This window comes from Notolepis coatsorum, assembly GCF_963971535.1.
Source record: "Notolepis coatsorum genome assembly, chromosome: 1".
Taxonomy (NCBI): domain Eukaryota; kingdom Metazoa; phylum Chordata; class Actinopteri; order Aulopiformes; family Paralepididae; genus Notolepis; species Notolepis coatsorum.
Genome location: NC_140165.1, coordinates 312,337,923 through 312,410,011, shown reverse-complemented (window position 1 = coordinate 312,410,011; position 72,089 = coordinate 312,337,923). Strand labels below are relative to the sequence as shown.

Below are 72,089 nucleotides of genomic sequence, written 5' to 3'. Positions count from 1 at the left end.
AGCAACCACCTAGAAACACCCTAGCAACCACATATAACACCCTAGCAACCACCTAGAAACACCCTAGCAACCACTTATAACACCCTAGCAACCACCTAGAAACACCCTAGCAACCACATATAACACCCTAGCAACCAGCTAGAAACACCCTAGCAACCACTTATAACACCCTAGCAACCACCTAGAAACACCCTAGCAACCACCCATAACACCCTAGCAACCACCTAGAACCACCCTAGCAACCACCTAGAAACACCCTAGCAACCACATATAACACCCTAGCAACCACCTAGAAACACCCTAGCAACCACATATAACACCCTAGCAACCACCTAGAAACACCCTAGCAACCACTTATAACACCCTAGCAACCATCTAGAAACACCCTAGCAACCACATATAACACCCTAGCAACCACCTAGAAACACCCTAGCAACCACCCATAACACCCTAGCAACCACCTAGAAACACCCTAGCAACCACTTATAACACCTTATTGTGAAATAAGAATAATATAATGTGATATGTTGATATGCTATTGTGAGATTACAACATCTGATGTGATATTACAGAGAAAGACTTTCGTCTTGTTTTGTATAAAATTACAATATTTTATTGTGAAATAAGAATAATATAATGTGATATGTTGATATGCTACTGTGAGATTACAACATCTGATGTGATATTACAGTGGATTTTGATTGCAATATTTTATTGTGAAATAATAAATAAATTATGTGAAATATTCATATGCTACTGTGAAATTACAACATCTGATGTGATATTACAGAGGATTTTGATTGCGGTAATTGTGAAATAAGAATAATATAATGTGATATGTTGATATGCTATTGTGAGATTACAACATCTGATGTGATATTACAGAGACAGACTTTCGTCTTGTTTTGTATACAATTACAATATTTTATTGTAAAATAAGAATAATATAATGTGGTAAATTGATATGCTATTGTGAGATTACAACATCTGATGTGATATTACAGAGAAAGACTTTCGCCTTGTTTTGTATAGAATTACAATATTTTATTGTGAAATAAGAATAATATAATGTGATATGTTGATATGCTACTGTGAGATTACAACATCTGATGTGATATTACAGAGGATTTTGATTGCAATATTTTATTGTGAAATAATAAATAAATTATGTGAAATATTCATATGCTACTGTGAGATTACAACATCTGATGTGATATTACAGAGGATTTTGATTGCGGTATCTTATTGTGAAATAAGAATAATATAATGTGATATGTTGATATGCTATTGTGAGATGTGATATTACAGAGAAAGACTTTCGTCTTGTTTTGTATAAAATTACAATATTTTATTGTGAAATAAGAATAATATAATGTGATATGTTGATATGCTACTGTGAGATTACAACATCTGATGTGATATTACAGTGGATTTTGATTGCAATATTTTATTGTGAAATAATAAATAAATTACGTGAAATATTCATATGCTACTGTGAGATTACAACATCTGATGTGATATTACAGAGGATTTTGATTGCGGTATCTTATTGTGAAATAAGAATAATATAATGTGATATGTTGATATGCTATTGTGAGATTACAACATCTGATGTGATATTACAGAGAAAGACTTTCGTCTTGTTTTGTATAAAATTACAATATTTGATTGTGAAATAAGAATAATATAATGTGATAAATTGATATGCTATTGTGAGATTACAACATCTGATGTGATATTACAGAGAAAGACTTTTGTCTTGTTTTGTATAAGATTACAATATTTTATTGTGAAATAAGAATAATATAATGTGATAAATTGATATGCTATTGTGAGATTACAACATCTGATGTGATATTACAGAGAAACACTTTCGTCTTGTTTTGTATAAAATTGCAATATCTTATTGTGAAATAAGAATAATATAATGTGATATGTTGATATGCTACTGTGAGATTACAACATCTGATGTGATATTACAGAGGATTTTGATTGCAATATTTTATTGTGAAATAATAAATAAATTATGTGAAATATTCATATGCTACTGTGAGATTACAACATCTGATGTGATATTACAGAGGATTTTGATTGCGGTATCTTATTGTGAAATAAGAATAATATAATGTGATATGTTGATATGCTATTGTGAGATTACAACATCTGATGTGATATTACAGAGAAAGACTTTCGTCTTGTTTTGTATAAAATTACAATATTTGATTGTGAAATAAGAATAATATAATGTGATAAATTGATATGCTATTGTGAGATTACAACATCTGATGTGATATTACAGAGAAAGACTTTCGTCTTGTTTTGTATAAGATTACAATATTTTATTGTGAAATAAGAATAATATAATGTGATAAATTGATATGCTATTGTGAGATTACAACATCTGATGTGATATTACAGAGAAACACTTTCGTCTTGTTTTGTATAAAATTGCAATATCTTATTGTGAAATAAGAATAATATAATGTGATATGTTGATATGCTACTGTGAGATTACAACATCTGATGTGATATTACAGAGGATTTTGATTGCAATATTTTATTGTGAAATAATAAATAAATTATGTGAAATATTCATATGCTACTGTGAGATTACAACATCTGATGTGATATTACAGAGGATTTTGATTGCGGTATCTTATTGTGAAATAAGAATAATATAATGTGATATGTTGATATGCTATTGTGAGATTACAACATCTGATGTGATATTACAGAGAAAGACTTTCGTCTTGTTTTGTATAAAATTACAATATTTGATTGTGAAATAAGAATAATATAATGTGATAAATTGATATGCTATTGTGAGATTACAACATCTGATGTGATATTACAGAGAAAGACTTTCGTCTTGTTTTGTATAAGATTACAATATTTTATTGTGAAATAAGAATAATATAATGTGATAAATTGATATGCTATTGTGAGATTACAACATCTGATGTGATATTACAGAGAAACACTTTCGTCTTGTTTTGTATAAAATTGCAATATCTTATTGTGAAATAAGAATAATATAATGTGATATGTTGATATGCTACTGTGAGATTACAACATCTGATGTGATATTACAGAGGATTTTGATTGCAATATTTTATTGTGAAATAATAAATAAATTATGTGAAATATTCATATGCTACTGTGAGATTACAACATCTGATGTGATATTACAGAGGATTTTGATTGCGGTATCTTATTGTGAAATAAGAATAATATAATGTGATATGTTGGTATGCTATTGTGAGATTACAACATCTGATGTGATATTACAGAGGATTTTGATTGCGGTATTTTATTGTGAAATAAGAATAATATAATGTGAAATCAAAAGATACTGTCTTTTTTACATGTATTTGTTGGGATATTACAGGAGGCTGTTGGGGAAAATGTGGATACGGGGGTGGAGGTAGGAAAGGGGTTAGTCTTGACTAGTTTAATATAGGTCAACTAGCAGGGCTCAAAGACACTAGGGCGACAGTCTGGCTGATGTTCTTAAAACAGCCTCACACAACCACACACACACACACACACAGTCACACACACGCACACACACACAGTCACACACACACACACACACACAGACACACACACACACACACACACACACACACACACAGACACACACACACACACAGTCACCACACACAGACACACACACACACACACACACACACACACACACACACACACACAGTCACACACACACCGACACACACACACACACACACACATTCCTGTGTCCCGGTAGACAGCGGGTTGTGACGCACACACACACAGTCACACACACACACACACAGTCACACACACACACACACACAGCAAAGACACACACACACACACACACACACAGACACACACACACCGACACACACACAAACACTCTCTCTCTCTCTCTCTCTCTCTCTCTCTCTCTCTCTCTCTCTCTCTCTCTCTCTCTCTCTCTCTCTCTCTCTCCTGGGTTTGCTGACCCCTGTTGGTGGGCCAAGGTGTAGCATACAGACTCATCACATCTCTTTCTCTCTTGGGTTTGCTGACCCCTGGTGGTAGACATACATACATACACACACACACACACACACACACACAGTCACACACACACACACACACACACACACACAGTCACACACACACACACACACACACAACCACACACACACACACACACAGTCACACACACGCACACACACACAGTCACACACACACACACACACAGACACACACACACACACACACACACACACACACACACAGACACACACACACACACAGTCACCACACACAGACACACACACACACACACACACACACACACACACACACACACACACAGTCACACACACACCGACACACACACACACACACACACATTCCTGTGTCCCGGTAGACAGCGGGTTGTGACGCACACACACACAGTCACACACACACACACACACAGTCACACACACACACACACACAGCAAAGACACACACACACACACACACACACAGACACACACACACCGACACACACACAAACACACACACATTCCTGTGTCCCGGTAGACAGCGGGTTGTGACACACACACACACACAGTCACACACACACACACACACCGACACACACACACACACACACATTCCTGTGTCCCGGTAGACAGCGGGTTGTGACGCACACACACACAGTCACACACACACACACACACAGTCACACAAAGACACACACAGTCACACACACACACACACAATCACACACAAACACACACACACACCGACACACACACAGACACACACACACACAGTCACACAAAGACACACACAGTCACACACACACACACACACACAATCACACACAAACACACACACACACACCGACACACACACAGACACACACACACACAGTCACTACACACAGACACACACACACACAGTCACACACACACACACACACAGACACACACACACACACACACACACACACAGACACACACACACCGACACACACACGCACACACACATTCCTGTGTCCCGGTAGACAGCGGGTTGTGACGCACACACACACAGTACGCACACACACAGTCACACACACACACACACACACACAGTCACACACACACACAGCAAAGACACACACACACACACACACACACACACACACAGACACACACACACCGACACACACACAAACACACACACATTCCTGTGTCCCGGTAGACAGCGGGTTGTGACGCACACACACACAGTCACACACACACAGTCACACACACACACACACAATCACACACAAACACACACACACCGACATACACACATACACACACACACACACACAGACACACACACCGACATACACACACACACACACACACACACAGTCACACACAGACACACACACACCGAGTTGTAGTAGCGTTGTAGTGGTAGATCTAGGTTAACTGTGTCCTGGGGTAGAGTAGTGGTAGATCTAGGTTAACTGTGTCCTGGGGTAGATTTAGGTTAACTGTGTCCTGGAGTAGAGTAGTAGTAGATCTAGGTTAACTGTGTCCTGGAGTAGAGTAGTAGTAGATCTAGGTTAACTGTGTCCTGGAGTAGAGTAGTAGTAGATCTAGGTTAACTGTGTCCTGGAGTGGTAGTTGTAGAGTAGTAGTAGTTGAAGTACAACCACACACACACATACACAACACAATAAACACACATACACACTAAACAACGATGCATACAGCAGAGGACATACTGTTAGACCGGAACCCGCTCATAAAGAACCTAATTCTTAAGGTTGGTGTCCGGTGGCAGAGGCGTACAAAGGCCGGGGACACAAAATGGCCTTCCGGAGGTACTTTTGATCTCGACGTATGCGAAGAGATGAATGTAATGATTCGTAACCACAAGCCAGGCGACAGCAGCAAAAAGAGGTTGAAAAAGAGGACAGAAGAGTTGGAGGTAATGAAGCTCTACGCCCAGAAGGGGAGAGCATACAGGCAGGAAGCTTTAGCGCTAAATCAGAGAGAGACGGATATAGGGAAACCAACATCCCCACCTTATGTCACGCAATTGCCGGTGGGCACTGTGACAATAAGAGGAGAATATGAGGAGACGGAATTAGGGACCCCCGCTAGGTCAGAAACCCCCGCTAGGTCAGAAACCTCCGCTAGATCAGAGACCTCCCTTAGGCGAGATACCCCCCCCAAACTGACCCCGCAGGATCTCTATCCGAAAGTCCTGGCGGCATATGGCGAGACAGTACGTCGGAAGTTGTATGATGCAGAGGAAGAGGAGGTAGAGAACCTGGGCAGGCAGAGGGAGGGAGTCGGGGGGAAGATAGAGGAAGAGGCCCGTCAAAATATGGCACAGCAGACATCAGGGAAACACGGGGCGTGTGGCCACACCAAACTGTTGACTGATGAGGAAGATGAGAACGACACGAAACCAGCACAGGAGAAAGGAAACATTACAGGAACCCTGACTTTCGCCCCTACATTCCTGGGAAGTGTGACAAGTACAGGCCAGTTTCCCCTGCTAATAAAGGGGAACGATATCTTTCACATGCCATGGTCACCTCTAGACATCGATGGCATAATAGCAAGACTACCGGACCTTTCAGAAGGAGCCTCCAGGTGGATCACGCAGTTTGAGGAAAATACGTCATCTTTTCTGCTAGCAGTGGGTGACGTCAAATCCCTGTTGACGCGCTTGCTAGGAATTGGTGCCTGCCGGGACATCATGGGTGATACATCGATGCGAGTGGCATGCGACACGCAGGCCCATGATGGAGACATATTCAACGCGCATAGAGCGGCGTTGTGGTACAAACTCAGGAATCAATATCCATCACGTATTAATCCGGCAAAACTGGCGGGCAACCCCATAATGGAGACGGAAGGGCCTGGCACCTATGTGAACAAAATACTGAAGGAGTGGAGAGGTGAGCTAGGACACAACCCAGAAATAGACCCGTTGCAGAGGGCGATGTTTAGAGAAAGTGTGATGAGAGGGCTTCCAGAGGTGGTTAAGAATAGACTGGAAGACGTGGTGGGGTTAATGGACATGACTTATCCTTTGTTCTGTGCACATGTAACACATAGTGTGGAGAAGCAAAGGGCTCAGGAGCAGAAAGTCAGGGATCAGGATAGAAATGACTCAAGGAAGTTAACTCAGCAACAACTGCAGCCCCAAAGGAGGTTGCAGGCAGTAATGGTGTCATCTGCTACCTCTCCACCCATGCAGGACCAGGGACCCCCGCCTGCACCTCAGGTAGTGAGAAGCTATGGCTATAGTTCACAGAACCAGGCGTCCAGGCGGCAGGCAGGGAATGGGCAATCAGGCCCACGGTTTACACAGGGACCGGGGAACGAACAACAGTTTCCCCGTTTCCACTGTTGGAACTGCGGCATGCAGGGACACAGGGAAATGAGATGTAGGCAACCATACCGTCCCGGCTCGGAGTATGGAAGACCCGTGCGCCAGGGGGAGTCACAAGGGCCTCACGACCAGGGGGAGACAGGAGGGCCCCGAAACCAGGGGGGTAATCACTAGGGGTGCCCAGAGAATGTGACGGGGGGAAATCAAATGATTGTGGTTTCCAAGGGAGCTGAGCAAGAACCTATTCTGCAGGTCCTAGTGGAGGGCAAATTAACAGAGATGATGGCAGACACTGGAGCAGGTTTTTCCTGCATAAAGCAAAAATACGCCGCTCACTTACCCCAGTCTGGACAGTATGTTCGGACGGTCGGATTCTCGGGAAAAACACAATTAATACCCACATCAGATCCAATCTCTATGACGTATAACAACAAGACCATAACAATACCTGTATTAATTTCGGACAGCACCCCGCGCAATCTCTTGGGACGAGATGCAATGTGTAAACTAGGCTGTAAAATCCTATGTACGCCTGAGGGGATTCAAATTGAACAAGACGTGTACCAAATGATGCTACAAGGGACGGGGGAGAAAGAGGCCACTGTGTTCTGGCTGGGCAACATAGATGCAGAGCTGCAAAGGGTCTGTGACCCCTGGGAGCCATTTCTGAAAACCCAACTGCCTCAGTCTAGACAAACAAACATAGAGGCACATTGCACACTACAATATTTGACGAATAGTGACCTAGTTAGGAACAAGGCATGGTTGCAGGGACAGCCCGAGCAGGTGCAGATTAACTCATCTACGATAATTGTAGGGAGACAGGGCGCGGCGTTGAGGGTTAACACGGGTAAGTATCTACGGGAACAACATAGACTAAGAGACGCCGCCCCACACATCACTCTGAGAATAAATCCTGGTTACGAATCCGAACATCTAGGTTCAATGATACAGGAATCCGAGACTCAAAGGTGGGTCTCCACGGAATCTCCGCTAATTTGGAACAGCGCAGATGGGAGTTTCATAAAAATAATGATTTCCTTTTCAGTTTTGGCAAAACCGCAAGTAATCAGATTACCAGGAGACCCTTGCGTTATTCCAGAGGCGGATGCTTTGCTGGAACAGGACATGTTGGCGCGCACCCCGGAACGGTTGTGGTCAAAACACGACACAGATGTGGGTCTAATATTGTCGGCACAGCCAGTGAAGGTCAGGTTAAAGAAGGGTTGTAGACCACCCTTTATCAGACAGTATACAATGAAGCCAGAGTCGGAGGAAGCTATATCACATCAGATTGAGGGACTGTTAAAGGGGGGAGTGCTCGTCCCTTTCAAATCCAGATGTAATACACCTATCCACCCAGTGCTAAAGGCGGACAGGGCTAGGTACAGACTGGTACACGATTTGAGGGCGGTGAACGACGTGGTGTCTGGACCAGAGGCGGAAGTCGCTAATCCACACACCCTCCTGACAAACATCCCGAGTAGCTCGCAGTACTATACGGTCATTGATCTCACGCAGGCATTCTTCAGTGTTCCATTGGAAAAAGAGTCTCAGTATCTGTTTGCTTTTACCCACAGGGGGAAACAATACTCTTACACCCGGTTGCCACAAGGGTTCGCGCACTCGCCGCATTACTTCTCGAAGGCGCTCAAGGAAGACTTGCAAGGAGTGTGCGACACACTACTCAGCACGGTTTTACTGTATGCAGATGACATTCTAATCTGCTTGGATACACGTCAGCAGTGCCATGAGGACTCCATCAAAGTTTTGAGTGGATTAGCCGTGGGAGGCCACAAGGCATCCCGTTCAAAACTGCAGTACTGCCAGCCAAAAGTTGAGTACTTGTCTCGCGTCATTCAAAAGGGCATAAAAAACATCTCACCCACGCAACTCGAAGCTGTATCCAAGGCACCTAGGCCATTGACGGTCCGACAGATGATGACGTTTTTAGGGATGACTGGGTACAGCTCTGAGTGGGTGGAGGACTATACGATAGCGACAGCGCCGTTGAGGATGATGATAAAAGAGGCGGGTACAGACAAGCTTCGCGCTCCCTTGACATGGACCGAGGAGGGGGAGGACGCGTTCATAAACATTAAGCGTCTGTTGTTACAGGCCCCTGCCCTGGCGCTGCCGGATTATGAGAAGTGTTTCCACCTATTCGTCTCACATAGAGCGCAGCATGCGACAGCTGTCCTGACTCAAACACAGGGGGGGAGTGGGAAAAAACAACCGATAGCATATTACTCTAGAGCTCTTTCGCCGGTGGAGCAGGGTCTGCCACCTTGTTATCAGGCCCTGGCCGCAGCACATTTGATGTATGAGAAGGCAACGGCCGTGACAATGGGATATGACATTTGCATTTGGACACATCACAAATTGGCAAACTTGATTGAAAGAGGCAAATTTGTTCTGACCAGCCAACGGCAACAGGCTTACATGAGGCTCCTGCAGTACTCGGACGTTACGATAAAAACATGCCACGGCAGTAACCCGGCGGATCTGGTACCACTCCCGAGCGAGGGTCAACCGCATGAGTGTGAGGTGGAGGTACAGGCTTTCGTGAAACTCCGTCCTGATTTGGGAGTCGACCCGCTCGCGATAGCAGAACTCTCACTTTTTGTGGATGGGTCCTGCTATCGGGAGGGGGAAAATTTAAGGTCAGGATACGCCGTCGTACAGTGCAAACCTAACGGAGAAACACTAACAAGAAAGGCCGGACAATGCATGCAACCATGTTCGGCCCAGCTTGCAGAACTAATAGCACTAACAGAAGCATGCATAATAGCTAAAGATCGCACGGTTAACATCTTTACAGACTCTGCGTATGCGCATGGCGTATGCCACCTATTCGCGGCCATTTGGAAGGCAAGAGGCTTTAAGAAATCGGACGGCTCACCGATCCTTCACCACAAGCAGGTTGTGGCGCTTATTCAGGCTGTAAAGTTGCCCAAAAGCATTGCTATCGTAAAGTGCCAGGCACACAGAAAAGACCTGTCCTTTGTGACGACGGGAAACAACGCGGCGGACGAGGCCGCGAAGGCGGCGGCTGCGGTGCCGTCCACGGCTGTTCTGATGTTTGCGGCCGAACTGACGACTGAGGTAACTGAGGATAATTTGAGTGATCTTCAGGACTCAGCCACGCAGGCCGAGAAACAGTCGTGGACGGAGAGGGGGGCTGTAAGGGGGGCAGATGGTCTGTGGAGGAGTCATAACGGTTTGATAGTCGCCTCCATCGATCTTCTGTCCTTAGTGATACCTGAGGCTCATGGTGTTGATCACTGTGGAAGAGCAGAGACCCTGAAACGAATCACGAAAATGGGATTTTGGTCCCCAAAGCTTCAGGCACAAATTGACGTTACACTAGCCAGGTGTTTAACATGCTTACAGGGCAATGTGCGCAAAGGAGTACCGACAGTGGCGGCTTACACACCCCTCCCTGAGGGACCATTCAGACATCTGATTATGGACTATACAGACATGATAACGCCAGTGCAGGGCAAACGATACCTCCTGGTAGTAGAGGACTGCTTTAGTCGCTGGATTGAGGCCATTCCATCTAAACACAAGAACGCGGACACAGTGATCAAGTTCCTGTGTCGCGAGGTCATTCCGAGATTTGGAATTCCCACGATATTACAAAGCGATAATGGCCGCGAGTTCATCGACAAGGTGGTTAAAGGGCTGATGCAGAAATTAGGTATAAGACAGCGCCTTTCCTGTGTCTATAGTCCCGGGTCGCAGGGGAAGGTGGAAAGGGCCAATCTGGTCATTAAAAACAAACTGTTGAAAATCTGTATGCAAACTAAGCTTAACTGGATTGATGCTTTGCCACTTGCTCTGATGGCTATTAGAAGCAGCGTAAACCGCCAAACACAGCTAACACCGCATGAAATGCTTACAGGCCGCAGCATGCCAGCACCGCCATTTAGACACCTGGCTAGGGGCCCGGCATTAGATATTTTTGAGCAAGATCTGAAAAAATATCTTCAGCAAGTGACTAAAATACATGAAGCTGTGTTTCGACAGGAGCAGAGAAAGGAGAGAAAGGGGGTGAAGGAGGCGGAGAGGGAAGCCACCAAACCGAGACTGATCCCTGGGGACCTGGTCTTCGTAAAGGTCCACAAGAGAAAGTGGTCATCACCCCGGAGAGAGGGCCCGTACGAGGTGATCCGATCGACTGGAACGGCAGTCCAAGTCAAAGGATCAGCGACCTGGTTCCACTTCAATCACTGCATAAAGGCCAGCGGCGATCTCTTGGGGGATACAATCGATCGCAGTTATGCAGAACCCGACATGGAGGGTCCGAGACGGCAACTGGAAGGTGCAGTGCCTGCTGATGCTCCCGCAGATGTTGGCAGCAGTGTGCGGACGGTCGGCCGGGCACAACGACGTCATTGAGAACCGTCACGGTCGACCCGTCCTTGAGGATGACGGGTTTGAGTGGGTAGGAGTCCCACGGGGTCCCGCTCAGGCTCAAGTACCAGCAGGCTTTCATGACCAGGCTCAGAATCAGGCGCCCCCTCTTCCCTCCATCGAGGAAGGGGGGGAGAAGATAAGACTACAACCAAAAGGGGTGTTTCCCGTAGGACCGCAAGGGCATGTTTTTGATTTTGACCATTCCCCCGTTACAGGCGGGGATACTTACCATTATACTAACGAGGATCGGGTTGTGGGGGTAGATAGGAGGGTTGAGCCTGTCCCGAACCAATCACAGGGGACAGGGGTGAGGGGAAAAAGGGAGGTCAAGGACACTGAGTCGGAAGAGGTGGGGGGACAGGATATGTTCCAGAGGACAGCCGGAACGTTGAGGGACTCAGTGGGCTCACTCTGGGCCAGGTTGAGGGGTTTGCTTCCTTCCGGGGAACAAGATGGGGGCGACTATGACTATGACGAGGAAGACCCGGAGGCTGACCCGATGTATAGGGCGGCTTTAGGGAATGAGTGGTTTAAGTGGGTCCAGTACACGAGCGCGCAGAATCAGATAGAGGATTGTTATGTCTGCTCCAAGGCACGTCCGGATAGGCTGCTGGTGAAGGGCACGAAGTTCAGTTGGGCTCAGTGTGACAGGGACGCAGAGGCATGGGAGGGGCCCCATAATAGTCGCCCTTGGTGCGAGGCAGAGTGTTTGGGGTTTCTCGGCTCTAGTCGTTTTAAGGCGGCAGGAAACGTCACGGATTTCAAGGATGTCACTATGCGGGAACGTTGTAGGAAATTGGATGTACGTGTGCAGGGGGTAGCGACGGGGTTGCCAATACCCAGAGGTGTCAAACTATGGCTGACCAAGGATTTCGAGTGCTTGCAAAAGGAGGGGACCCGGGATGTAGGGGAGGTGGCAGAGGGGCGGTGCACTACTATTTGGAGCATCACGACTAACTGCACGAAAGAAGGAAAGTGTGGACACGGGGTCGTGTTAAAGGGAGTGGATACCAACCCACGGCCTGTAGCTTGCCCTTTTCATGTCCAGGATATGGCACTGGCGGACCAATACTGGCTCTGCGGCGGTAGGAGGTTGAGGAATACACTTCCTTTAGATTGGTCAGGTAGATGTGCCCGGGTTCAGGCGATCATGCCAATGGTGGTCCTACCATTATCAGTGACGGAAGGACCTTCTGAGTCTCCTATCTCTCGAACGAAGCGTAGCTACAAGGCAGACCCAAGGGTGTATCTGGACAGCATAGGACAGCCAAGGGGCATTCCAGCCGAGTTCATGGCTAAGAATGAGATTGCGGCAGGGTTTGAGTCTATTCTGCCATGGATATCGGTCAATAAGAACACCGGGTGGATCAACTATTTGTTTTAGAATCAGCAGCGGTATCTCAACTACACCGAGGAGGCGTTGGATGCAATGGGGGACCAGATGCACGCGACCAGTACGGTGGCGTGGCAGAATAGACAGGCTCTGAACTGGTTAATGGCGGAGAAGGGTGGAGTCTGTTCCATGTTTGGACAGTACTGCTGCACATTCATTCCGACGAATGTGGGGCCAGGGGGAAAGTTCTCCGAGGCCATGGCTAAGCTGAAGGATTTGAGGGAGGAGTTGAGGGGGAATTCTGGCCGGAATGAAGAATGGTGGGGGAGTGGGGTGTTGGAAAGATTGGGACAGTGGGGAAGCATAGTGATGCAGACGGGGATATCCATTGGGGTGGCAGGGTTGATATTGGTTCTCCTTTTCTGTTGTGGTATGCCTCTCTTGGGTAGGCTGGTAACTTCACACGTAACGAGCCAAATGCTGATGGTGGGACAGAAAGAGATTGAGCCACAAATCGGGCCATATCCTCAGCTTTATGCTGCCTTAGAGGGAGACGAGGGGATAGAGGATTAGGGGTATGGTGAGGTAGGGACATTTTCTTTTTGTTGGTTCTTTCCTTTAAGAGTGACGGGGGATGGTCTGAGTGCAGTTTTGTTGGTTTATTCCTTTAACTAGGAATTTTAGTCTGATTTTCTAATGATCCTTCGGCATAGAGATTGCAACCATTGAAAATCATTGCATTATTTTTTATTTTTTTTATTATTATTTTTTGTTTATTTTACTCGTGGTCCTGGTCAAACCGGAATGGGAAGGGGCATCGGCAGAGTGTCGGTTCTGAGCCTGAGGAAGCATTGAGAAGAAGTGGTCTGGGGATCGGTTCTGGGGACTGGAGGGACAAAGGGGGGGGCTAACGCAGTGGGCAAGATGGGCACCTCCCGTCGAAGATGGGGGGACACGTGGTGAGGTCGGTACCAGCGCCTCCCGTCCAGGCATGGGGACATGCTTCTACGAGGACTGGAGGTGTGGCGTGGTGGTTGCTGTATTGGCAAAATGTGACTTTTGGCAATACGGTGAGGAGACTATGGCGTGGGCATGGAAGGGGGGCTGAGCGATGGACACTGGGACTCAATGTTATGGAAGAGACAATGTCATTTCTTTTGGGAGGGATGTTCTATGTTTAGTTCTGACGGTCAACTTCTCCTTTCCCTGATGAGAGTCGCGGTTTCCGGCCGGAACTGTGGCTCATTTGGTAAGCGGTGGAGGTTGGGGGGATTTGTCTGTCAGGTTAGGATTATAAATTGGGGTATTTTGTTGAGTAGGGAGGGGGTAGGCACCCCGAACCTCTAGTCTGTAACAGGCGGCAGTGGGCTCGCAAGAGTCTGGGCGCACGTTAAACACAATCCATATAGTGCTGGGGAGAAACTGAAGGCCCTCGTGCGTAACGAGGTATGAAATAACATACCACTGTGGTACCGTCTAGTCGGCCCAGGAAACGTCGCACGTAAGTTGGTGTGGGCACTGGGTGGTACGTGGGCGACAGTCCACACCTAGGAGCAGGGCGGTGCACCGGAAGGGGCACAGCTCCTGCCGTGAACAGGCAAGGCTGGCGAAAACTGTCAATATTTCCATGCCCAGAGCAAGTGGGGTGGGGACAAGACCGTCGGTTTCTAAACTGAGTGGCTGATAGGTACTACGGACAGTCAGCCGCTTGGGGTCCTGACTTGATGACGGACTATGAGGTCGCTATCGACTGGGTCGCCAGCCGGTTGGGAGAGCGTTATGACTAGGGATGGGTATCGTTAGGATTTTATCGATACTACTACTCCTATCGATACTGCTTAACGGTTCGGTACTTTATCGATACTCTTATCGGTTCTTTTTGATAATTTTTTTATGATTTTTATATTTGCAGTTGAGAGCATTGGTCATCTCCCTACAGTAAAGATTAGAAATGATTGAATTATTGTAAATGTGTGTGGAGTGGTGGGAATAGCTGCTTCAATAATAACTTATAACAACAGACAAGTTAGACAACTATGTATACAAAAAAAACGATATACACTGAATGATTAGTTGTTACCTAAAGTCCTTGGACTCCACTGTAGAGAACGGGTGCAGGCCTTTGACAACAAACTTTGTCACAGCCCTGTGACACTCGTTCACCCTACCCTCTGTCATCTTTCCTCTAGCTGCTAGGGAGAAAGGACTTTGGGTGGTGGAGGTAGAGGGAGGATGACGATCTATAAAAAGTTTTTAGATTGTAGTATTTGTAGCTAAACAATTATTTTGTTTATTAGCCTATTTGTAATAATTCGTTATTAGCCTAGGAAACTCCGTATCTTGGCTTACCGGCTGCAGTGGACGTGGATGCAGATGGACCACTGCGCGCAAGGCAGTCGAATACGGCGCATTTCTGCACACTAATATAGTGTTTTGCAAACAAATGTTTTGATAGATTGCTCGTATTGCCACCCTTACTGGCAAATGTTTTGTTGCACTTGTGAACGCTTCGCTCTATCCGCCATCACGAGTCACGGTGCATGCAGAGCTGTCTGTGTCTGTGTGCAGCGCGCGTCGGCACGGAGACAGCGCTGAGATGCTTCCAGCTGCAGCACATCAGGTGTGCGGGGCTTGTATGTGCGGGGCTTGTAAGCGCTGCTGTCTGACGTGCTGCAGCTGCATACTATTGACAGCGCTTTCATTAAGGAGTACCCGTATGTATGTGTAGCGCGACTCGCGAGGAGTGTGTGTAATAATGACTCGCTGCTTCTCGTGCAGAGACAGAGAGAGGAGAGATCGTTCGCAACTTTTAAATAATAATAATAATAATTTCTCTAGAGTATCGATAGCAGTACCGAGGACGTCGGAGCTTATAAATACTCCGGTATTTTCTAATATAGTACCGGTTCCCGTTTAAAACCGGGGTCCGGGGGGCATCCCTAGTTATGACCCTGTTTATAGTCACAGACACGCGGGATGTGGGACCGTGAGTGACTGGACAACAGTGGCATGAATGCACCTGGCTCAATGTACAGTCAGGCCACAGTAACCTTACTAACCGATACAGGGTTAGTAGGCGAGTTGTGCTTCTGTGATCAGCAGGTTTGAAAAGAACCACTGGGAAGCAGAAGGATAAGGGGTGTCAATTCAGAGGAATCTGGATTGTCTCTCCTAAGGTTGGAAAGGGACCCAGCCTTAAACTGCACCTGAAGGTAAAATAAGGGGACTGCTTCCGTTCATGAGAGGAGACCTTACCGCCGGAAGTGGAGACCTGCATCTCTGTTGGGGGAGAGGGGCCGACGTCGGACAAGGCAGTCCTGAAAGGAGCTGGTTGTTGCGTCGTAGCGGACTGCCTAAACCTTACGGGGAGAGGTGCATCTAAGTAGGGGAAGGAGTGCATCCGAACGGGAGGAGGGTACTCTTAACTGGAAGGAGGTTAAAAGGGTCAAAGCGAAGAACGGTAGTCAGCCTTTGTTGGTCCGTTAGGGGTCCAGTGAATGAAGTAAGGTTTCTGGTTTAGATTAGGCATTTAAACTTTTATTATATAATTGTGGTTTCTCGTTTAGTTAGACGTTCACATTTTCTTGGTTATATGATTTGGGTGGGACTAGGGATAGCCCCAAATGGGGGAATGTTGGGGAAAATGTGGATACGGGGGTGGAGGTAGGAAAGGGGTTAGTCTTGACTAGTTTAATATAGGTCAACTAGCAGGGCTCAAAGACACTAGGGCGACAGTCTGGCTGATGTTCTTAAAACAGCCTCAAGATAGGCAGATGGACATTTTAGTACATCATATCGTGTGCTCTAATCTTGTGTCTTTTCTCTCTTACACACATACACAGCACACACACACAGACACAGCACACACACACAGACACACAGAGTCACAGACACACACATACACAGCACACACACACAGACACAGCACACACACACAGACACACAGACACACAGACACACACACACACAGCACAGACATACACACCGACACACAGACACACACACACATTCCCTGTGACACAATACACACACGTCTGTACACAGACGCACACACACACAGACACACACACACATACACACACACACACATCTCACTCTCTCTTCGATGTTCTTAATGTAATAATATGATGTTCTTAATGTTTTACATCATATCGTGTGTGTACATCATATCTTGTTTATCTCTCTTCGATGTTCTTAATGTTTTTATCTAAATCTATGTTCTTCTTAATGTCTTTATCTCTCTTCATGTTCTTAATGTTTTTATCTCTCTCCAATGTTAAATCTACGTGTCATCTTAATGTACGTCATGTCATATTTGACATGATATGACACGTCATCATATCTGTCATGTGGGGGCAGGACTGAGAGGGGATTTAGGGGACAGGCAGAGGGATTGAGGGGAGAGTGTTTTTTGTTCAAGCTGTGGTGATTCTCTGCTCGATCCATAGCTTTTGCTGTTAAGAACTTCTTTTCCTAAATAAATTACCTACTTGTTAAAATTGGAACTATCGTCTCCTGCTGTGTTAAACAACCATCAGCCACAACAAGGCCTTAATTACAATATGTTACTGTAAGATAATACTGTTAAATGTTGTGAAATGCTGGTTACTTTTTACAGTGTGGATAGCTCTGCATTCGGTAAGCTCTCAATTCATTACTATTACTATTGAAATGCATTTTTACTTAACTTTACAGCATTATTCAAACGTGATAGGAAGTTATGAGTCATCAGCAGTTTATATGTAGTCCGTTTTGATGTCCGATTACACATTGGAAAATGTTGTAGCCACAGCTCACAAAGACTAACGTTACCTACGTTAGCATTTTAACTTTAACATTACGTTAGTGTAAATCAAACAACTCTAACCCAATACTAATAATAGTAACTTGTTTCACATTCTTGCTGTGTGTTACACTATGGTAATAGCGGTCTTTGTTTTAGATGCTGTTGTCACTATGAATTACAAATGGGGGGCCCTGATGTAAACAAGACAAACGTCTTTCTCTGGTCTGCATCCCCTTAACAATTGTGTGTATTGAGCTGTACTGTACTGTACCCATTCTGCAATCTGTTAATAACGTTTTCAATCAATCAATCAATCAACATTTATAACACAATAACAAGTGTGAAAATAACATGTTATTTATTTTAACAGTAACATGTATTACAAAAACATATTCCCTGTTGTCCCAAATTACTGCTCCTTAATGATGATGATTCTTTAGCTTGGCAGGAAGTACTGCTGAGAAAAAAAATTGGCACTTTGATGGCAAGCTCCACATTCTCTGCCCTTTAATCACTGGAAACAGTTATTAGCTGATGTTGTAACAATGGAGCTTTATACAGCTAGATTAAATGGTGCAAACTATCAAACAATAGATAGCTGGAACCAACAATGTGCATTGTATGCCTGTACCTGTGCCTTCCAAAAAAGAAATAAAATATATGAAAAAAGAAGATAGTGTTCCGACAGTCCAAACACAGACACATGTCTGTACATGGAAGGTTGTTTGATTTGCATGTGCATCGCCCCTTCATGCATTGTGTTTTTTTTGCAGGAGCAGTATACAAGTTCCAGGATTGCGACTGGGGCTGGAGGAAGTGACATCCAGTCAATCTCGAAGAAATCTCTGGACTGCTGATCACCACATGGGAACTGTATTGAGAGGCATGAGCACAGTGAAGCAATAGTCGGGTGTCTGCTTCCCCCTGTATTGAGAACAGTGTTTGTAGTGGTAACACCTCCACCCCTGTGCCATCAGGGACTTCAACTGTGGCGGGTGGATTTACTGATCCCTCGAGAAAGTGCATTAACTTGGCTTTATCAGTTTTCACCATAGAGCCATCCATGTTCGCTATGGCTGCAGGGAAGGGTCCCAGACTGTAGACTAACATTTCCCCGATGTCAATCTTCCTGACTGTTCCCACCACTATAAGCCTGGCGAAGAGGTCTCGGTCTGCTTTCAGGGCCATCTCCTTGCCTCTCACCTTGGTAACACTTGATGTTGTTGTGTCCTTGAAGGTTTTGAGTTTCATCTTTTTTACAGGAGCATGGAAGTCCACCTCATCTGTTAGGAGACGTTGTTTAAAGAAATCGCCAAATGCCTTCTCACTGTACTAGTTACACATTACACACATACAAATGACAATAACACTATGTAACAACCATCAAATGCACTCACAGCACACACATCCACACGCACACACTCACTTTAAACAAACAACTCACTGCAGCACCCACTTTAGAACACCTAAACACACTTTATATTTATTGGCAAAGAATATGCACTACAACCCATACCTCATTACACCTTACTGTAAATTGTACCTCATCCCATTTCTGCATTGTACTGTATAGTATATTGTATTGTAACTCAGTTACTTTTCTACTCTGCATTGTACATTGTATGTATATATTGAACACTTGTCTACGTACTTGACTTCTATTTTTATCTAGCACAATCTCTGGAGCAAAACAGAAAGAAGCATTTTATATAAAAGTATTCTGTACTTCTGTATGACAACTAATAAAGAAACTTGAACATCAAAAAATCAACATTCTGTTCTCTGCCAGGCTAGATCTGACCTTGACTCATGTTACAGGATTAATACACACTTTATACACAAATTGCATATAGCATTCTCTTTGGTAGCATTCATTCTGTGTTTATTGTGTCATACTGGGGAATAATATTAATATTATTATGTCCTATTGGGGACATAATTTTAAATTCTGAGCAATTCAATCGTTTTTTTTATAGACGTCTGACATTGATTGAAAACGGTTAACAGATTGCAGAATGGGTACAATACAGTACAGCTCAATACACACAATTGTTAAGGGGATGCAGACCAGAGAGAGACCAACAAAGTGAGGTATGTAATACATTTCGAATCAAATTGTGGTCGGTTAGATCTAACGTTAATATCACGTTATCCATCTAATGGATAGCAAGCTCACCTGACGTCGGTATGGCTTGCGAAATACAATCTTATAGTAAGAAACAAAACACAAGTTGAACATAGTTTTGAACGTTTTATTACAATAGTATTTAGGTCGGACCGTCGGATAGATAGCGTTAATATCACGTTAACCATCTAAAGCTCATCTGTGACGTCGTTATGGTTAATACAGTGCGAAATACAATCTTATATAGTAACAAAACAATACACAAATTGAACATAGTTTTGAACGTTTTATTACAATAGTATTTACTGTCTCATGTTGTGTATAATCAGCTAGCGTTCCAGTCAGATGCATTCTCCGTTGTTCATGTTGACAATTTTGGGGTCCCGAAATCCCGTTTCTGTATCCTGATTGGTTTATCAGCTAGAGGTGTCCAAAGATATGCATGAGAAAACATTTAATTTAAATGTAAGATTACGAACACCGATGACCAACAGACGGCTGGCCAACAAACGTATTTTGACTCAACATAATAACTAGATATTACACACAAAGAATTGTGTAGTCTGCCAACATGGATCAATCAAGTTCACTTTAGACTGACTCGGCCTCCCATCTAAAAAGGATGACCCTCATGCATTGCAAATTTGCATCAAATTCAAAACAGAGTGACTAGTTTGTTTTGAGATGTAATCTTGTTTTTAGCGCCTTTGAGGTGCTTTGGTACCATGAGGTGCAAGCATAGTCGTAGTACCCTTGAATGAGTGCTCCTGCCAGAGTCTTCAGGGTATTCTTGTTTACCAGAGAGGAGATCCGGTACAAGAATCTAGTTTGTTGGTTGACTTTTTTTTATTACCTTGGATGCCATTTTGTCACAGGAAATACTTGCCTCTAGGATGGAACCTAGGTATGTAATTTCATCTTTCCTTGTGACAATATTGTCACCCACTGTAACTGAGAAGCTGTCGGTCTTGCTGAGTTTGTTATTTGATCCGAAGAGAATAAACTAAACTAAACCCAGGTGCATTATCATATTGTATATAATATATCCTGAATTTCCCCCAAGGGGATCAATAAAGGAATATCTTATCTTATATATTGTACATATTCTCTCCTTCGAAGTGGTTATGCTTTGGCCCTCCTTCGAAGCTTATGCTTAGAGTTATGGTTACTCTAAACATCTTTAAACCCACTTCGAAGCAGAGATTATATGTACAAGGCGGAAGAGACCCTTCGGAGCTAAACCAATCAGAGAGGGTCTTCGCTGTACGCGGGCTAGCCATTAGCCAATCAGAGAGCGTCTTCTCAAACTGCGGCTACGGACAAAAATCACGCAGCGCTGCTCTGTCGTCACTACTATCTATAATCGGCAGAACAGCGGCGCGTCTTCCTGGATTAAACGCTTTGTTTTTATAGTCTAAAGATTAGCTGTAGCAGAACTCTACTGGACCAAGACTTCACATCTGGATCAAAACGTTCTTCCCGAGAAAACAGACATCAGACTGTGGACACCACAACATCTGTAAGTAGTAACTACAGCTATCGATAGAGCTAACAGGAGCGACAAGAGAGGGAAACAATGTAAACATAACTGTTACAGCTCGATAGCTGTAGTTTCACGTTTTATTTTGTATTTGTCACATATAAGGTACAAGTACATTATAGTGAAATGCTTGGTTACGCATGGCCCCGAGATTGTGCTTCATACAGTAAAAAAAAAAGTAAAAGAACAAAATCAAGCACAATTTCGACGGAGCCCACAGAGCGGCGAGACAGTGCGACGCCATCTTGTTGACGTTGCCAATTAATTGGTCGTAAAGGATAATAGTAGTTGGGTCAAGAACCTCAATTCCGTGACCATTCTCTGGCTAAGATGTTTTGATTGATTTGACTTCTATGGACATTTTATAAAAGATTTAGCCCCGTGTCCCTCCCAAAAATCCCGGCATTTTGTTAGATGGCCAAATCCAAACTGCCTGCTGCCGGCCGCCATCTTGAAATATTTACTTTTGAACCAGAGCACCTAGAATGCGTTATTTTTTTCCGTAGCCGCATTTCTGGCAAGACGCTCTCTGATTGGCCGACGCCTGTTTCTACACTGGTTAAGCTTAGGTTTGATTGATTGATTGAAATTTGTATACAGATTGCAGAATGGGTACAATACAGTACGGCTCAATACACACAATTGTTAAGGGGATGCAGACCTGAGAAAGACTTTCGTCTAGTTTACATCAGGGTCCCCCATTTTCAATTCATAACATTTATGACATACACAACATACAGATAATACAGTACTGTTACATCCAGACATTTATGACATACAAGATATACAAATATACAGTACTGTTTATTTACAGACAGAGTTTCTAAAAGAGAATATATGGGGGAGGAAACAATACATTGGGGGGGGGGGGGGGGGTTTGAAACTTTGGACATTTACCGGGGCCAGTTTCGAATGGCAGCCTCCCATAGGTGCTCTTTTAGAGCGGTTTTGAAGGTGGGAATGGGATTCACAATATTTTACGGCTGTGGGTAGGGCGTTCCACATTGTTGTGGCATAATTGTGCAACGTGTTTAGTCCCTTGTTTGACCTGCACACTCACACAGGTGTACCGACATTGTCATCTACATTCTGCAGCAAAGCCATGAGTACATGAAAATATTTACATGCTTACAGTTCAAAAGGTGCAATGAAAAATATATGTTTAAGATATTACTCACCATCAACGAGACTTTCGACCGCAATGTAGCATCTATTATTGATGGGTGAAAAAACGTTGAAAACGATTGTGGGTCATGCGTGCGCAGGACCGCTGGTAGCACTGCTCGGTAGTCACTACTAGTATCCATAAATCGGCAGAACAGCGGCGCGTGAGGTTTTGAACGTCTTCCTGGATTACTCCACAAACGCTTTGTGTGTTTACAGTGTAAAGATTCTCTGTAGCAGAACTCTACTGGACCAAGACTTGACATCTGGATCAAAACGTTCTTCCCGAGAAAACAGACATCAGACTGTGGACACCACAACATCTGTAAATACAAATTATGTTTACATTGTTTCCCTCTCTTGTCACTCCTTCCTTGCAGCAGCGGCACTCCAAAGGAGCCTTGAAGTTGTCCAATCCCAGTTTAATTCAAAACAAATGCCAAATGTTTTACATTTGTATTTTGTAATACTGTAATTTTCGGACTATAAGCCGCGCCTTTTCCCCCCATTTTTCGACCCTGCGGCTTATATAAAGCAGGGCTCTACAGTGCGACCATATTGCTCGCATATGCCCCTAAAAATATGTGCGTGCGAACATGCAAAATCAAGTACTCGCACGGCGTGCGAGTGGGGCCAGCGAGTGCAGAGTACAGCCTCTCATTCGTCCTTTTTTTTCTCCGCTGCGAGAATCGTTAAAAAACTACAAGTCCCACAGTTCACAGCCGCATAAACGTTCCAATCACAGTAGTTTCCTGTGGTCACGCGACTGGAAACCGAAAGTAATGATCAGCGGCTGCGTCACTGTCTGAGTCAAACAATAATACAGCCATGTCGAAGCCCTTCATTTTTATTTTGCGCGAAAGATACCGGAGAATGAGAAGTCAGGCGAGGCAGCTCATGTTACAGAGGTGATGGTTAATGTTAACGTTAACCAAGATACTGACGCTAGCCAGCATGCTAGCGAAGTTGGCCAAGCTAGCGAGGCTACACCCACTGTAGCACCCAATGTAGCCACTGTAGCTAGCGAAGCTACACCCACTGGAGCCGGAGGGAAGACATACACATTTAACGTGAATTGGCTAAACATTTCCCCATGGCTAGAGTTCGAAAACAATGTCATGTTTTGTAAATATTGCAAAGTAGGATCGATGCATTGCGATGCATTGTTACACCCCTATACAACTGGCCCACTGTGTATGTGTGTACAGCTAACTTGGCTAGCGTTATCAACCGCAGAGGTGGGCAATGGGTCCAGCTGTAGCGCCGGACGGCCAGAGTGCAAGCGGTGTGGCAATAGGGTCTAGCTGCATCGCCGGACGGCCAGAGTGCAACGGTGTGACGTCGTAATTGGCAGAATCGACTGTCAATCAATGGTCTACCTGACACGCAAACTACTGTACTGGAGGTGTACAGTATTTCAATAGGCAACCCTGAAAGGATTATTTTTCTAAAAGAGCAACACTAGCTCCCCCCTCTACTGATGGCCCTGGTTGTAAAGCCAGTGTCTCCTTTTTGTTCAATATCACTGCCTTTCTTATTAGGCCTAGTTGTTGGCTACAACTTTGCCATAGTAGGCATTAATCACTTAATTAGTAGTTCAAATGTCTGTCCCATTCCCGTTTGCACACGCAGATGATACACGCACACAGTGGGCCAGTGACTTTGGTGGTATGTGCTATTGCACAGATGTGTCCCGTTTGCACATGCACGCACAGTACAAATATACATTTATTTTTAAAAAATAAAAATAAACTCTGTTACTTGACATATTTTCACTGTGCTCCTAAATATTTTTGGGTGCTCCTAAATTTCTTTGTGTGCTCCTAAATTTTTTCATTTAGGAGCACCTGTGCCCCTAGTGAAAAAGGTTAGCGTAGAGCCCTGTAACGGTGCGGCTAATCTATGGATTTTTACAGCTAACGGCCACTAGGGGACCTCCTAAATCTATGGATTTTACAGGTTACAGTCTACCACCTTTAACTCTCACTCGCTCTTCTCTCACAGGCACACAGCTGCTGCAAGTTAATAAATGGGAGCTTCCTCAAACGGCCATCTCTTTCCCGACAATCCCCTCTGTGCACGAACCCTTACATATGGTAATTAAACATTAAAACACCTGCGGCTTATAGTCCAGTGCGGCTTATATATGTACACATCATTCAATTTAGCTGCTGTGGCTTATATTCAGGTGCGGCTTATAGTGCGAAAAGTACGGTACTTTACCATCTCCATGGTCAACTAACTTTAGATAGGAAGTGTATAATAAAAGTAGGTAGGGTAACTAGAGCTGCCGCGGTATCGGTATTACCGCGGTATCGCTGTTACATCATGCCCACCGCAGCGTTGGGCTGAATACCGGCATCACCGCTGTTTTTTATTATATTATTATTATTATTATTACGCTCTCGTTGGGCTTGCGGCTCTGCAGATATACCCTACTTCTCTGTCGAGATTCCAAGCGACCCTATTGGGTACCAGAAAAGTCACATGAAACACTGCAGACCACTGATTGGTCAGAAGAGATACGCGTCACATGCTTGGAGCATCTTGCAGTGCTTTTACTTCCTGAATCTCAGCCATCACAACACGGCTAATAGTACGTTAGCTCCCACCGGAGAACGGAGTGGATTACCGACGCCGTCGCTCCTCAGGGAACGAGGCATAATGATTTTACTGCAACGAAATGTTATAATAAAAGCCCTTCGTTCTATACACTTGTCTGATTGAAAACTTTATTAACAGACCGCAGAATGGGTACAACTCGGCACGCTCTGAGCAAAGAAAGGAACTTAGATATTAATTGAGTAACGCTTGCCTTGCTATGTGGTCCGGTAAATACGAACGTGTAACTATACTAACGTTAATGCCACAAATCGAATGCCTTTGTAATCATAAGTAGTAACGTTATAATAAGAAGAAGAAGAAAGGGTCGGGGGGGTAACCGGCGGGCGCGACACCGAGGGGAGACTTCGAATCCGTGTTTCACTTTTAATAACGAATGCGTGCATGCCGAATCCCAAACAATATTCATGCTGCAAAGTCATCCTCTAAAGATAGACATTTAGACTAGAGGCAGGCTATATGCTATATAAAGAGTAGACTACAAAAAAAATGCATTCAAACTTTTTTTTGTGTGTGTGTGCGGTTATTACCGCGGCGGTAGGAAATATTTTGCAAATGTGTGCGGTAAGGAAAACATCAATACCGCGGCAGCTCTAAGGGTAACTAAGAATAGTGCAGGTAAAGTACAATTTGTGTCAGGATATCCCTGATGTTTCATTCAAAGCCACACTCATTGGTTACAACCCTGTCCAATAATTTTCGTGATCGCCAAATGATTGACCGAGCTAGAGCCTCAGGAGTCGCGGGTTGTAATAAAAAAAATAACGCCTCGCATATCGGCATGTACCTCGAACCGCTGAACGGATTTTGTCGCCTCAAACGGCAATCGACAGGCAACAGATAGGGCTTTATTTGGATATATATATATGTATTGTATTAAAAATATGCACACCGCGCCGCTAGAGGTCGGGAAAGTGGCGCGTCGCACCGGTGGGCAAATTGTTAACAAGACGGCCCGGGGCCAGGTCGGTGACAGTTAACCCTTTGAGTGCCACAAACGACATATCTCGTTTTATCAGCCCAGTGCCTGAGTGCCCACGACGACAATTATCTTTTTTATTTTTTTATTAGCGATCTGAATTCATATTTCATCAACCGAGTCTCCCGTTGGTACACCAGCCCCATCCAGGGCTCCAGACTAACTTTTTTCACCACCGTCCCAGAACCGTCCCGAAATATAATTTTAACCGTCCCAAAGTGAATGTAACCGTCCCAAAAATCAAATGTCGTTTCTTTACTTTGGTTTTGTCGTCTATAGTTGTTATTGCCATAAGAAACACCATTCAGAGAAGGGGAGAATAAATTGATTTAGTCAAAAGGCTCCCAGGTGGAAAGATTTCACAAGAATAATGATGATTAAATATATATATATATATATATATATATATATATATATATATATATATATATAAAAAAGTGTTTAACAAGGTGCTAGTATAGGGATATTTGGTCACGGTGCTGTTATCAATTGGAGCCATGTTGATTATTCCTTCCATAGGAAAATATATTTAAATGTATTTGTATTTTATTTCGTTTTAGTTTTTTTTGTTATTACAAATGTGTGTGTTTATGGTTAAATGTTAGAGATAAATAAAGATCAAATAAAATCTAACTGAATAAGTTATCCCTCTTCTAACAAGAAAGAAAAACGTAGTTTAGCTTTAAATTATATAATGTCATTGCGTCCAGAGATTCCACCTTTGATAACTAAAGTAATGACACTTGACTAGTAATGAAACATGTCCCTTAGATCGCGCTGTCCTCCTGGTCGATATTGATAACTGCTGCTAAATTCCAGCGGGCCCTCCTCACTGAATATGGATTCATTGTGTAGCTGAAGTGAAGTTTGCCTATAGCCTGTCGTCTATTTCTCCGTGTTCGTTTCGATAAATGTAACGTTATGCCAATTAACTCGCAATGGTAGTAACATTACGTGTTAGTATAGAATCGAATAGAAATCCTTTAATAATCCCGAGGGGAAATTCGGCACTACAGAGCAGACTATGTATCGCTCACATTGAACAACAATAAACATTTAGGTCAATAGGACTAAAATAGGAATAACAATATAATAATAAAAATAAGAATAAAATAGTGTGAACTATGGATTAATCAGTGGCAGTCTGATACGTTAGTCAGTAACGTTAGCTAGCAATAAGTAGGGGTGGGAATCACCAGTTTAATCACGGTACGATACGATATAGATTCTTTGGACAACGATACGATATTATCCGATATCACACAGTCTGCCACGATACGATACGATTCGATTCAGGTGCCTGCGATCGATATGAGACGATATTATGTGCCCATTTAATACAATCAGTAACATTTAAATCAACAAAAAAAGGCAATGGAAATATCATGACATTTTTATTTTTGAGCTCTTCCAGACATTTAAATGAAAAACAATCTATTGTTTTTAATACAAATAGACCTCCTGTTCACTGTTTTTGGTTCATTTTTTTTTCTCGATATTAATATCCTATTCACTGTCACAGAGCTGTATTTTGGCTGGAAAAGCATATTGGGAGTCCCAAGGTGCAGTACCGGCCAGATCCTGTTAGTGGGGCTATCCCAGAGAATGCACCCTCCCAGTCCACACTTCTCTCTGCCTATGGCTCTGGGTTAGCTTGTTAGCTCACGCTAAAGTAACGTTATCTTCGATCTTTAACGCGACGTGGGCATAATGGAGTGACGAGGATTGCAAAGCAGGTTAGATGCATTGGACCCGTTGTGGAATAAAACAGCAGGGACATGTTTTGGGTCACAGAATAGGCACACTAGTCTTGCTCTATTGACGCTCTAGACGCTACTGCTGTTGATGTTAAACGGAGTTTGAGTTTCACAACACTGGGCGCGGGGCGATGACGTCGCCGGATTTTCAAAATAAGAGTATCGCAATATGAATCGATCTTTTTACGTGGCATCGATCCTATTTGATTATTGATAATAGATCGATATATCGATCTGGATCGATGTATCGTCCCACCCCTGGCAATAAGCAGCTATAACTAGAACGCGTCGATAACTGTATACAGTTCCAATAGACTAACGTTACACTTCTGTGATTTAAATGTGTCCTTACCTTAGACTCAGGGGTAGTATTGCTGGATGCAGTTCCCTGTTGGTCATTTTGGGTCTGTGTTTATCCTCTTCAAATAGCGCAGCATGTTTGCGGTGATCTCTTCACTGAGAGGATGCCACAGTATAGCGCGTTTTTTATTTTATTATAACATTCTGATCTTTTCGCGGTTCTTGTACAGTGGTCTCGTGCCGTGCGACTGTCAATTACCAGCTGTCATTCACTGTGTCAACCAGGGTTAAATACCAGTGTAGAAAGCCTAGGTAAGAGAGATTTCCCTCACCTGTTAACACGTTTTTCTTTTTCAATGCGAGATTCATTTGGGGTGTGACGCTGCTGCAACGCGACTGGCTGATGAGGTGGGTAGGAGCTTGATGCTGGATTAGCGTATGGCTGCATTGGGAGGCGGAGATAGTCATTGGATTTGGCAAATCACGCTACGTTTAGACTTCAGTGAACTCTGTCAATTTAGTCAGCACGCGACATTCACCATTTGACAGCAATATATGCGCGCACTGACAGTCGGCCAATTGACATTTCCTGTAAAAAAAAAATCCTCTCCGTCCCGTTTGCGTCCCAGCAAAGATTTCTGTTCGTCCCAAATCAATATTTGATCGTCCCCGGGATGACGGGACATCGTTAGTCTCGAGCCCTGGCCCCATCAGGAGCTCATATTGGAAAAAAGCGCCCCCCTATCGTCTATCCCTGTGTAACTGCAGGTCAGTCGCTTAGACTGACCTGGGATCTGTAGATCTCTAGAGATGGAGCCACCTGGCTCCTTGTGCTGGCAAGCCGTCTGATGAACATGGAAGTGATCGCGGGACGGAAATCAGCCTGGAATATAGATTTACAGCAGCCAATAATCAATCAATAAGCGTGATCATTATTTGGAATGGCGATCAGGAATTGGAATAATCTTTTTGGATAACATCTGATCTCAGGTAAGGAATCTATTTTACCAGTCTTAGGATAATCAGACCTGTTTTCACGGAGATTTCAGCATTTGCCCTATGTGTGATGTGGCTGTTTGGCTGTGATCGCTGATGAGGAAATAAGATAATCGATTTTTCAGATCGCCTCTATAGCGTGCATACGTACACATATACTATCGATAATCTAGCGTTTATTTGAAAACTATTAATAAATAGGACGAAAAATTACAACGTTTTTGTGTATTCTAGAATATTCCAGTAAATGTCTTTTATCACGGAATCTTTATATTTTCCTTGAAAACGAGGGCTTTTCAAAATGCTATAAAACGAAAATGAACCGATAAAAAAACAATCCGTTTCGACAATGTTGACTGCAAACAAGTCATTGCAGGGCTGTACGCTAAGCTTTTTCACTAGGGGCACACTTGCCCCTAAATGAGAAATTTAGGGGCAAAGAATATTTTTTAGGGGCACATTTTTAGAGATGTTCCGATACCATTTTTCCTTCCCGATCCGATTCCGATACCTAAGCTTTGGGTATCGGCCGATACCGATACTGATCCGATACCAGTGCATACATAAAAAAAGAAAAGAAAAAAAAAACTATTATATAAATTATACTTTTTTTTTTTCAGATACTGTTTTATGTATACTGTTTTTTAGTAATAACTAGAAAGTAATGGTATTTATTCAACAACAGGTGATTGTATAGATTAGTATTAGTATCATTAATCAATGAGTATGGGGCTGCGGCACTGCAGATATACCCTACTCCAGAGGTGGCCAACCAGTCAGAGACTAAGGTCGCTTTCACACAGGGGCTGTTTGGTCCGGACTTTCGGACCAGAATTCGATAGTCCGGTTTTTCGGGTCTGTGTGAATGCGCGTCGAACTCGGTCCGCGGACCAAGCAGGCGAACTCTAGTCCGCCTGAAAACGTAGGTCTCGGTTCGGCTTCAGCGGACCAAACGCGAACCAAATATAGGAAGTGATTATTATTACCACTGCTTGCAGCACTCACTGCAAAACAAGCACACTGCATCTAATCTCTCTATCTATCTATCTATCTATCTATCTATCTATCTATCTATCTATCTATCTATCTATCTATCTATCTATCTATCTATCTATCTATCTATATAGCTATCTATCTATATAGCTATTGTAATGGAAATTATTAAAGGACAAACGATGAGCCGCTTACATTAATCAGTCTGAGTCATTATTAATAATAATAGAAAGGTTTATTTAATAAAGAAGGTTCATGACAGCATGGCCACGCTGCCAGACCAGTCACCCCCCCAGAGGCAGACATGTTAACCCACTAGCGTCTGACAGGGGACTGGCCTAGAGGCCTGGTCAGACATACAATTGAATACATGAAATTACGTAGAAGAAAACAAAATGGCTGGTTAGAGAAATTAATAATACGACTATGTTATGGCTAAGCCTGGAAGGAAAAACAGCTCCATCTTACAGTTCCCATGACCTTGGGTTATAGCTCTATGGCTGGTAGGAACAGCAACTTCGTTACGACTGAGAGAATGATAGAGTATCTTAAAGAGACATACACACATTAACCAGTAAATCTGGTTGGACTGAAACTCAAGCTGTATGACATGATAAAATAACAGAGACTCATAATGACATGATAATATATTCCACGACAGTTCCCTCCTATTGATAATTATTAATCACAATCATTTATCATTTCATAAAGACAACAAAAAATATTATCATTCAAACACAGATTATAATAACCCAGCAAAAACTATTTTTATTATCTAAAAAACAAAAGGTCCTCTGCATAGACCCCGTGTCACGTGCAAAAGAGAAGTTGTCATCACAGCAGCCATCATTAGCGTCTCTTTGCAAATGCCCAGACGGATGGTCGGAGGACTCAAGGGTACAGTGTCCAGTCTCTGGTTTTGTCATGTCCATACTTCTCCCACCACCAAGCTGAAAAATTGAAATCACAAAAGAAAACACAGGGCAGTACCTTGCAAGATAGACTGCGCTCACGAAATATAACATAGCGAAAACAGAATACACGTGACTGCATTCTCCGGGAGATAGCCAAAACAAAACAAAAACAATCTGCAGACTCCTCACAAAGAATGAAAAAATAACTGGTTACTATTATAATGCACAACATATTACAAAATCTCCACCTGAATCAAAGAAAGTTCATTACATCATTACCTAACATCTTTTAGGACGATACTGTAATATCTGCATGTATTGTGGTTCAAACCTAAGCATTGTGGGTAAAACTTGCCTCATCCCGGAAACGGTCTCTTCTCCCTCCCCCGGTCGCTGGTCCAAGCACCCCCCTCTGCAGTCCATGTATGCCGTGGCTCGGTCAAGGAGCCTGTCCGGTGAATGGCTTAGACCTGCTGGAAACTGTCTCTAAGATCTTTATCTCAGGACCACTGATCCTATCAGACTGGAGTCAGCTGTCGGTTGATGGTCTTAGCGCCCCATCGTTCACTAGCCGATAGGCCCTCTGCCTCCTAGTTCTGGAGCAGATTGGGACAGCTTACTTTCACAGAAACCAGCTGTAGTCGGTCCCCCCACTCAGGCCCTTGGTTGTGGCCCTGATGGAATAGGCCTGCTAGAAACTGTCTCAGTGTCCATGCTCGGCTGATGGTCACGGAGTACTGTCCATGTGTCACCGCTGTAACTGCAGAAGCCTGGTACAGACAGTGGTCCTCTGCGCGTCCTCCTCTTGGTCAGAGATGGGTGCCCGACCGCAAGGAGAGTGAAGAGACCGTTCAGCAAGACCCCACCACAGAAAAAAGAAAGAAGGGAAAAAAACCCATCAGTACATAGCTCAAATACAACTGAGGTTTTTGACCTAGGCTTTCTGATACTTATTGTTATGGGAGATTTATAATATAATATGAGCAATAACTTGTAATGTTATCAGTACATGGCTCAATCACAACTGAACACCATCACGTGCACTCCTGTGACATACGAATAAGATTAAAGAGAGAGAAAGAAAATAAAGAATTAATAATAAAAAAACTGTATTCTGAAGCTGGACGAAGGTCATTCAATCACACTGTCACTCAGGGGTGACATGTTGTAGTTCTCACCTCCTTACCAGAGGACAGGTCTAAGACTGAACTGAACTTAAAGGGGAGACACTGCAGGTGAACTAATATATATCACACTGAAACTTCCCCAGTTCACTACTTACATTAAGACACTACTTTTATTTTTTTTTATCACAATTGTATGTTCAAACATGCACATGAGGCCTGCTCTACTTAAATATGCACTAATTTGCATATAATTCCAGGACAGAAATCTGAACATTGGATAAAGCCATTTTCAAAATTATAGCTCCATTTTTGTCATTGTTATGGCAACATTCCATACTATGCCAAATCACATATGAATAGAACTGGACAAACCAAATAAACAAAAAATAAAAACCCACTCTCGCTGGCAGTGTGCTAAACATCCTGCCTCTGAACCACTCCTTCTATCGCCCTTTGCTAAGCCAACACATTTCGATCACTGTGTGTATTGAGCCCCACTGTACTTTTAAGGAGGAATTTTAAATCAATAACTTGTTCTGAGGCCAAAGTTTGAAATAAGGAATGGAAGATAGTTTTAATTCCTCACACTGATCAATTGATAAGGAATGCGCAGTTGGTAATCAGACCATGTAAACAAATGTCCGATCACCAAGTGAGAGCGATCTTTCGTTCGGCAAGACAGTTAATACACACATATGACGTGGAAGGAGCTGGAACATCACCCTGAGGATTGGCTGAAATGACTATTATGGCTGCTTTACAAGGAAACCAGAATGGATCCCATAACAATGTCACTTATGGCCTTATAGCAAGGATCAACATAGATCATAACCAAATTGTTTTGACTGGCTAATGTGTGCCTCTCTTAAAGAGAAACGCACATACTACGCTGATACCTGATGACAGCGCCCTCTCATACAATACCAAAATCTTTAAAGAGGACTGTTGTTCATCGTGCCATCAATCATTGGAATAACTGCCCACTGAACATAAGTAAATTGAATAGTAAAGTGTCTTTCAAATACCACCTAAGAATGCACTACTTAAATATGTGAGCTGATGTTGATAATGATGTCTGCCCCCCCATTATACCTGTCTCTCCCCCCAATATATATATATATATATATACACATAACATATATATATACATATATATATATACAGTGGCTTCCCCTCGCCACAATGTATAGCAAAATAAAGCGCTTTGACCCTTTTAACCTCCTTCCAGTTAAGAGTACCCTCCTCCCGTTCGGATGCACTCCTTCCCCTACTTAGATGCACCTCTCCCCGTAAGGTTTAGGCAGTCCGCTACGACGCAACAACCAGCTCCTTTCTCAGGACTGCCTTGTCCGACGTCGGCCCCTCTCCCCCAACAGAGATGCAGGTCTCCACTTCCGGCGGTAAGGTCTCCTCTCATGAACGGAAGCAGTCCCCTTATTTTACCTTCAGGTGCTCTATTGGAATGGAGACTTCAGCTCAGGCGACAGCTAATGGGGATCCTTTTCAACAATAAACCCGCCTTCTGGTTGTCATGCGACGTGTTGTCATGACAACTGCGTTTAACCTTTACACACACTTCAAAACGTTTCTCTACTGTTGCATTAAAGAGGTCACCCCTCTCCCTCGCTCTGGGCCTCCAGTACACTCTAATCTCAGATGTTCTAATGAGGAATGTCAACAAACATTCTCTCGCTGGCAGTGTGGCAATATGACTTGCTGCACAGGATAAACTAGGGATGGGCAAAAATAATCCAGATCGATTGATCACATGATGTATTCGAGTACTCGTGGAGGAAAACGCTGTACAAAATAAACTTATTTTCCGGTGTTTTAGACTTTTATTTTGAAGCCCACCGCTCCGTCTTTTCCGGTGTTCTAGACTTTTATTATGAAGCCCACCGACCGGACCGGAAGTATTGTTGTGTGATTATCACGACAGCCGCTCTGTATTCCCTTATAAACGATAACGAACCAGAGCCGCGTTGGGAACCCTGTTGGTAAAAGCAATGACGCCTGCCGCGGACGTCAAGTTGATAAAGTTCCTATAATAACTTTACGAAACGTGTGAAGACATTTTGATCGACTTCTTTTTTTTTAGTTCATGTTATTAGATTAAGCACTTATTGTATACACATGAAGCACTAGATAGACTATTTGTTTAGTTCAATAGTTGTTCTTAAAGAAACATTCCCATCAGGCACCTCGCGGAACCCCTGTGTGCCCCGTGGTGTGCAGGCAATCTACCCGTTATGTCAGTCCTTTGACCACCCGCTAATGTGTGCCTCTCTCCAACGAGCAGGCAGATTCCCTAAGTCATGACAACAAAAAAACAACGTCTCTAAGAGTCTCGTTGGCAAACAGGCCATAATGATTTCTGCAGGTTACATGAAATTAGATGATCGCCGTTGCTAGCAGCTACTATAAACATGCAAGTACTGAACAGGTCAAAACAGACTGAATGGCAAATGACGGTAGGCCTGAAAAACATAGGTAAATTCTCCCCACTCACAGTCCCGCGTTCCCGCCTCTTGTGAGAAAAAAAACCCTTATAGTACAGACAAAAATGGAATTAACCCTCAGAGCACTGCCTCCCTTGTCCATGACCCCATGAGAAAGTACCCTTATACCCTAGTTCTAAAGATAATCAACCCCTGTGGAACATACTGACTCACCTATTCACAGCCCAATTTCTCCGGCAGTAGCTATGTATTGATCACAGACACAAGTGTCAATCTATGTAAATATTGATGAGTATTTTGGTGGCTGATACAATAACAAGATACTAACTGACGTAAATTCACCCATGGCAATGTCAACACACACAAACGATGCAGATAAACACAAACGATGCAGATAAACACAAACGATGCAGATAAAATAGCGAATTGTTTATCCCCTATCACAGCGTGCGTGCATGTAAACGTGTGTGTGTGTGTGCCTACACAGACAGAGGAAAATATTTCTATGTAATATAACAGCGTGCACAGCCTGTGCTACCGTATGCACTTGTTTCTATTCTATCCTGTATTTAATAAAAATAATTACCCATATTTGTGCCTTTATGGCTGCTCTCTTTTTTTTTTTATGTTGATTCAAAACAGGGTATATATTGAAATGTATTTAAATCCCAGTCTCAAAGGTATACCTAAACCCTATACACTTTATGATAACTTTGGAGCTACTAATATAAATTTCAGAAGGCCCATTGTCAGTGATTTGTTCACATGGCCTTAATATATTGCTGTACCTGTATCTCCATCGATCTGTGTGCGTGCATGTGAGTGTGCGCTATACTTTGCCTGAGCTCAGGTCGATGTCTCCCCGCCGTGCGTCCAGCCAATGCGCTGTGGGCCCGTCCCGTCCTGCACCTCCGCACGCCATTGTGCTTTTTTCCCCTCGAACACCTCCTTATAGGCTCTATAGGTCTTTACACCAATGCCCGGCGCACCGGAGTTGATGGTCGCCGGCGAGACCAGCGGATAGGAGACGGGACGGCCGGTGACGGTGACGCACACGGAAAGACACCGAGCCCAAAATCCAGCCCCGGGCACACCGTGGGAGAAAAGACAGAAAAACAGATTCTTAGCTTCTCCCGTCATGACCCCACAGGCCCCCCTTTCTGGCCCCTCTAAACAAACAGAAAATAAAAACCCACAATATGTGGCAACAAATCGTTTCCTCTGAACACTTTTGAGAAAAAAGCTCTGTGGAGTAGCGTATCACGCCTAATTATCGGATACAATGCCCCTATCTTATTTCTTTTCAGAAAAAACTGCAGTATGACCAGATAAGACAGTGGAAAACAAATCACACGACCCCCTGACCCCCTATCTTTTGGCATCCCACGCACGGTCCAACTTCCCGCCTCCTTGTTAGGAAAACAACCAAAAAACCCAGAATCAGTGCCTAAAACCCTTTCCACTATACTCCACAGTACATTCTACACACGCCTACAATATCGGATACAAATGTAATTCACGCCTAATTATCGGAACATACCTCTTAATTTAAAGTGTCCAGAGGAAAACCATAAAAAAGGTACCCAAAAAAACAATACTATGTACAAATTATGTAGCCCCCAAAAATTGGTTCCTCCTGAGCACTCGGAGACAAAAAGCTCTGTAAACAGCGTACAGCCAGAACATACCCCTTAAATCCCAGTACTCAAGGAAACACAGGGGGGTTACACACATTATCCTATATTCAATACCCCACTCGCATAAGTACTTTATAGATAGAAACAAAAACCGCTTTTAAACAGAATGGCTACTTTATACATAACCGCTTTTAAACAGAATGGCCACTTTATAAATAACCGCTTCTAAACAGAATGGCTACTTTATACATAACCGCTTTTAAACAGGATGGCCACTTTATAAATAACCGCTTTTAAACAGAATGGCTACTTTATACATAACCGCTTTTAAACAGAATGGCCTCTTTATAAATAACCGCTTTTAAACAGAATGGCTACTTTATACATAACCGCTTTTAAACAGAATGGCCTCTTTATAAATAACCGCTTTTAAACAGAATGGCTACTTTATAAATAACCCCTTTTAAACAGGATGCCCAGCTCACCGAATATCTCCCCCACGCTCCCATGGATTCTAGCCGTAGTTGGCAGCCAAACGGACGCTAGCAAGCGGTTCCTCACTCCCTTCCCATGTGTGCGGGGGAGTATTGAGGAGAAGAAAGCGCTTTCCCTGAAGCCCAAGACTTCAACCTGCCCGCATAGCACCTCGGCTCGCGGCCAACTCGACCCCCATCGCTCTAAAATATATATTAACCTAATTTAAAAAAAAAATATCCCATAATTCTTCTCGTCGTCAACATATTTTATTATACTCGTGGTAGGCACCCGCACCCCGTCTATAAGGCACGAGCCTAATCCCTGCCTAATACATTCGGGACGTACCAAGATTGAGAAACTATAGAAAAAAAACCATCGCCAGTCTACCAAGCACAGTAATACACCAATACAATGAAAAAAATAACCACTGCAGAGCACATAGTAATATACATTTAAAAAATAGCTCTGACCGGCACCATGTTCTAGTTTAGACCTCTAATTATAAATTTAAAAACAAAAAATGTTTTAAACAGAAATCAGAATGTCAACAGCTCACCGAGTGTTCCTCATCACGCGTCCCCAAGGTTCATGCCGGAGGTGACAGCCAAGCGGACGGCGCAGCTGGTTCTCTCCCCTCGGTGTCTCGCACGGAGGAGCCTCGAGACAGCGCTCCCCCGGAATTCCAGGATTCACCCTTTCTGCAGAGTCCGTTTGGCGGCCGACCTCGACACCCATCGGTTAAAAAAAACATCTCGTCGCCATCTGTAATGGAAATTATTAAAGGACAAACGATGAGCCGCTTACATTAATCAGTCTGAGTCATTATTAATAATAATAGAAAGGTTTATTTAATAAAGAAGGTTCATGACAGCATGGCCACGCTGCCAGACCAGTCACCCCCCCAGAGGCAGACATGTTAACCCACTAGCGTCTGACAGGGGACTGGCCTAGAGGCCTGGTCAGACATACAATTGAATACATGAAATTACGTAGAAGAAAACAAAATGGCTGGTTAGAGAAATTAATAATACGACTATGTTATGGCTAAGCCTGGAAGGAAAAACAGCTCCATCTTACAGTTCCCATGACCTTGGGTTATAGCTCTATGGCTGGTAGGAACAGCAACTTCGTTACGACTGAGAGAATGATAGAGTATCTTAAAGAGACATACACACATTAACCAGTAAATCTGGTTGGACTGAAACTCAAGCTGTATGACATGATAAAATAACAGAGACTCATAATGACATGATAATATATTCCACGACACTATCTATCTATATAGCTATCTATATAGCTATATATCTAACTGTGCGTCTTGGGAAGAAGGAAGAAAAACGCGGCTTATTGTTATTACCGAGGCGCACGGCATTAATAATGGATCAATGCCACGTCAATACTATTATTATTATTATTGGTCTACAAGTTGTTTAGCGAGAGGATGGTGGTAATGTGCTTCAATAGAACAATGGATCAATGCCATGTCAAAACTCGCTCCGCTGATCTGGAGGGCTCGCAGACAGCACACACAGACACACACGCGCGCGCGCACACACGGCTTGCAGCCACACACACATTTCCACTGTCCAATAGACAAGCGCCCTTTTCGACCGCGTGACATTGTTCAGAAGGTCTCGGTCCGCTGACAGATTTCTCTATGTGAACGCAGGCGAACCAAATGAAGAATGCAACAATGTTGCAACTTCACCCCCAGAACCGCACAGAGTCCACCAAAACTATATGTGAAAGCGACCTAAGAGCCACAAAAATTACTGTGGTACCACAAAGAGCCACACCATATACCAGCGTTTCTCAACCTTTTTTTTCAGTCACGGCACCCTTCATGTGTTTATAGGTCTCACCATCTGGCCTCTGAAGTTGCTAATGTCTTTTTTATTTGGGCCTCACAGGGTTAAAAGTAGTTGCAAAATTACAAAATCACTTTTAGCCATTTAAAAAAAGAATGTTTATTTAAAAAATGTTAAGCACATGTATAGTCAATTGGTCCTGTTGTTCAGCCTCACAATGCTATTTGATAGTAAATGTGTTTATATGTCCCACCCTCTGAAGTTGCTAATGTCATTTTAATTTGGGCCTCACAGGGTTAACCTCTTAAGCCCGAGATATACAGTAAAAGTGTATATTTTCAGCATTACGTTTGTTTACCAATTATTTTAACTGTTATTAGTGAAATATAAGATTATAGAAATCTCAGGGCATTGAGTCGGAAACCGGCGCATATTGAGAGGAGGAAGTGGCATAGCCAAAAGTGAGTGTAGTCTTTTGAAGGAAGAGACTCAGGCAGGGTTCGAAATTAACGGGGGCTTGGGGCATAATGCCCTTGAAAATGGACAAAATGCCCTCGAAAATCAGTTAAGGGGGGCAGAAAATGCCCCAGACAGTTTACTAATTATATATATATTTATCCGGTAATGAAGCGTCTGTGTATCGTACGGTTCAGATGACGCGCAAATAAAAAAATTCATTTGGCGGAGCCGGGAGAGGTGAGCACTGGCTGCAGGCGGCAGCAGCAGCAGCACTGCAGCCAGGTGCTAGTCAGTTTGTGTAAAAATGGCAAGCACAATATAAATCAATCTTTAAACGACTTTAAAAACATAGCCATTAACATTACATAGGCCTACACACATCTTGCCATAGCGTTAGCAGTTTGTACAACACAACGCACGTTTTAACTATGGTAGCCCGACGCAGCTTGCAAGCTAATACTGTACAGTCAATGAAATGTCACCGTAGCTACTAGCTACTGTAGCAGAGGAGGAAATGGGAGTCTGAGAGGCGGGGTGTTTAAAGACAATGATAGGCGTTTATTCAACATCCAAGAAGGCTAACATACAATTAGCTCCGTCGAGACTGTGAAACTTGAACTAACTCCAACCGGGACTATTGCCGCTTTCGTGCTGCTTGTTGATGTTATGATCTCCTCCTAACGTTACCGGAGCTGAAAGTGCCACACGCTAAAATGTCTGTGGGGACCCGGCGCCAACCCATAGATAGTTCCAACTCACCGAATTACGTAATCTACCACAGTTGCACTCAATATTTAAATAATGTTAGTCTAAATAAATGTAGACGGATACATAATAATTTCAAGCAGAAAACGAATCTTTCCATTAAGAACTGACAATCAGGGAATTTAAACATGGTTGACAGTTTTTTTGTGTGTTTATATTAAAGAAAGGAAAGTCTAGTGCTGGCTGAGCATATTGTTTGTTTGCACTAAGTTAATACTTTGACAAATGTAGCCTATATTTTTCAGTCAGTTCGGGCTTTGTGTGCCAAACATTATTTAAGGCTGTAAACACTGTAACACTGTAAACCTTTTTATTTATTTTTTTATAAATGAGAAGCATGTTTAGATTTTAATAAAAATTAACGTATATCGAACCGAACCGAAAACCGTGACCCCAAAACCGTGATACGAACCGAACCGTCCATTTTGTGAACCGTCCCACCCCTACCGTTTATCATAAAAATTCAGTGCCCCCGAAATACAAAAAAAGCCCCCGAAAATCAATTAAGGGGGGCAAAAAAAGCCCTTGATTTTTTTTTTTTTTTTCTAACCCTGGACTCGGGCTTTCGAATTTCGAAAAACTACCCTACCCAGTTCACACCAGCCCCTGTCAATCATCTGACTTCTGGATTTACTTTTTTATTTCTCTTATTTTTTGGGATTATCTCCCACAAACCTGAACGTTATTGCCATAAAACAGAACGCAGTTAGTTTCTCTACAAAAAACGGTGTTGCAATACGATGAAAAATGGTGGAGAAATTTACATTATAAAAAAGATGGCAGAATTCAGTACTGTATCTACAAAACCTTCTGTTTAATCATCTTCACTTTATTCATTTGCTTAGATTTTTCAGGTCTGGTCAATTTTAGCATGGTGTTATTCACAGTCAAAAGATAATTTTCTTTTAAATAGAATTGATATTCTCCTTTTGGTTCATTACAATTTACTCAAGCCTAGTAACGGACACACTATTTCTGACACTGATCCATATATGTCCCTAGATTCAGATACCAAGAACATGCAAATGGACATTTAAAAAAAAATTGTAAATGTTTATTCTACGTCATTAAGGAATGAGTGAAAATATATATAATAATTGTATTTTTTTAATGGATGGAAGAGCCGCACATTGACGGGCAAAGAGCCGCATGCGGCTCGCGAGCCGCGGGTTGGTCACCCCTGCCCTGCCCTACTCCAATGATCCGCACGAACGTTAGACGGTGTTGCACTTGCTACCCAGTCTGTTAGCTAGTAGCTAGTATTACCGTTTATGTTGTGATTTGCAAAATAAATATTCAACATTCTCTTTTGAGACTCCGCCTCAGACTCTTATCCTTTGGCACTTGGAACTTGCTGTACTTTGCTTGCAGGTCTGTAGCCATTATTGCTGGATTATGAATAGCACCAACTTTAGCCACGGTAACATTATCAAGCTAAGCTAGCTGACCTAGCTTGTCTTCCCCGCATTGACATTTGATAACGTTAAGTCAGCTAATGCTAGTCAGTAGCTACTTGACTTAAATACGATTCACCGTGGGTGCATTATTGTTGATAGACGGACAGTGTCAGATCCTGGAGAAAGGACAGGCGATCATCTGATTTGATGTAACGTTAAAGCGGATGTTGTTCCAACTAGCTAGCTTTTCAGCTAATGCTATAATAACACCAGCAAGCAAAACGCATGCCGTCCGAGCTCCCCGTCACACCGCTCTGTCGGGACAATGGAATTAATGGATTAATTTAGGAGTGAAATGCGAATGAAGGGTTGTAATCACTACTCGCAAGGATGCCCCCAAATATTATTTTCCACTTGCACGGGCCAAATTAAGGGGCAATTTGCGATCATCTCGTCGCAGTGTACAGCCCTGCATTGATAAACGACAGATTAGACACATAGCAATAATTTAAGACAGAGATTATGCGTTCACAACGCTATCATTGAAGTGGGTGCTGGCATTTAACCACGTTTTACCATGTTCACCAGTGGTAATCAAAGTGTTAAGAAAGCATATAAACAATCCCTTGTTAGTGGATATTGTACAAGTAGTGTCTCAATCACAATAGGTTACCACTTGTAAGTAGGGATGCACGATATTGATTTTGACAACGATACCGATAACTTTATGCTCCTCAAGCTGATAACCGATACCGATAACCGATATTTATTGTATTACATTTTTTTTAATGTATATATATATTTTTTTTATATTTTTTTCTTTCTTTTTTTTCCAACATGAAACAAAACATATCACAATACAATAATAATAATACATAAAAAGACTTCCCAGGACAATAACTTAACACCAACTTAAATGTATATTCCTGTAGTTTTGACCTAACCAGACAACAGAAACAAAAGCCAAGACAACAGTTTTGACTGATACAGTGACCATATTTATTTTTCCAAATGAAAATTCACAATCCCTCAACAACTTATAATACATCCAACCTAAGACGCTCAAAGCTTTTTTTTCTTCTTTTTTCAAAACTGTCCGCCTTGAAAGAAAGGCTTTGAGTGGACACATAGCCTAGCAGGTCGCCTGCGGCATCACCACCACTGCGATGGTGATAGAAGCCTACGACGATGGCGCGAGCACGCTTGTACCTATTGACGAGTCGTTTGCTAAATTAAAGAAGTTTGACAGAAATGACCCAAGGGCTCAAGCCGCTAGCTTTTAAGCAGTCCTTGGTGGTGCAAATTAACCTGGCTACTACGGAGCAATAAGTGACTGCGTATTCAACCAAGGGTTGCATCACAGCCATGAAAGGGGCTAGCTTTGCTTAGCTCCCCGCGTCGTCGCAGGCTTTTAAGTTAACACAATAACACACCATCGCAGCGGTGGTGATGCCGCAGGTGACCTGCTAGGTTGGATGTATCACAAGCCGCTGCACTTTTCCCTCCTCGTGGAACTTCTGCATTGCATTTATTACAAATAGCAAGCGAACTTTTCCCCTCTGAAACAATCCCCACTAGCGTCGCCATCTTTGTTGACATCCGCGCTGCTTTCAAGAAACGTACGTGGCTACGTCACAGCCAAGAAAGGGAGTGCTGGATTTGTGTAAAACGCCCTGCTCCTAAACCACACGCTATCAGTCGTACCACAGTACTGGCAAAACGGGAGGAGCCGACAGTTAAAACAAACGCACTTCATCCAAATTCACCCACACCGCATTTTTTTTTAGACCAAAAAATATATTATATTATCGGAGCTATTAATAACGTTATCGGGTTTATCGGGATGACGTCATAATTGCTGATATCGGCCCGATAATTATCGGCCCGATAATTATCGTGCATCCCTACTTGTAAGTGCAAATGCAGATTGTCCACGGAGTCTAGGTGTATCAATCTGCACATACGTAGTTCGGGAGTAGGTGCGACTAGCTCGGCTGAGAAAGTGCCGATCGACTTGGGATTGGTCACGCCGTGTTCAGGAGACTTGGGCGTATACAAATCTATTGGATCATATCTCCAGCACCCCCACAGCCGTAGCAACAACCACTTAATGTCGAGGCTCTCCTCCACATTCATTCATTTTCTCCCCCCACTCTCTCTCCCATGATTTCAGAATACCGGGAGTGTTGCGGTGGTCTATATCACTTCCTGATCAGTCACGTGGTACCGGTGGAGCGTGATTCTTTGAACGTCTTCCTGCATTACTCCATAAACGCTTTGTGTGTTTACAGTGTAAAGATTCTCTGTAGCAGAACTCTACTGGACCATGACTTCACATCTGGATCAAAACGTTCTTCCTGAGAAAACAGACATGGACACCACAACATCTGTAAGTACAATTGTGTTTACATTGTTTTCCTCTTTGCAGCAGCGGCACTCGAAAGGAGCCTTGAAGTTGTACAATCCCAAAACAAATGCCAAATGTTTTACATTTGTAGTACTTTACCATCTCCATGGTCAACTTACTCCTAGCATCTGCAGCGACATAATTCTCTTCACAATAACATATTACATTTCTCCCGATACCGGAAGCTACCTTTGTTCGCTATATCGTAGCTGTAGTTTAAAGTTGAACGTTTTTATTTATTGTGAACAATTTTTTATTTTTTTTGACATGACATACAAACATTTACAGTAGAAATCCACTATAAATCACAGGGCTATTACCGACATAATACTAACAATCATGACAGCCCGGTTAGATTAAAGATGAAAGATATACACAGATGAATTACAATACAATACAACACATAAATGCTCTTGCTCGTTCTCCCCCCCCCCCCCCCCCCCCACCGGACCCCCCTTGAATACATCCATTATTCCGCTTGATACCAAGGATTAAAAGTTCATATAATGCTTTATCCTCTCCACCACTTCTAACCAGATTGCTATGCTGGCTTCATTAACACCTAGAATTCGTGCGGTAGATATCTCTAGGTAAATCACATCAAGATAGGTAAGAATCCATACCCTCCGACACATTTTATCAGGTTGAATCCAGTGTGATGCTATTAGCTTTTTGGCAGCCGTAAGACCGGACAAGATTATCCTTTTTATAAGTACAGAGTGTGATAACTGAGAGCAGTTGATGTTGGCTGATGAGACCAGCCAACTGGCGAGTATCTGATTTTTTTGACCAGCCAAACAGATTTTTTACCAGACAAAAAAATTCGCTAATTGAGATAATTACTTCTTTGTATGTCAAGCCGTGTCAATGTTGTGTATGCATCTGGGTAGGCACACTGTGCCTTTAAGACAGCACGGTGGTCTTGCGACAGTGCTGTGAAGTACCGTCAAGTGTTGTGGTAACGTCAGTTGGGTTGGTGTGCTGTTGTGCACAGTGCACTGGTTGAGCTAGCCCCTTTCGTGACTGCGATGTGCAAGCCAGGGGCTTTTGAGCATGAAATAAAATGTCTAACCTTACGTCGTAGTCCGGTGCTTTTTTGGAAACATTATAGTCATAACAGATACACCTAGCTGGCTGCTTTGAGCACACATGGCTAACGTTAGCTAGCAAGCAGCTATAGCTAAAACGCTAACTAGAAGCTAACCACTGTATACAGTTCCAGTAGACTAACATTACACCTCTGTGATTTAAATGTGTCCTTAGTAACTTATACTCGAGGGTTGTACTAGGGTTGGATGCAGTTCCCCGTTGGTCAGTCTGTCTGTTTTCCATCTTCTGCTGTGTTTAACGTTATCTGTTTGCGAGTGCTCCTGATGGCTAGCCTAGTACCGCGGGACTTTTATTATTATATGTCCGCGGGTTGGCCAGTACTGCGCAAACGTTTATTAAACATTATATGTCCGCGGGTGGTCTTGTGCAGTGCTCTCGTGGCACTGTCAACTAAAGCGAACACTCAGAAGACGCGCACCGTTTGCCAGTGCAGTGATTGCAGAATGTTTTATTTTTTTGTATACTCACCAGCAGGGGAGGAAACAAACTTTTTGGCTTACCAGCCAACTGGCGGGTATCTGATTTTTTTTACCAGCCAAACGTAAAAAATACCAGCATTTGGCCAGTAAAGTGGCCTAATTTCCTCCCCTGACTGAGAGATATCATTCAGCAACAATACAGAAGGCATTACAGGTATTGTCAAAAACAAAAATCATGATAATAGTGTGGTTATTTCTTCCCAAAATATCTTAACAGGCGGGCATTCCCAATACATATGCATAAATGTACCACTATCACCGTTTGTACATAAGGAACATCGAGAGTCTTGTTTAAGCCCCATACGGTTCAGTCGAATAGGAGTTAGGTAAGTTATGAATAAAATTAAGATTAATCTGTTGATGATCCGGGTTACGTGACGATAGCCAAACGTTTGCCCAGACTTCAGCCCAATCAAAATCTACTTCCAAGTCTGGTATATCCCTCCTCCAAACTGAGTCTAGGGGAAGGACTTCATACGAAGATGTAAGTAAGTGACGGTAAAAGTCAGAGACAAAACCTCTCGATGTCTCCCTTTCATAAAATAATTTGTGATATCTGTGGTGCTCAAGTGGTACCTTTAATGGGACTCCATGAGCCTTCAAAATGCTAATAACTGTCTGTAGAAATAGTATGTGGAACTGGTGAGGTTAAATTTGTTATGTATATCTTGATAGCTACAGAAACCCCGTTCGTTGAAGATATCTCCCAATGTATGTATGCTATTCTTTTCCCATTTGGGAAATCTGATGGGTTGTTGTGCAATAAGGAGTGTATTGTTATTAAATATGGGAGAGTGTCTATGCCATTTATGTTGGTTAGTAAAAAAAAATGTGTTTCACGCCATATCCGGATCATATGTGTAATAAGAGGGCCAAATTTCATGTTGCATTGCTTAATTGATAGACTGCAGGATGTAGTATACACTAACCTATGTGGTGCCACAATGTTTTCTTCTAATGTTCTCCTGGATACGGATGCTTGAGAATCAAACCAGGTGATCAGTGGTCTTAAAGAGTACGCTTTAAAGTAGTAGTAGAAGTCTGGAAATGCTAGCCCTCCGTCGGCTTTATTTCTCTGTGCGGTGGATCTTTTTATTCATGGAGGTTTGTTGTTCCAAATAAATTTATATGCGGCGGAATGTAATTTTTTCCAGTAACCAGCAGGGGGGGTAACGGTAGCATTGAACTGAAGAAGTTGATTCTAGGTAAAATATCCATCTTAACTATTGATACTCGGGCCTGTACTGAGTTTTAAAGTTTTGACTAGGGATGCACCGATATGAAAATTTGCTACCGATACCGATTCCGATATTTGTGGCAACATTTTTTTTTAAATATTTTTTTTTTAATTTTTTTTTTTAATATTTTTTTTTTAATTTTTAATTTTTTTTTATGAAACTACTGTATATTTGTGTTACAAATTGTGCTCACCGATATGAACATAGGCCTCTTTACTTAAAAAAAGGAAACATCAAGAAAAGGAAACATCAAGAAATAGCACTATCTCTCCAGTATGTTCTGCAGGGCTGCACCTAGATACTAGTTCTCCCAGCATGGTCTACCTGCTGGGCTGCAGCTAGATACTATTGTCTCAACCAATGAAATCTTGATTGACAGTCGATTCTGCCAATTACGTCACACACCGCTTGCACCCGCCTCTGCTGTTACCACCAATCGGCAAGCACGTATACATTTTTTACTTCGGCTTTCAATACTCCCTCGATCTCCGTGAGGACTGTCATTAGGACTTCTTCCGCTACAGTCTGGGCCCCAAGCACGGCGTACAGGGCTGTCTTTATAGAACGTACTTCTCGTTCCCAGGTTCCACCGAAGTGGGGTGCGTTCGGGGGATTAAACTGGAAGTCAATCTGGGATGGAGCGAGGTGGGTCTTAAGTTCTGGGCCCATAGCTTGGAAGCTCTCTCTCAGCTCTCTTTCTCCGCCTTTGAAGTTTGTCCCGTGATCAGACAACAATGTAGACGGTTTTCCTTTCCGTGATGTGAATCTTCAGAAGGCCATAAGGAATGAGTCTGTGCTCATGGTTGGAAGGAGTTCGATATGTATCGCTCTGGTGGTCATGCATTTGAATACAATACCCCACCGCTTCTCGGTTCCTCTTCCTTTCTTTATATACAACGGGCCAAAACAGTCCATGCCTGTGGAGTGGAATGGCTTGTCGCCGAGTCGGAGGCGACAGGGAGGTAGGTCAGCCATCCGGGGTATGCTGGGCTGCGCGCGCCACTTTCGGCAGTCTAGACAGGTTCGCTGGAAGCGTCGCACTGCTTCTCTCCCTTGAAGTATCCAATAGCGACGTCTGATCTCCGCGAAGACTCTCTCTGCTCCTGCGTGATGCACATCCTCGTCGTATTTCTTTATGATCAGCTCTGTGACCTTGTGTCGGCTGTTCAAGACTATCGGGTACTTAACGTCATCCGGTAGATTGGGGGCCCTCCGCAGACGACCACCCACTCTGATGAGATTATGGGCGTCGCTCTCGGGTGCCAGGTGGAGCAATCTGCTGTCTGATGGGACGGGCTTTCCTCCCTGTAGACAGTCTAGCTCGTCGGGGAACGAGTCTCTCTGGGCTCGTTGTAGTAGAAGAAGTTCTGCTTCTTCGTAGTCAGCTGCTGAAATGTCGGCAGTGGGCTGAATCTCTGGGTGGTGCCACAGAAATGTCTTTAGTTGCGCACTCTGTAGGGTGAGGCAATCATCTATGTTGGGGTCTGTGGAGGCGACTGTGCTCAGTCCACAGAACATAGGTTTCTTGTTCTCAGCCTCCTCTTTACTCGCCTCCCGTGGGGTGGGCGTAGGCCACTCTTCTTCCGGGAGCTTGAGGAACTCTGCTCCGTCACTGTAGATGTTGTGACGGGTGAGGTCATCTAGGGACATTCCCCGGGTGATGACGTCAGCTGGGTTGTGTTTGGTGTCCACATACCGCCAGCTCGCTGTTTCTGTTAACTCTTGAATCTCGGTGACTCTGACTCCCACGAAGACTTTGTATCTGCATGAATCAGACTTGATCCATGTGAGTACTGTCGTGGAATCTGACCACAAGATTGTTCTGTGCACCGGAATGGTGAGTTCACGTTGGATTAACGTGGCTAGATGCGCTCCTGCTAGGGCTGCGCAGAGCTCTAGACGCGGGATAGATTGTTGCTTTCGTGGGGCTATTCTTGAGCGAGCCAGGATGAAAGCGGTGTGTATCTCTCCTCCCTTCTCTTGGGCACGCAAGTAGGCCACTGATCCATAGGCTACTTCGGAGGCGTCGCTGAAGACGTGTAGATCCATCTTGCATGTCTCTGGCCTCACTGTGGGTGGGAAGTAGCTGCAGCGTATATTGACGCCTGGGAGTGAGCGGAGTTCCGTCTCCCACTCTCTCCATGTGGAGGCAAGGGGTGCGGGTATTGGGTCGTCCCAGCCCTGGTCCTTGTCCCATAGTGCTCGTACAATCATCTTTGCCCTGGTGGTGTAAGGTAGAATACATCCCAACGGGTCATATTGTCTGGCGAGTGTTCTGTACACACTCCGTCTGGTGGTCGGTATCGCCGTCGACCTTCCCTGCTCCGTGGTCAGGGGTTTGTGTCTATAGTGGAGCGAGTCTGTTTTGAAGCGCCAGACTAGTCCTAGTGTCATTTCTTGGGCTTCTCCTGGGATGGTCGCCATCCAGGTCTCGCTGCTGGCAGCCGTGTCCGCGGGGGAGAGGCTGCGCAATACGTGCGGGTCGCTGCTGGCCCACTGCCTGAGATCAAAGCCGCCTTTGATCAGAGAGGCGCGTAGCTTGAGTAGGAGAGCCTCGGCTTCTTCCTGAGTCGAAACGCTTTGTAAACAGTTGTCCACGTAGAAACTGTTCTTCACACTGTGTCGGACCTCTTCATCTGCTGCTGGGTCCTCGGCGACGTGTTTCTGTAGTGCAAATGTAGCACAGCACGGGCTGCATGTGGTTCCGAAGGGGAGGACTTCCCACTGGTAGATGGCTGGGTGCTCATCTCCGATCCTCTCTCTCCATAGGAACCGCAGCAGGGGCTTATCCTCCTCCACTAGTCTCACCTGCAGGAACATCCCTTTGATATCCCCGCTGATAGCCACCTTGTCCTGGCGGAAGCGTAGTAGCACGCCTAGTAGAGAGGGGCCGAGTGTGGGGCCGGGCAAGAGCTCTTTATTCAGATTTTGGGATCCGATCTGGTAGCTGCAGTTAAACACAATGCGATCCTTGCCGTTGTGGTGGACCTTGTGGTGCGGCACGTACCATGATTCGGTCGTCTGATCGGCCTCTTTAATGTCAATCTTTGTCACGTGTCCCGCTGTGATTAGCTTCTCAATCTCAGCGCGGTACACACTCTCTTGAGCGGGGTCTTTGGCTAGGCGCCGCTCTGTGTTCAATAGATACCGCTCCGTAGCGTCTTTCTTTGCGTGAAAGGTGGGCATTCCTTCTCGCCTCAGGAGTGGAGTTGCGTATCTCATCACTCCGCCGACTGTGACTCTCTTTGTCCCTTGCTCGAGGAGGTTTATGGCGTAAATGTCTTCTTTAGAACGAATGTCTTTCTTTTCGTTCTTAAAGGGCATTGTCTCTAGTGTCCATAGCCTCTCGACATGCTGCAGGAGAGTGGTGTCTTCTTCTGTCACTCTGGAGTGGAGGCAGCTAGTGGCTGCTGTTCGGTTGAGAGATTTAGCGAGGGGGCCTTGTAATGTCCATCCTAGGCGGGTCTCGACTGCTGCAGGACAGCCTCTGGGTCCTGTATGGACCCGGTCTATCGGGACTATGAGGTCTGCATGGTCGGAGCCTATCAGCAGGGTCGGGGTGGCGCCGTCTATGAGCGGGATAGGTAGTTGACGCAGGTGCACATATTTATCCATCAGTTTGGCGATGGGGTAGGTGTACTGTGATAGTCCTATTTCTTGGCTGGTGAAAGCATTTGTAATCCTATACCGTCGCTCTGGCTGCCCGCTTGCTGCGATAGTGAAGGAGACATTCTCGCCTTTTATCGTCTTTAAATCTCTTCTTATTGTCCGAATCGTCATTTGGTTCTCGCTCCCCCGCAGTCCCAGCTGGGCCGCAGCGGACGCGAGCAGAAGGGTCTTCTCTGACCCGTCATCAAGGACGGCGTAAGTGTCCATGACTTTATCTTGGTAGCTCAATGTTACACGGACTACCTTTAAGAGCACTTGGGCGCCACTGCTGCTGGCGGGGTCAATGTACATGACACTTGCCTTTGTGCTGCTCGATGGTGCAGGTGCAGGCTTTCTTCTGTTACTGTCGTGTAGGACATCTAGGTGGGCTCCGTCACACCGACTGCACCTCTTCTTTAGGCGGCACTCGGCTGCCATGTGACTGCGCGCACATCGGTAACAGCGCCTGTTGGACTTTATCCATTGACTCACTTCTTCTGCATTCATCTTTGTGAACAGGTCACATTGTGACAGCCAGTGTTCCTTCTCGCAGTACGGGCACACCATCTTCCACTTCTCTTTTCTCGAGGGGGTACTGTGGTTCTTACTGCTCGGTACTGATTCTGATTGGTGCATGACAGTCACCGATCTTCTTCCATCGTTTATTCTCCTGGGTCCCTCTCTGGAGCTTGGTGTGCTCCGCACGAACGTATCCAGTCGTAGGCTGCTGACTTCTCTCGCCAGGAAGTCGGCTAGATCGAGGAGGGATGGTTCGGGACCGTTAGGATCACGGTGGTCTCTCTGCCGCCTGAAGCGCTCTTGTCTGGCGGGTGGCAGCTTCTCTAAAATCCTCTCGACGTTAGAGTTGGCGTATAGCTCGTGCATACCCTTTTCTCGTTGCGCTCCCAGCATCCCTACCAGGGACTGCACTTTTATAGACTGGTCGTCTAATGAGCGATTGTCTGTTGCTGGGGGTAGGCGGTCAATATGCCTTATCTCTTGGATTACGTAATCCCATATACGTCCATATCTCTGGTCCAGCGCTGCTAGAGCCGCGGTGTATGGGGTCGTAGAGGTGGCATAGGCTAGCGCTATATTGTGCGCTCGGGGTACTTTCAGGTGCTTCAGTAATATTGCATACTTGTGGCGTTCATCAGCGACATCCACCATCATTGTCTCTAAGCACATCCGGAGCTCCGTGTACTGTGCTCGATTCTCATAGGTGAAGTCTGGAAACGTCGGTGTGCCAATGTATGACGCCGTGGATGGCTGATACATCGGCGAGCGTTGGGGGAGAGGCCTCCTAGGCGAGTCTCCTCTTGCGCCTCTCTGTGGGCTGGTACCGGCAGGGTACCATGGCCCGCTGGTCCAGGTGCTATTCCTCGGGGCTGGTCGTGCGTCATGCTCACCCGTGAATAGAGTCGGGGGTCTGTAGCGCAGCGCCGCGGTGGTATAGCCTGGGCTGTACTGGACCTCCTGGTCCGGTGGAGTACTGTGCTGTCGTCGGGCTTGGTTCTCCTCCTCTCCCTCTTCTTCTTCTATCAGGTCCTCTAGATCCTGTAGTCGTTTATTTAGCTTCTCCGCAGTGTATGCCGCTCCTTCCTTGTAGCTGGGTCTCGCTTGGACCGGTCGGGGAAGGGGGTCTGCGGGGGGTATAGGCTTGGTCTGTTGGTCAAGTTCAGGGTCGCTTGCTCGGTTAGGGTATGCTGCCCTTGACTGTTGTCTCGACGAGTTCCTTGAACCCCTGGCGGAGGGAGAGGGTGTTGCCTTGGTGATCAGCTGCTCCATTAGCTGCGCTTGTAGTCTGTCGCGCTCGCCCTGTAATCTGTCGCGCTCGGTTTCACGCTGGATGAGAGCGAGGTCGCGCTCTGCCTCTCTTTGGGCACAGTCAGCGGCGCGCTGGGTGTCTGCTCGGTCTCTTGCCATATTCTCTTCCGTCTGAAGGCGTCTCATCTCCAGGCGTATGCGCTCTTCTTCGCTCCGTTGCTGCGTCTGGAGTCGATCGCGTTCACCCTGAAGTCGATCGCGTTCACCCTGGAGTCGATCGCGTTCGGTAGAGGCTGTCAGGCTGACGAGGAACGCCTGTGATAGCATCCTCTCCGCTTCGCTGGGGGAAGACGGTTGTAGAGGTGAGCCGCTCCTGGCTGTACTCGTTGGGGAGTCCTGGAGCTCTGTCTCCTCGGCGCTCTCCTCATCTTGTTCCGTGCAGAGTTCTCTCTCTGTAGGGTTGTCTTCCTCCCGGGGCTGGTCGGGGACTACTTCTTCGGTATTGGCGGGGGGTAAAGGCATGTCAGCTCCCTCCTGGTCCCCACCGTGAGCTTGGTCAGTTACATTAGAACCCACTAGGGCCTCTGTGGTCGGGGTAACCTGGTCGTTAAGGTCAAGACATAATTTTACTTTCTACTTTTACCGCGTTTACCGTTTGTCGAAGGCTAGGTAGTTGACTGACAGCGTAATCCTCTAAGTACTGAGGTGTCTGTCGTCTGCGCCGCGGGCGTTCTACGTTAGGAGGACCGTTTCGTGGAGTGTTCATCATAGGCCATTTCAATATTAATAACACTATATTAATATTACACTAGTTACCATCCGGCTCGAAGGACCAATTGTAACTGAGGGGTACAATTCCCTGACTGTATTGATAAGTATGGTATCATTAAACCACTACCGCTTTATGTACTTTAACTACTGGCCACACAGTACATGATATAGATATGATGAACACTTTCCCACCATGAAACCAAGTCCACACAAATGTATCCGTCGAATATTTAATATATAGCAAAGGGTATATACAACGTTCACGTAATGACATTTATGATTTGAATGCACTTGTAAGGCAAATGAGTATTCGTAGGCAAATCAACATTGAATGTCCAATCTCTGGTTACGCAGGAAGCAAGTATACAACCTGGTTCTTTAGGGAACTATAGCGATGGTACTTAATGATTATAGCTGGATATGCTAAAGGGGGGTCCTGCTGGTTGTAAGTCAGTAGGGGGGGGGGGGGGGTTAGGAGAGCCGCCGGCGATATCCCATCTGGCCAACGATTTCTTGGGAGAATTCAGAGTGCTGAACACGGTGCCCACAGAACCTTGGTCCACAGATGAATACAGTTGGGCCCTCTTGTAGACGGTAGCTGCCGGTCCACAACGAAGAGACGTGAGGCGACCTCACTCGGGGTAGAGCGCCATCTCACCTGGACTCCTCTCGGGGGGTAGTTCCAACACTCACTAGTGTTGGCTGTTATCCATGGCATAAATCAAAGCACCCAAAGCAAGTAGATAATCCAAGCCGTGTAGGGCTCGCCGTCGTCCGGGTAAGGTAATCCAATGTGCAGGTCCACTCGTCCTAGCCCAGAACTCCTCGGATGAAAGCACCACACGTGGTCTGCCCAGCCTGGTTAAGACTCTAGATAACGCGAGGAAACGATGGGGGTACTACTCACTGTATAACTCTAACCGAACGATGCACCATACATAATAGACTATTATTAACTTAATAGAAATACGTCCCACTCGACGGTATAGTGCCAAACTATGACAATTCAACTATTAATCCACACGATGTCTCAATGCCATTCTGAGGCCAAGTTGACCATACTGCACCACACGTGTATCGTGGGTGAGGCTTAACGTCTTGCCTCTAGGTTGGAGGGTAAAGAACTAAGGGCTAAGGGACTAAAAAGAAAGTTCTACTTTACTTGCGCCATATATATATGCGCTGTGAACAAATAGTACCATTCGTATTTCGCCAGACGTATTCCTACGCGGAACCGGGCTAGTAACGACATGTTCGTCGGCACGATTGAACTTGAACCAAGGGGCTTGGCTGCTGGCGCCAAGTTCTTGTCCAATGAGAGAATGAAACTATTATGGGCTGTTAGTAGACTAAAGGGATATTCAGTGTATATGTACAAGGAATATACAAGGGATATCAAACGATATACAAATACTATTAAATATATATCCATAAATAAATATATATATTCGGTTTAATCTGATCCTTCACAACACATAGAATACATGTATTCAGACCTATACAACTGCATATACACAGAATTAGTGCTGGGTGATATGGCCTAAATTTGATAACAAGATTTTTTTATGCATAATGTCGATATTCCATATGACTATGTTCAATCACATGAAGATAAAGCATGTTATAGAGTACGATGAATGTATCAAGCTAAAGGGAGCTGCGACTCCCGCCACTCCTGTAACTTCAGCCAGGTACCATCCGCGAATTTCGGCAATGGAAAACCGAAAAGGCAGAGTAGAGTCGAGTAAGTACCATGCAGTGGAAAAGCACCACAACATAATCTCAGCTCCTCCCGTTATGAGAGGACGAGTACCAAATGGAGAGCGATAACATCAGCAATCTCGTTCCATGTAGCCAAGAACATGATTCCCATTTATACAGTGGAAAAATAAGGATTCCGAAAACGAATTAGAACAGAGATACGAGTTGCAAATTGATACACTTTACACGTCTTTTTTTTTTTTAAATGAATTCGGTCCCGCTCGCATCTTTCTCTTTCTCCGCCATGTTTGCCTGCAAGAGCTAATCAGAGCCAGGGTTGGAGTCTCTCCGCCCCTTCCCTGTTGTCGACACACAAGGAAGGAGCGCTGCCGTGTAAAATGAAAAGCAAGAGCAACAAAATCTTGTGTGAAAACTTTGAAGTCGTTTAGAAAATAAAACCCTTTTCATATCGAGCATTAAAAAAATATCAATCGAATCCAGGTTCGCGATATATCGCCCAGGACTACGGTACATAGAATATAATATAATAGAAGTACTTTATTGATCCAGAGGGAAATTCAGCACTACAGATCGCTCACAATAAACATTTAGGTATAGTCAAAATAAAAAATCATAATAATAATAAAAATACAGTCTGGGATATACATTCTAAAATATGTAGATACATTCAAAAATATACAGCCAAAAATCGACAGTAAATGTACAGTAATAAAAAGTGATTTATGTAAAGTAAAAAGTCCAGGGCCCTCATTTATCAATATTGCGTACGCACTAGGGCTGACCTTCGAAGCTTTTTTTGGCAATCGAAGCTTCGGGGCCGAGCTTCGATTTTAATTTGAAGCTTCGGGATTTTTTTTTTTTTTTTTTTTTTTTTTTAATTTAAATTTTTTTTTTAATCTTATGTTGGGGGACTTGTACAGCACTTTCGTAAACTTTGTTGTTTTTAAATGTGCTCTATAAATAAAGTGGGTTGGATTAATTAATTAAGTAGCCCCTTTCGTGACTGACGCATCCAACAAGGTTTCACTCGGCTGTGTGATTTAATTCAAGGTGGATCGCTGTTGTCGTTTGAACAACTTCAGATTTCATGGGAACTACCAATCCCCCAAATCAAGAATGTTTAAGATGAATGAAGTAAGATTTTGATTATTTGAAATATGGCCTGTGTAGACTAAACTATGCACAGAATTATGTCAGTCTACAAGGTCCGGATTCTACATGGTCCGGCAATGTAGACCTTGTAGACTCCACTACAGACCAATTATCAGTGAATGTTCATGCATTTTTAAGAAGGGCAACTTCCACAAAAAAACAAAGAACTCACCAAAACATCTCAGTAGCACCTTATCTAAATGTTATATTTCATATATGGAGATTCATATTTATTTATGTATTGCATGCATTTCTACATTTTATTTCCTATTTTGTTTATTCATCCCAGTATCTTTCTTTCTTATGTGTGGAATTCTACAAGGCGCGCGCGCGCACACACACACACACACACACACACCTACACACACACACACACACACACACACACACACACACACACTTACATTTAGTCATTTAGCTGACGCTTTTATCCAAAGCGACTTACAAGTTCTGTACGACAAGACAGCAAGAAGGGTACAACTCTATCAGCTGAGTAACAATGTTCATCAAAGTGTTGCGTGTTACAGTGTAGGTTAGTTTATTAGGACAAGTGCATGACAGTAAGGTTAGTCACGGTTAGATTTTTTTTTTTTTTTTTTTTTATCATTTCAGATAATGGTTGAAGAAGTGAGTCTTTAGTCGACGGCGAAAAATTGGACGGGATTCGGCTGTCCTAACTGGGATGGGTAGTTCACACACACACACACACACACACACCTACACACACACAAATCGAAGTAAAAAAAAATAAAAAATTGAAAAATAATTTTTTTTTTTTTTTTTTTTTTTACTTCGATTTTTTTTTTATGTTCGAAGCTTGTGCCATCGAATCGAACGTTCGAAGCTTCGAAGCATTTAAGACAGCCCTAGTACGCACAGATATGTGTGTAACCCGTGCGTACGATCATTTCTAAGCAAAGTGTGGGACTTATCAAATTGAACTTGTGCTTGACTTTGTGCATATATATACGCACAGCTCGGAGCATGCGTAGCTGGCGCCCGGTGGTAGAATATTGAATATTACAACGCGGATATAAGCTTCCGCATTAGTTTCAACACCCGCGTGTTCTTTATGGCCAGTAATTCATTATAGTTCATTGTAAAATAGCAACAGTAGTGTAATTATGGTCAAAACCCTATAAATAGCATTTGGAATAATAGGTATTTCTCCTAATGAATGCAGCATGGTTTATGACTGACCGCACTGACTGCGCTCCGCTTAACTCAACTCGTTATTATTTTGCGCACAGACCGCAGAAACACGGGAACGTTTTGATTATATTTAAAAGGCTTTGCCATAACGTTAAACGAAACAAGTGGAATTTCGAAGCTGTAAGCAGAATACAAGTCATATGAACACCCATGATATAGTGTTCTTCCCCCTTCCTACTGTATAAGAAAGAATAAAAAACGCATTGCAACGAGAACAGAGGTTATTTGTTGAGTGTATGTGTATTACAAAACCCTTGCAATAAATGTGTCTTAAATGAATGAAAAGCATACATGCTCTGGATACAGAGCATATCGTGTGGGTGATATGACTTGTATTCTGCTTACAGAATTTCACTTATTTAGTTTTACAATGTCAAAGCCTTTTAAATATAAATCAAAACGTTCCCGTATTTATGCAATCTATGCGCAAAATAATAACGAGTTGAGTTCTAACAAAGAACGTATTACATGCTGGGTGGGCTGATAGAGTAAACTATGATATGAATATGATATGAAGCAGGGTTCGAAATTAACGGGGGCTTGGGGCATAATGCCCTTGAAAATGGACAAAATGCCCTCGAAAATCAGTTAAGGGGGGCACTTAATGCCCCCGACAGTTTACTAATTATATATATATTTATCCGGTAATGGAGCGTCTGTATCGTACGGTTCAGATGACGCGCAAATAAAAAAAATCATTTGGCGGAGCCGGTGTTCTGCACTGGCTGCAGGCAGCAGCAGCACTGCAGCCCAATAGGGTCCAGCTGCAGCCAGGTGCTAGTCAGTTTGTGTAAAAATGGCACGCACAATATAAATCAATCTTCATTACGACTTTAAAAACATAGCCATTAACATTACATAGGCATACACACATCTTGCCATAGCGTTAGCAGTTTGTACAAAACGACGCACGTTTTAACTATGGTAGCCCGACGCAGCCCACAAGCTAATACTGTACAGTCAATGAAATGTCACCGTAGCTACTACTAGCTACTGTAGCAGAGGAGGAAATGGGAGTCTGAGAGGCGGGGTGTTTAAAGACAATGATAGGCGTTTATTCAACATCCAAGAAGGCTAACCTACAACTGTGTTTTACTAACTCCAACCGGGACTATTACCGCTGTCCCACTGCATGTTGATGTTATGAACTCCTCCTAACGTTACCGGAGCTGAAGGTCTGACACTAAAATGTCCGTGGGGACCCGCCAACCCATAGATGGTTCCAACTCACTGAATTACGTAATCCACCACAGTTGCACTCAATATTTAAATAATGTTAGTCTAAATAAATGTAGACAGATAATGTACTTATTTTAAAAATAGAATGAACAAAGCAGTGTTGTTTTTAAACAGTACAGTGTGTGTGTTAGTTTGATGTATGCTGCCATTTATATTGATGGCCTTCTAATTTGTTTATTTATTTATTTTAAATAACAGTGACACTTTTCCCTTTGATAAGAAATCCAGCCATATTCCTTTCATTGTATTTCAAATACTGCACTTTAATTTCAAGCAGAAAACGAACCTTTCCATTAAGAACTGACAATCAGGGAATTTAAACATGGTTGATATTGTTTTTTTGTGTTTATATTAAAGAAAGGAAAGTCTAGTGCTGGCTGAGCATATTGTTTGTTTGCACTAAGTTAACACTATGGGTGCCATGGGTTAAATTCATTATATACCATAGGTTGCCGGCTCTATTTGTCTATGGAGAAGTACCCCTTCTTTGCATGGCTATAACTTTTTTAATTCTATTGCTACATTGCCATTATTAGGGCCCATTCAAAGTCCTATATGTATTGTTCATTGTGTAGCAACGTTAAACTTTTTCATTCACATATTCATAGTAAAGTATGGTCTAATGTATAAGTATGTTTTCATCTCTTTCTGCAGCTTTCTCCAGAACGTGATCTATAGCCCCAAATCCATTATATTGATGATGAAATACAGTTTGATGGCAATCGGGGCGATATAAAAAATTTCAATTGGACGTACTTCTAGAATGATCTACGATTCTACGTATGATCTGATGATGACCGGATGGGCGGGGATCGTTTATAATTCCGTGGGCAGCGTTATATCATTCATCTAGTGTGGGTCATATGTTCATCATAACAGTTTATATGGAATACGTTAGAAAATAACGCTGGATCTTACCGAATCTTCCTCGCGCCGTTGGACGATCAGCGTGGTGTAGACCGTTTTCGATTATGGGATGTTTATCCTGATGAACCATTTCCAGCTTGTATAATACTATATACATCCAAATCATGTTGTTTATCGAGTTATTGGCAATGGATCGCTATTATATTGTGACGAGCCAGAGTCCCGGGACATGTACCGAGTAATATGGCCGACCAGCACAACCTCCACAGCACTTCCTGTTTGGCGATTGCGCCGATCGACCACCAGATGGCGCTCCTGAACCGCCAGAGAGCTCAGTGGGTCCTCCTGGTGGATCTCAGGCCAGCGGAGGGGAAATATGAATCCGATCACAGATTTTTGAAATATTGATATTAAAGACGCTGTACAGCGTCCTTCGGCAACTTGAGCATGGCCGGGAATGACGCTGTAAAGCGTTTCCCGGCAGTTAAAGTGTTAATACTTTGACAAATGTAGCCTATATTTTTCAGTCAGTTCGGTCTTTGTGTGCCAAACATTATTTAAGGCTGTAAACACTGTAACACTGTAAACTTTTTTTTTAAATAAATGAAGCATGTTTCGATTCAAGTGTTACATTTTTTTTAAATAAAAATTAACGTATATCGAACCGAACCGAAAACCGTGACCCCAAAACCGTGATACGAAACGAACCGTCCATTTTGTGAACCGTCCCACCCCTAGTAATTAGCAGGGCTAGATTGACAGGTAGATATTTCATTACAGTGACCATGAATGCGTAATGGCTATACGCTAGGGGTGGACGGTATAAACGGTATAAACGGTATGAATTTGCGCTACGGTATGGATTTTGACTATACCTTGTGACCGGTAGACTAGACTAGAGCAGCTAGTCACAGCAGTAGCAATGACATTAACGTTACTTGACGATTCACTCGATGTTTGCAGTGGTCGTTGCACAATAAATGTTCTTAAAATACCTCTACTATGTGAAATATGTCCTAGTAATACAAGAGTACAGTAATAGCTGCCATACCAGTGTTTACCCCTTCAGAAGCATTTATATAGACATTTTAAGATGTCTATGAATATACTGTAGGAATGCGGTAATGATAGCGAAAACGGAGTCGTGTTCCGATGCAAAAACACTATTTTATTACGCACTCTACTGTCGCACAAACAACCCTTCCATTCATCTTTCACTCGTCTCTCTTTAACTACGTCATCCCCCGCTAAGGGTCACGGGACATGTAGTAAACCTCACAATAGGCTAGAATGCCGTGAATTATGTCCCAGTAGCCACTACACACGTCCCCCCAGAATTCACAAGAACTGGCCCCAAAAAACGTCCAGGGGCTCTGACGACCCGCCCAAAACGACTCCGGTACCCATGGGCAGGCACAGGAGACCGAGGCAGTGGTAAAGCAGTAGGCTGACACTTAGCAGGCCTTGGACGGCAGGTCCGGGGGTCCGCCGTAGCTAGAGTAGGCGTCGGGACTGCCCTACCAGGGGGGAGACCGCGGCGGGGCAGTTGGGCCAACTCAATGGGGCGGTCCAAATCCAGGTGAGCAGGCTTCAGGCGATCCACCAAGATCCGTTCTTCACTAACCCCCCCCCCCATGTCAATGACAAAGGTCTCCTTCGGAACGCCGTGGCACGAGGTAGGGATGGGCAAGAAAGACATGGCCTTGTCCAGCAGAGCATCCCGCTGTTCCAGTGCTGACCAGGAGGCCGTAACACAGGGACAAAAATCCCATGGGACACGGAGGGGTTGGCCGTATACCAGCTCAGCCGAAGATGAAAGAAGGTCCTCCTTTGACCTTAGGTGCCGTACGGGGTCCCAGCATCACCCAAGAAAGTCTGTCGACCCAGCTGTCGCCCCGGAGATTGGCATTGAGAGCAGCTATCATCGACTGTTGGCCTGTGGATGGTAGGCCGTAGTGCGGTGGAGGGAGACACCCAACTGCTGGGTAATGGAAGTCCATAACGCGGAAGTGAATTGGGCCCCTCGGTCAGAGGAAAGATCAGAGGGAACACAGAACCGGGTGACCCAGGTACTGATGAATGCGTGGGCCACGTCAGCTGTAGTAGTCGCAGTGAGTGGGACAGCCTCCGGCCAACGGGTGGTCCTGTCTACCATTGTCAGAAGGTGAGTGTACCCCCTGGAGGGAGGAAGGGGTCCCACCAGATCCACGTTGATGTGGTCAAAACGCCTCTCGGGGACATTGAACCGCTCCAACGGGGCCTTAACATGCCGATGGACCTTTGCGCGTTGGCATGCCATGCAGGTCTTGACCCAACCCCCAATGTCAACCTTCATCCTGGGCCAGACGAATTCCGCTGCCATTAGGCGCTGTGATGGTTTCCTGCCCGGGTGCGAGAGGCCATGGACAGCCTCGAAAACTTGTTGTCTCCATGTACGTGGAACCACTGGCCTTGGCTGCGCCATAGATATATCACATAGCAGCGTCGTGCCATCATCAAAGAAGGGGACGTCCGCCAACCGGAGGCCAGTAACCGCCGTCCTGCATGCCTGGATGTCTGGGTCTGAAACCTGATCCGCAGCCATACAGGCGTAATCAATGCCCAGGTGGACAGCACCGATGGCGGCCCGAGAGAGGCAGTCAGCCACGGGGTTGTCCTTCCCAGCCACATGCCGGATGTCGGTGGTGAACTCAGAGATGAAAGCCAGATGGCGTTGTTGCCTGGCAGACCACGGTTCCGACACCTTCGGCATAGCATAAATCAATGGTTTGTGGTCTACAAAAACAGTGAAAGGGCGAGCCTCCAGCAGGAAACGGAAATGTCTCACTGCCAAGTACAGGGCGAGGAGCTCACGGTCAAAGGTGCTGTACTTCTGTTCGCTGGAACGGAGTTGTCGGCTGAAGAACGCCAGGGGTTGCCAAATGCCCTTGACCAACTGCTCGTAAACTGCTCCAACGGCATAATCCGAGGCATCGGTTGTCAACGCCACGGGAGCCTCAGGCACGGGGTGCGTCAGCATGGTTGCGCTCGCAAGGGCCTCGGTATCCGAGAACGCCTTTGACATGTCGTCGGACCAGGCGATGGCATGCTTGGGAGTCTTGCCCTTGAGAGCCCCATACAGGGGGCGCATAGGTGGGCAGCCTGAGGGATGAACCGATGATAGAAATTCACCATCCCCAGGAACTCCTGCAAGGCCCTAACCGTGGTAGTACGTGGGAGCTGCAGCACCGCTTCCACCTTTACTGGTAATGGGACCGCCCCAGCAGTAGTGATGTGGTGGCCAAGGAAGTCCATGGCAGGCAGAACTCACCACTCTCGCCGCAGTTGAGTTCGTAAGGGCTGCTACCACATAGTAGTACTTGGTGGCATCCGCGGTAATATCCCTGAGAGCGAATTGGGCTTCGGCTTGCGCAAACCAAGCGTTGGCACTCTGCTCCCAAAACTCAGGCAACTTGAGTGAAACGGCGTTCAAAGATCTGCGATCTGCGTTCTGTTGTTCAGTTGACATGTTCGATATAATCTCTGAAATACGTCCAAGAGAAAATCAGGGTCACCAATGTAGGAATGCCGTAATGATAGCGAAGACGGAGTCGTGTTCCGATGCAAAAACACTATTTTATTACGCACTCTACTGTCTCACAAACAACCCTTCCATTCATCTTTCACTCGTCTCTCTTTAACACATTAACTGCCACGGAGTTTGCCCGTCTCATACCACTCTCTGCCACCACTCTAAGCCTATGGAGATGTTCACCTTCTTTGCAGGGCTATAACTTTTTAAATTGTATTGCTAAATTGACATTACTATGGCCCATTCAACATTCAGGATGTAGGAACGTTATACTTTTTCATTCATAGATTCATACGAAAATACCGTCTAGAATATAAATATCGTTTTCTGCAGTAATTCCTAGAACGTGAGTTATAGGCATAAACTCATATATAGATTATCAACTGCCGTTTGTTGCCGATACACGCTATATTAAAAATTTCAACTGTACATGATCCTAAACGTTATGACTGATCATGCACGGATGAACGGGGGTGGGGGTCGTTTATAATTCCGTGATCGTCAGTAAATGCTTTATGTAGTATGGGTGATATATTGATCAGAGCAGTTTGCATTAATAATAATAAACAAACACGCTGAAAGTATCGTTACTGTCCTCTTACCGTTCGCCGATGAGACTGGAGGAAAAATATCCCACTTATTTGACGGCGACCTACTAGATCCATTTCCGGTTTGTATAATAATAATAAACGCCCAAATCATATTGATTATTGAGTTATGGCAGCGATCCATATCCACGGATGTGTCTAGAGTCCCGCAACAATATGTGTCACCTCACAGCGCTTTGTACCAGATCTCTACATTTTCATTTTTCAGATTATTCCAGATTGCTAAAGTACAGAATCTAAGCTTTCAAATGATGTGTCATATGTTGAAATCTGAGAATTTTTTTAACACGATGTGCTCAATTATAACTTGTAAACCTCGTTGTGTCTTAGAATACTTAAGGGGGTGAAAGCCCTCTCAAAGGAAGGCCACTTTTCACACTTCAGACAAAGTGAGCTGGGGCGTCAACAAACCCCCTCCAGCAACGCCCATCTCCTGCATAGCATTAACATAATTAAGTGCTGCCATGATAGTTCTCTCTCCTCAGGACCCCTGTCTCCACCCATGCTGCTTTGACACCAGAATTTCCCCAAGGGGATTAATAAAGGATCATCTTATCTTAGTAGGTAACATCACAATAAAAAATAAACAATTTTAAGAAGATAAAATAAAAGTCAATTTCTACAGAGTGTATGGATGCAGGGTCCATGTGTGTGTGTGTGTGTGTGTAATAACAACAAGTTTATAATCTCGGCTCTGTATCTCTGTGTGTGTGTTGGGTCTTGAGGGGGTTGATTGCAAATGTTATTAACAGATTGCAGAATGGGTACAGTACAGTACAGCTCAATACACACAATTGTTAAGGGGATGCAGACCAGAGAAAGTATTTCGTCTTTGTTAAGGGGATGCAGCATCTTAAACTAGCTGGACTCAGTCAAGCAGAATTATTGTTAAATCTATGTCACAACGAGAAAAAGCAACAAAGTCCTCACTCAGTGGCATGGGCCATTCTCTGATGCATAAATAATAAAATAATGTATGATTGAAGTGATGGATGTCAGTGTCGCATACACACAGTTATCATATCCCTCCTAGCTACACATACACACAGTTATCATATCCCTCCTAGCTACACATACACACAGTTATCATATCACTCCTAGCTACACATACACACAGTTATCATATCACTCCTAGCTACACATACACACAGTTATCATATCACTCCTAGCTACACATACACACAGTTATCATATCACTCCTAGCTACACATACACACAGTTATCATATCACTCCTAGCTACACATACACACAGTTATCATATCACTCCTAGCTACACATACACACAGTTATCATATCACTCCTAGCTACACATACACATACCCATTTTCAATTCATCATAACATTGACATCATACATGACATACAGGTAGACAGTACTGCTACATCAGTGTCTAAGAGAGGTGATGAGCATCTTAAACTAGCTGTCAGCACATCAGTGTCTAGCTGGTGTGTGTGTTGGGTCTTGAGGGGGTTGGTTGAAAATGTTATTAACAGATTGCAGAATGGGTACAGTACAGTACAGCTCAATACACACAATTGTTAAGGGGATGCAGACCAGAGAAAGACTTTCGTCTTGTTTACATCAGGGTCCCCCATTTTCAATTCATCATAACATTGACATACATGACATACAGGTAGACAGTACTGCTACATCAGTGTCTAAGAGAGGTGATGAGCTGTCAGCTGTCAGCACATCAGTGTCTAGCTGGTGTGTGTGTTGGGTCAATACACACAATTAATAACATTTTCAACCAACCCCCTCAAGACCCAACACACACACCAGCTAGACACTGATGTGCTGACAGCTAGTTTAATATGCTCATCACCTCTCTTAGACACTGATGTAGCAGTACTGTCTACCTGTATGTCATGTATGTCAATGTTATGATGAATTGAAAATGGGGGACCCTGATGTAAACAAGACGAAAGTCTTTCTCTGGTCTGCATCCCCTTAACAATTGTGTGTGTTGAGCTGTATTGTACTGTACCCATTCTGCAATCTGTTAATAACATTTTCAATCAACCCCCTCAAGACCCAACACACACACAGAGATACAGATACAGTGCTGAGATTATAAACTTGTTGTTATTACACACACACACACACACACACATGGACCCTGCATCCATACACTTTCGTCTTGTTTACAGCTCTCCACCTTGCTATCTGAAACAATAGCTATCAATATAACGTTAGCAACTTTAACTTGCATGGCTGTGTGGCTAGCTAGCTAGCTAACGTTAATGTAGCATGGGCTCGTCGTAATAACACAATAAACGTGACATGGTTGGACTTGTGGTCGGCAGAAAAACTTGGTGTAGTCAGTAGTTTTATCAAAGATGCGGAATTGTAAAGAGTTGGATGCTACTGTAAACATAAACAAACATTCTTAAACTTACCCATGCAGACGCATCTCGACCGATCTCATAGTTAATTCCGTTGAATAGCGCTGTGTTTTCACCGGTGAGCCGAGACTGAATCAACTGGTTTAACAAAGTTCCTGTAGTCGTTCATTAGATCCAATGCATTCATCTCTTTCTGATCCAGAGTGCAGCTGCTCCAACCAACGTGATGATAATCCCATTGAAAGTGTAAACAGACGTAGGGCCAGTGCGTCGCTCTAACACCCCCCCAAAATGTAAATCTCTGCGGGCTGCCGCCTAGGCTTGATTCACATGCAAATACAGTAATTACACCCCTGTTTCATTGAAATAAAGTCTGTGAACAACCTATTTTTAAACAAAGGAATGATACTATTTTAGATATTCTAACTGTTCGTTTTTATAGTAAACAAGTACTTATACATTCAATTTATAATAATATGAAGGAAAAAAAACAAACAAAAAAAAACTCTAACGTCTAGACGAGAAGGGGGCGGGCCGAGTTGTGGTCAGTAGCGCTGCCAGGTGTCGCATATGTGAGTGCCGAACGCATTTACCAGATGCACCGAGATCACCAGAGATCCATTTCCGGTTGTAACTCGCCGATCATCCACCAGGCGGCAGTATTGAAGCGTTGCAGAGTTGTGCAGGCTCCCACTGTATCAGCCGAGGCTGGCTGAGGGAATTATGAATACCATGGCGAAAAAATGAAATATGATCTCAATAACGCCGTACGCCGTGATCTGGCAGAATTAGCATGACCTTGAAACACGTTGTACGACGTTATTGGCGCCAGATGTGTTAACTACGTCATCCCCCGCTAAGGGTCACGGGAGATGTAGTAAACCTCACAATAGGCTAGAATGCCGTGAATTATGTCCCAGTAGCCACTACAATACCGTGATATATACTGTTACCGTTTATGCTTCAAATTATACAGTGATATAAATTTTAGACCATACCGTCCAGTCCTACTTTAACCTATTGGTAAACAAACGTGTTGATTAAAATATTCATTATAACTGCTGTTGTGACATGGTTATGGTGTTTATTCTTGAATACGTTTGGGAAAAAAAACTATAATTATGTCAGACAGTCTGGCAAGCTTGATTTATGATGTGATGTCATTTGCGGTCCGGCCCCGACGTATTAAACGAATGTATAATGTATATTCATTGATTCACTCGTATACCAAAATCCATTTGAATTGAACATTTGTTTTTCGCATCAAATATTGATATACGTTTAAAATGCGAGTAATTTCGATTAATTAACTATAGTCTCAAATTTATTCGATTACATCTTTTAATCGAGTCCCACCACTACTAATATAATGTCCATTCCATTGAATATATCATTTCAGACTGAATTATCTTTACTAGTGGTCTGTGTACTCTTAACCTCTTCCACCCATGCGGTCCATCGGCGGACTGCAAATGACATCACGTCATAAATCAATCTGTCTAAAGTAGACTGTCTGACAAGTATAAATTTTTTTCTCAAACGTATTCAAGTTTTAACATCATAACCATGTCACAACAGCAGTTATAATGTATATTATCATCAATACATTAGTTTACTAACAGGTTAAAGTGTTATTAAATTTTTCGTTTTAGTTTTTCTGTTTAGTTCGTGAAAGTTGGCCATTTTGAAAAATGTACCGTCGGGAATTGTTCTTTTTTTTTATTACTTCTGTATGAATTTTTTTAATATCTCTTATTACTCAGGATAATAAACCACAAAACGTAACGTTATTGGCATATATGGGAGCGCAGTTAGTTTGTCTCCCCTATTTCTAGCATGTAGCAACAATCGGATTTGAAATTAGTTTCAAAATGGCGGCACCCTGGCAAAAATAAAAAAGCTACTGTACATACAGTAGATTTCATTATCTGTTCTTATGCACGCCTGGTGATACTAAATCCAAATTGAACTCGGGCATTTGAAATATAAGATTTGGCACAATCCATAAATGTACGAATTGGCTATAATAAGGTAATTTATAAGCCTGCTATTCTATAATAATATTTCAAATTGCTTTGGTCCGGATGGGAGAATTCAGTACTGTATCTACAAAACCTTCTGTTTAATCATCTTCCCTTTATTAATTTCCTTAGAATTTTTTGTACACATTATCTCAAGAAGGTACTGAACGAGATCAGTGGCAGTTTTTCATGTCTGGTCATTTTTAGCATGGTGTATTCACTGTCTGATGCAAAGAAAAATCATAATTCATATTCTCCTTTTTGTTTCATCACAATTTAAGCAAGCCTAGTAATGGACACAATATTTCTGACACTGGGAATACATTCACTGAGGTCCATAGATGTCCCTAGATACCAAGAATATGCAAATGGACCTTGTAGAAGTGGAGCAATATTCCATTTACTTAGGTATGTATTTTAGGCGGATTTTCAGAAAATAGGGCTCCGGGTTTAATAGATTAACTCTTTCAGCGCCAGCGGGTCTAGCCGCCTTTGTTCCTACTGCGCCACCGCTCTAAGAGATAGGGATGCGTGGCGGTGTTTGCAGGGCTATATCTATATTCTATATTATAGCTATGGAGACAATACTATGGCTCATTTGACATCAACCATCCATCGTTCAACTTATGAAAAAGAATAAATGTTTTCATCTATACGTTTGCGTGTTATGGTGAACATACATGGTGAATATTGTATAGTTTAGGAGTTATCCGGGCTAATTCCTGAAAAGCTGAGTTATAGGGCGCTACGTGAATTCTGCTATAAGTGTTGGCGTTTCTTGCCTGGACACGGTACTATTTCCAAATAAAATGTATATAATAGGTATTATGTTTCATCATGAATACATGAAAGGGGGTGGGGGGTCGTTTTTTGATGCTTTGATCGTCACCAACGGCATAAGTTTTGGAGTATGTAACATAATCCTTGCGATCGATGTGAAATCATGGTTGGATCAAAGTAGGATTATATATATATGTCATATAGTCCTTACCTTTACTAGGAGGTATCCCAAAAACAATATTCCAATTGTCTGATCGCGATCTGCATGTTCGGTTTTATTTTATTAATGTTGGCCAGTTTTAAATAACCGCCCTTGGAGCAGATTCACTTTTAAATCACATCAATAACTACATTTGGAGCATAACACTTTTTTTTTAACTTGAGAAATACAAACTGAATGCAAAACACACATAAAATCTGAACTCTTAATTGATGTACTTCTCTCTTCTCCAGGTACAATTGCTGCATTGCTCCCCAACAACAAGCAGAGGTCATACAGGAGAGAAGCCCAAGCCCCACCACTGTGACCAGTGTGAGAAGAGCTTCAGAGACTCTGGAAGCTTAAAGATTCACAAGCGTTGTCATACAGGAGAGAAGCCCTACCACTGTGACCAGTGTGAGAAGAGCTTCATTAGCTCTGGAAGCTTAAAGGTTCACCAGCATCGTCATACAGGAGAGAAGCCCTACCACTGTGACCAGTGTGAGAAGAGCTTCGGAGACGCTGGAAGCTTAAAGAGTCACCAGCGCATTCATACAGGAGAGAAGCCCTTCCACTGTGACCAGTGTGAGAAGAGCTTCAGTCAATCTGGAGAATTTAAGATTCACCAGCGCATTCATACAGGAGAGAAGCCATACCACTGTGACCAGTGTGAGAAGAGCTTCAGTAGATGTGACAGCTTAAAGAAACACCATCGCATTCATAGTGGAGAGAGGCCCTACGACTGTGACCAGTGTGAGATGAGCTTCAGTAGAGATGACAGTCTAAAGAATCACCAGCGCATTCATACAGGAGAGAAGCCCTACCACTGTGACCAGTGTGAGAAGAGCTTCAGTAGAGATGACAATTTAAAGAATCACCAGCGCATTCATACAGGAGAGAAGCCCTACCACTGTGACCAGTGTGAGAAGAGCTTCAGAGACTCTGGAAGCTTAAAGATTCACAAGCGTTGTCATACAGGAGAGAAGCCTTTCCACTGTGCCTTCTGTGACAAGGGCTTCATTAACTCTGGAAGCTTAAAGGTTCACCAGCACATTCATATAGGAGAGAAGCCCTACCACTGTGACCAGTGTGAGAAGAGCTTCATTAGCTCTGGAAGCTTAAAGATTCACCAGCGTTGTCATACAGGAGAGAAGCCCTACCACTGTGACCAGTGTGAGAAGAGCTTCAGAGACTCTGGAAGCTTAAAGAAACACCACCGTCATCATACAGGAGAGAAGCCCTACCACTGTGACCAGTGTAAGAAGAGCTTCAGAGACTCTGCAAGCTTAAAGAGTCACCAGCGCATTCATACTGGAGAGAAGCCCTATAACTGTGACCAGTGTGAGAAGAGCTTCAGTCAATCTGGAGAATTAAAGAATCACCAGCGCATTCATACAGGAGAGAAGCCCTACCACTGTGACCAGTGTGAGAAGAGCTTCAGGCAATCTGGAGTCTTAAAGAGACATCAGCTGCTCATTCATACAGGAGAGAAGCATTAACACTTTGAATGCCGGCCGTGTTTTCCTTTTTACCCCCTTGAATGCCACCATCCACTCCAATGTTAACGTTAATATCACCTAATCTATGTTTTAAATTATGTGTCTAATCTGCCCGTCGCTTATCAAAGACTCGTTTTCCAGTCAACATTGTCAAAGCAGATTGTTTTTTTATCGCTTCATTTCCGTGTTCTACCATTCTGAAAAGCACTCGGTTTCACTGAAAAAAGAAGAGATTCCCTGATAATCGCCTTTTCCTGGAATATTCTAGAACGTTGTCATTTGTCGGCCTATTTATGAATTGTTTTCAAATAAAGGCTAGATGATTGATAGTATATGTGTATGCATGCACGCTCGTGCCGCGTGCTGAAAATCGCTTCTCCTATTTCCTGACGGCGCGCACAGTGAAACAGCAATATCACATAAAAGCTTATATATCCGTGAAAACGAGTCTGATTATCCTTAGACTTGTAACATAGATTCCTTACCTGAGATCAGATGGTATCCAAATGGATTATTCCAATTCCTGATCGCCATTTGAAAAAATCGATATTTTTATTGATTCACCGTGTATACAGTAAAACACATATTCCCTGCGGCTCTGAAACTCCAGCATGAAGCTAGTAGATGCCGGTTGCGTGAGTGAGAAGTAAAATGTGGAGTGCAGGTTTTTTTTTCTCATTCATTTGCATTGAGTTCAATCCAAAAGGGTGAATTACCACCTGGGAGACGATAGGGGGCGCTTTTTTCACATCTGAGCGCCTGAGGTAGCTGAATTTCCAACGGTCGACTCGGTTGATGAAATATGAATTCAGATCGCAAAAAAAGAAAAGAAAAAACGAATATTCTCGTGAGTGGGCATTCAAACCGCGGGGGGTAAACACGAGAACTCGTGGATGGCATTCAAAGTGTTAAAGACAGTGGAGGAAACATTGAATTTGATAAATTAAAGACATACCACCACATTCATATATGAGAGAAACCCGACCACTGTGACCAACATGGGAAGAGCTTCAGACATTCTCAAGACTTGATTTTAATAGAGGCCTTGCTCTCTAGTCCTCTCTTCCAACAATGGTTGTCTCTGTTCCAACATGGCTGCCTGTAAGCAGACACCCATAGGGCTCAAGGGGTGCTTAAGTCCAAAAATGCCCTTTTCTGGCTGGTAATATTTTTTTTTGTAAATTGTCTATTGAAATTCTATCAAATATGCGCTAAATATGGATGCAACAATTCATTTTTAAGTTGCATCCATCCCAACTATTCTTTGACATCTGTAAGCGTTGCAATAGGACTCTAGAAAATACTGAATGTGGTTTAGGAGGGGTGGCTCCTAAGTTGAGCTTGGCAGGAAGCAGAAAGAGACGATATCTCCTTGTGTATGAAGATCATCATTTAAATATGTATTTAACGTTAAAATATTTCTTCTTTTCTATACCTGACATTGCTGCAAATGAGGGCAATCTTAAGTTGGCCTCAAAATGTTTCATGTTGAGTTCACCTCAAATATCTCATGTTAAATTCACCTCATATGTTTATTTCTTCTTTTCTATACCTGACATTGCTGCAAATGAGGGCAATCTTATGTTGGCCTCAAATGTTTCATGTTAAGTTCACCTAAAATATCTCATGTTAAATTCACCTCATATGTTTCATGTTAACACATTGAGTGCCACACCCCTTCCGGGAAGTGACCTGGCCTTGCCGTCCATTAACCCCATGTAAACGTAGTTGTAGTTTGTAGAGCTAAACCTATATTTTATAGGCATGATTTTTTTCCATAGCCGCAGTTTGCGAAGACGCTCTTTGATTGGCTAGCCCGCGTACAGCGAAGACCCTCTCTGATTGGTTTAGCTCCGAAGGGCTCTTCCGCCTTGTACATATATATTCTCTGCTTCGAAGTGGTTATGCTTTGGCCCTCTTTTGAAGTGGGTTATGCTTAGTTAGGGTCTAAGCATAACCCACTTCGAAGCAGAGAATATATATGTACAAGGTGGAAGAGCCCTTCGTAGCTAAACCAATCAGAGGGTCTTCGCTGTACGC

General features: G+C 43.8%; 1 protein-coding gene across 1 annotated transcript; it reads left to right on the top strand.

Moving 5' to 3' along the window:
* Positions 1 to 22,942: 22,942 nt before the first annotated feature.
* Positions 22,943 to 71,822, top strand: LOC311238816 (uncharacterized protein). Its single transcript, XM_084327016.1, has 3 exons — positions 22,943 to 23,048; positions 43,705 to 43,802; positions 68,805 to 71,822. The coding sequence occupies exons 2-3, from the start codon at positions 43,740 to 43,742 to the stop codon at positions 70,047 to 70,049; spliced, it is 1,308 nt and encodes a 435-aa protein (XP_084183142.1). The 5' UTR covers positions 22,943 to 23,048; positions 43,705 to 43,739; the 3' UTR covers positions 70,050 to 71,822.
* Positions 71,823 to 72,089: the final 267 nt, after the last annotated feature.

Bases quoted from the DNA above. Each gene is read 5' to 3' on its own strand.
- LOC311238816 (XM_084327016.1), top strand. From the start codon at position 43,740: ATGACTTCACATCTGGATCAAAACGTTCTTCCTGAGAAAACAGACATG. The intron at 43,803-68,804 runs GTAAGTACAATT...TCTCTTCTCCAG, and splicing joins ACATGGACACCACAACATCT to GTACAATTGCTGCATTGCTC.